General features: G+C 37.7%; 7 protein-coding genes across 10 annotated transcripts in view; 3 read left to right on the top strand and 4 right to left on the bottom strand.

Moving 5' to 3' along the window:
* Nucleotides 1–15,491, top strand: part of LOC131314312 (peptidyl-prolyl cis-trans isomerase CYP20-1) — a 20,573-nt gene extending 5,082 nt beyond the window's left edge. The window contains exons 2-8 of the mRNA XM_058342859.1: nt 12,766–12,918; nt 13,400–13,478; nt 14,026–14,073; nt 14,175–14,198; nt 14,487–14,669; nt 14,836–14,911; nt 15,218–15,491. Coding sequence (XP_058198842.1) covers nt 12,844–12,918; nt 13,400–13,478; nt 14,026–14,073; nt 14,175–14,198; nt 14,487–14,669; nt 14,836–14,911; nt 15,218–15,356 — 624 coding nt within the window. The 5' untranslated portion in view covers nt 12,766–12,843 and the 3' untranslated portion in view covers nt 15,357–15,491. The remainder of the gene's footprint in view (nt 1–12,765; nt 12,919–13,399; nt 13,479–14,025; nt 14,074–14,174; nt 14,199–14,486; nt 14,670–14,835; nt 14,912–15,217) is intronic.
* LOC131314311 (E3 ubiquitin-protein ligase APD2-like) lies at nt 6,716–11,560 on the bottom strand. Of its 3 annotated transcripts, none has more exons than XM_058342856.1 (10): nt 11,081–11,560; nt 10,142–10,248; nt 9,929–10,054; nt 9,728–9,824; nt 9,280–9,354; nt 9,115–9,197; nt 8,426–8,572; nt 8,015–8,087; nt 7,579–7,933; nt 6,716–7,198 (listed from the first exon to the last, which is right to left on the bottom strand). In XM_058342856.1, exons 1-10 carry the CDS (start codon nt 11,376–11,378, stop codon nt 7,123–7,125), a joined length of 1,437 nt encoding a protein of 478 aa, XP_058198839.1. In that variant the 5' UTR covers nt 11,379–11,560; the 3' UTR covers nt 6,716–7,122. The 3 variants fall into 3 exon arrangements, with proteins under 3 accessions (XP_058198839.1, XP_058198838.1, XP_058198840.1); XM_058342855.1 differs by having other exon boundaries at nt 10,142–10,251; nt 11,081–11,506; XM_058342857.1 differs by lacking the exon at nt 10,142–10,248 and having other exon boundaries at nt 11,081–11,485.
* A 1,757-nt stretch (nt 15,492–17,248) lies between the features above and the next one.
* Nucleotides 17,249–21,316, bottom strand: LOC131314313 (inositol 3-kinase). Its single transcript, XM_058342860.1, has 2 exons — nt 20,244–21,316; nt 17,249–17,809 (listed from the first exon to the last, which is right to left on the bottom strand). The coding sequence occupies exons 1-2, from the start codon at nt 21,099–21,101 to the stop codon at nt 17,543–17,545; spliced, it is 1,125 nt and encodes a 374-aa protein (XP_058198843.1). The 5' UTR covers nt 21,102–21,316; the 3' UTR covers nt 17,249–17,542.
* Nucleotides 21,317–28,963: 7,647 nt separating this feature from the next.
* Nucleotides 28,964–33,858, top strand: LOC131314314 (vacuolar cation/proton exchanger 3-like). The gene is made up of 11 exons (XM_058342861.1): nt 28,964–29,309; nt 30,378–30,445; nt 30,889–30,917; nt 31,063–31,259; nt 31,635–31,847; nt 32,263–32,397; nt 32,607–32,723; nt 32,835–32,888; nt 32,982–33,098; nt 33,273–33,363; nt 33,491–33,858. The coding sequence occupies exons 1-11, from the start codon at nt 29,040–29,042 to the stop codon at nt 33,523–33,525; spliced, it is 1,326 nt and encodes a 441-aa protein (XP_058198844.1). The 5' UTR covers nt 28,964–29,039; the 3' UTR covers nt 33,526–33,858.
* A 3,475-nt stretch (nt 33,859–37,333) lies between these two features.
* On the top strand, nt 37,334–38,792 carry LOC131314315 ((S)-8-oxocitronellyl enol synthase CYC2). The gene has a single exon (XM_058342862.1). The coding sequence runs from the start codon at nt 37,360–37,362 to the stop codon at nt 38,485–38,487; it is 1,128 nt and encodes a 375-aa protein (XP_058198845.1). The 5' UTR covers nt 37,334–37,359; the 3' UTR covers nt 38,488–38,792.
* A 1,359-nt stretch (nt 38,793–40,151) lies between these two features.
* Nucleotides 40,152–57,874, bottom strand: LOC131314316 (ABC transporter G family member 31). Its single transcript, XM_058342863.1, has 24 exons — nt 57,492–57,874; nt 56,688–56,808; nt 56,504–56,592; nt 53,762–53,846; nt 52,570–52,732; nt 51,158–51,234; nt 50,906–51,050; nt 49,559–49,860; nt 49,211–49,492; nt 47,072–47,388; nt 46,828–46,988; nt 46,646–46,749; nt 46,050–46,206; nt 45,869–45,934; nt 45,413–45,531; nt 44,996–45,328; nt 44,601–44,891; nt 44,429–44,512; nt 44,173–44,306; nt 43,849–44,076; nt 42,954–43,125; nt 42,253–42,340; nt 40,937–41,103; nt 40,152–40,733 (listed from the first exon to the last, which is right to left on the bottom strand). The coding sequence occupies exons 1-24, from the start codon at nt 57,824–57,826 to the stop codon at nt 40,467–40,469; spliced, it is 4,287 nt and encodes a 1,428-aa protein (XP_058198846.1). The 5' UTR covers nt 57,827–57,874; the 3' UTR covers nt 40,152–40,466.
* A 4,426-nt stretch (nt 57,875–62,300) lies between these two features.
* Nucleotides 62,301–68,972, bottom strand: LOC131314317 (protein DAMAGED DNA-BINDING 2). Of its 2 annotated transcripts, none has more exons than XM_058342864.1 (11): nt 68,692–68,972; nt 68,444–68,534; nt 67,756–67,883; nt 66,652–66,774; nt 66,444–66,532; nt 66,168–66,288; nt 65,595–65,686; nt 65,076–65,205; nt 63,909–64,157; nt 63,604–63,800; nt 62,301–62,749 (listed from the first exon to the last, which is right to left on the bottom strand). In XM_058342864.1, the coding sequence occupies exons 1-11, from the start codon at nt 68,902–68,904 to the stop codon at nt 62,524–62,526; spliced, it is 1,659 nt and encodes a 552-aa protein (XP_058198847.1). In that variant the 5' UTR covers nt 68,905–68,972; the 3' UTR covers nt 62,301–62,523. The 2 variants fall into 2 exon arrangements, with proteins under 2 accessions (XP_058198847.1, XP_058198848.1); XM_058342865.1 differs by having other exon boundaries at nt 67,756–67,891; nt 68,692–68,830.
* Nucleotides 68,973–70,386: the final 1,414 nt, after the last annotated feature.

Consider the following 70,386-nt stretch of genomic DNA (forward strand, 5'->3'; position numbering starts at 1 on the left):
TTCCTTTTCTTTCTGGTTTGATTTTTTTTTTTTTAATTTTCTTTCTTTCTAGTTTGAATTTTTTTCTCTTTAATAATAGATTCAAGTCTAATTCTAAGCTTTGTAAAGTAATTGAGAAAAAAAAGTTTTTCAATTGATCATGTTTATCCGACTATTTTATTTTTATTTTTATTTTTTTGTCCTTTATAGATTAAAAAATATAGTTACTAAAATAAGTATTTCAATTTTCAATCCGTTTGAACCGGTGCAAAGTTGTTATTTTTCTGATCATTTCATCTTAAATGGTCCTAATAAATTTTTGGCTCCAAAGCCTTTCAATGGACAAATTTTTGGGAAAGAGTAGTTTTGCGTAGTACTACTAAACAAGTAGTAGAGAGATTAATTAGGATTAGTTCGTGTTCTTGTAAATTTTTTTATGCCATTTGGTTACTGTGATGCTCTTTATTTATAGGTGAGAGTCGTGTGACTTCTCGGACTCTAATCAGTATGAACAAAGATAGAGACAAGGGTACACGCGATGAATGGTTTCAAAAAATGTTCTTAATCTACTAGAATTATTTTGAAAACTTATTACTAGAAATCCGTCAAAACATCCTTTACCAATCATAGCTTGTAATTCATCAATATTTTAGTAAGAGCTACTATTGGATTTCTAGTATTAAATAAAATTAAGGGTGACAAATTAAACCCAAACTCATTCATTAAAAATTAGAACGGTAGAGGTTAGTGGCCATACATCCTTCACATGCTTGTCCAAGTTCATCTACTACTCCTAATTGATTCTGTCAATCACATCACATCATATTGTTCCTTGTAGGTTTTTGTTTATTTAAAATTGATCTAAAAAAGTCTTACCATAATCCTTCCTAGCATTCTCATTTCCGATATATTTATTTTATTTGCATGTTTTTTTTTTTTTTTAGTAAACCAACACTTCTTGCCCTATTCTATAATCAGTAAATTGGTTACTCTAGAAGGAGGGATTTAGAATGGATCGAATAAGTGTTTTGGGACATTTGGAGTCATTAACCCAGAACTGAGGGACTACATTGTTAACACTAACAAATAAACTTGTATATGAAATGGGAATAGGAGGGGTGGTGGTGTCCCCTCCAGTTTATTTTTAATTTTTCGGTGTTCATTTTGTAGAGTTTGGCGAGAACATTAATCTTGCCAAAAATCATGTTCATCGGATTTTAGTAGATACATTATTGGCACACGTAAAAATTGAAAAAAAACAAAAATTGGATAAAAAAACATACTAAATCGGAACCCAGTTTTTGTTTTTTTGCAATTTTTACGTATGCTGATCATATATCTACGTACTAAAGTCTGATAAACATGATTTTTGGCAAGATCTATATTTTTGCAGAACTCTATAAAATGAACAAAGCCGATCATCAAAGTGTGCTCGAAAAATGACCGAAAATTTGAAAACGGACCAGAGAAGGACACCACCACCCCTCCTATCCCCGTTTCATATAAAAGTTTTTCTAAATTAACATGCAACTACATAACATCTGCCGGCTCAATTTTCTATATCTATAACGACCATCAGTATTGATAGATTTTTTGGGAAAAAAATACATTATTTGAAGGAGTGTCAACCGTGTTGATTTAATATATAGAATAAACAAGCGCGTAATGCGGAATGATCTTCCGTAAGCACCAAGACGTAGAATTGTTGGACTTAAATTTTTTTTCTTTCAAACAAAAAATCTTCAACAACAGCTATTTTAATCAAATATTCATGATTTTGAATCAAATTTTCTGAGCAGCTATTTCATCACAAATGGATGGTTTCTATTTTTTTTTTATAACTAAAATGGAAACGTTTTAGAAACTACTATGTCAATAGGGGCAGCAGAGCTCCCGGGTCCCCCATACTTTTTAATTTATTTTTTTATTTAAGTACTTATATCTTATTTATTTAATTTCTATAAATACACTCTTTGTATATTTAAAAATATAATTCAAGAAATAAGTGCTTTAATTCTCAATTCAATTAAATCAGCGCAAAGATCGTTTTTTTTATTATTTTATTTTAAATGGTCATAATGAATTTTTTGATTTAAGGCTTTTCAACAAACACCCTAAGACTCATTATTTAGTTTCACGACTCTCTTAGGGTGTCCATTGAAAGGTTTTGGAGCCAAAAATTTATTATGACCATTTAGGATGAAATGATCAAAAAAATAACAACTTTGCACCGGTTCAAACAGATTGAAAATTGAAACACTTATTTTCGTAACTATATTTTTTAATCTATAAAGGACAAAAAAAGAAAAAGAAAATAGTAGGATAAATATGATCAATTGAAACACTTTTTTTCTCTCAATTACTTTATAAAGCCTAAAATTAGACTTGAACTTATTATTAAAAAAAGAAAAAAATTCAAACTGGAAAGAAATAAAACGAAATAAAATAAAATAAAAAACTGGAAAAGAAAAGAAAAAAAAAAAAGAACAGAAGAAGGAACGGTGGAAAGAAAGAGAAGGGAGAGAGAGAGAGAGAGAGAGAGAGAGAGAGAGAGAGAGAGGGGGGGGGGGGGGGGGGGGGTTGGGGGTAATGAAAATTCTAGGACCACACCCAAGTGCACACTCAAGTGCACACCCACACACACAAAGTGTGTGGGTCCCACACACACTGCACACACACACAAAGTGTGTGGGGGGTGTGGTCCTAGAATTTTCGTGGTTGAAAATACAAGAAGAAGAAAAGTCCATGTGCGTGATCGAGAAAAAAAAAAAAACTACTGTACTGGAGTAGTACTTCATTTATGGGTCCAACTTCTAATTTAAAAATTGTTTTTATTTGAATTTTTTTCTCATTTGTTGATTTTGTGTCAAATTTTTGTAAGTTATTAATTTGTCTTGATGAGAAAAATTAGAAAAATAATTTTTTTTTACTTTTATCCAAATATTTTAAAAAATAATACTTTTTGACAAGAAAAATTACTTTTTGCACTTTTAAATTTTTATTTTACTTTTACGTAAGTAAGTTCTAGAAAAATGATTACCACTCCACATTAAATGCACTTTTAAAATTTTATTTTTTTATTTTTGGTATGTGTGTAATTTAAAGCACTAAAAAAGACAAATTTTAAAATATATTTATGGAAATGTGGAGTGCAAAAATTATCCCAACTTTATTTTCTTTTATAACTGCAATGTCAAATTATTATTCTTTTAGTGAAAAGTTAATTTTGTTTCCTGTATTATTTTTTATAGAAAATTAGTCTTAGATTCATTATGTGAATTTCATAAGTCCACAAATTCACCTATTAAATTTGTAAGATCTCAAAATCCATTTTAGGGTACCATAGAGTAAAGTATGGTACCCTAGGGTTTAAGCACTTTCATAAGATTTTAAGATGTATTTTTTTATTGTAGGAAATGATACCCTAGGGTAAGATAGATTACCCTAGCCTATTTTTTCTACTATCTTATGGTGCTCAAAATTACAAACAATAGAAGTATTAAAAGACAAATTTTGAAGTACATTTATTAGAAAGTAGAGTGTAGAAATTATTGTCCTAAGTTTTATCATCAATTTTATTTTGGAAAATAATTTTTGCACTTTCCTTTTATCCTCTTACACTCCTTTTTTTTTTTTTTTTTGTGAAAATACCCTCATGAATCATATGGGACAAGTGAATTCATATCAGGATAGTTGATAATTTTACGGAGTACTTCACTACTTCATATGTGACAAGTGATTGATAGGAGTAATTTACAAGTGTAAATAACTAAAAGGAAAAGAGTGCAAGAGGATTCCTTTTATTCTTTAACTTCTTGTAGATCGTTAAAAAAGTCAAAATAAACAAATTCAGTAATATTGTTGTAATAATTTGGTATCATTTGACGCAATTTAAATTTTTTTTTCAACGGAAGAAGCATACCCATTTATAAAAGTCACTACAGGTTATCACTTGAATACAGATCAAGCCATATGACAGTAACGACAGATTTTCACCCGAATACGGAGATACAGCCAAACCCTAAAGCTAACCATATACAGGAAAAACAAGGACATAAAACTAATGTTAGCATCCGCAATATAATAATCAAAATTGGATAACCAAAAGTTGCCACATCATCTTTTGGTCATCCATTTAAGACATTGCTAAGGTTGGCAATGTAGAGGTCCACAATGTAATAATCAAAATTGAATAACCAAAACTTGCCACATCACCTTTTTAAACTACAAAATTCTAAAAACTAAAATTTTTTACAATAATTTGAATACTCTTTTTGAAAAAGAAAAGGTTTTTTTTAAGAAAATAGTTTAGTGAATTTTATTTTTAAATAGTTTTTTTTTTTTTGAAAAACTGTTAGAAACCGTTTTTTTCTTTTAAAAACAGTTTTTGTGTAAAAACAAAAAAAGTTTTTTTGTAAATACTTTTTTTTAAGTTTCTAAAAAAATAGTTTTTAAAAATAATTTTTGGAAACATTGTTGAGGGAGAGAAGGAAGATGGAAGAGGGAGAAGGTTCTTATGTAATAATGGGTGTATTTGATTGGAAAAATATAGGGACCAATAGATTTGATTATTGGCAAAAAGGTTGCTAGTTTTGATTATTCAAAGGCCAAGATTTGATGAGTTGCTAAGGGGTTGCTAAGTTTGGTTATTACAATGTGAGCACTTTTTTGAACAAACATTGCTAATTTTAGCAACATTTTAATTTTGATTATAACATTGTGGATGCTCTAACGCCTAAGCAGCCATCGCTCATTTCACACCGTTATCAACAAAGATCGACATAAGTGGAGCTATAGTATCCAGACACCAGATGCCTCGGGATGGCGGGGCTCCATATCAAAGACAACATAAAAAACCGGTGGAAATCAACAACCCACCGGATTAAATCCAGATAGAAACCAGACTAAATCTGGACAGAAATCGGACTGAATCCGAATCGAAATTAGACTGAATCCGAAAAAAAATAAAATAAAACATACACTCTCCTTTGTCATTGAGCAGCCTTTCTCTTGTCTAAACCCCTACAAATCAAAACTCTGAAGCCACCAACGGCGAGCGGAGCGGTGACGAACGACAAGTGGTTTGGATAGAGAAAGGGAAGGAAAAACCAGATCTGAAGGAAGAGATTGATTCCTCCCCTCCCACCGCCCAAAGTGGGGCATAAAACCCAAAGGGAACGGAGGGGAAGAAGAAAAGAAAGTGTGGCGACTGTTTTAGGGTTGGAGGGAGGTGCTTTGCTTTGTCGTTTCCGTTTTGAGTATTTTTTAGAATACGCAATTTTAAATTCAAACCATTTAAATTAAACATATTTCATTTTTCAATGCAGATCAATTAACTAGGATAATGATAGAAATTTGACAAGTTGTTGCCAAATTCCAAAGACGGCGCGATTTTATTGTTATGTGTAACAGCTTATCAGGGGACGTGATTGCCCAAAAAAATCTACGAAATTTTACTAACTTTGACAACCAATTGGACTCGCTCTTATAAGGCCATCCACAGTGGTATAATCAAAAAAGGATAATCAAAAGTTGGCACATCAGCTTTTGATTATTCACTTAAGAGGTTTCTAAGCTTAACAATGTTAAGCTTCACTATGGTCACTTCTAGTCCATAACCAAAATATGGGGTCCACTACAATTTCACTCTCTATCCCCCTCTATTTTCCGTCATGCACTTCCCTCCATTTACGTTTTTTATGGGTTAAAATATATCGATTCCCTCTCTTAATTTTGGAAAAAAAATCGGTGATTTCCTTTCCTCATATTATGAATTTTTTTCGTGGGGTGTGTGTGTGTGTGGGGGGGGGATTTGAAACAGGAAAGAAGAGTAAAACACCTCAATCCAGCGACGATGAGTTGAATTGTAGATGATCAAGAAATATGAGTTTCACTTCTAAAGGAAAAGAAAGAGAAATAATTTGTGGGTGAAGTGAAGAAGACATAGAGTAGGCGAAGAAGCTTGGCTACATAAAATTTTTATTCTTCAATTTTATTTTTTTTACCAAAAAAAAAAAAAGAGTAGGCGAAGAAGAGAAAAAGAAAATATCAGTTGAAACACGTGTGTATACAAATTTTGGAACTAGTTAACTTATGTGGTGTAGGGTTCACAAATTTTAATTATTGAAAAAGGTTGCTAGTTTTGGTTATCCAAAGCCTAAAATTTGATTATTTCTAAGAATGTTGCTAAGTTTGATTATACCATTGTGAGCGATCTTTTGCAACATCTTTGTTAACTTTAAAAACAATTGACATTTGATTATACCACTGTGGATGGCCTAAGCAAGGTTGCAAAAATATCTATCAAATGTAAAGTTAAAAACACAAAAACAAAAAACAATCGATATACAACTTCAGAATATGCGTTCCTAAAAGAACATGTTTGGACAAATTTTGAAGTTTCTTTTTTTGGGTTCGATGGTTATGGAGCAACTTACGCGCACCTCGATAAATATTGAAGTTACACGTGCTGATAAGACAACATAACAAGTACTCCTTGAATTCGACTTGTGAACAACTGAATTGCATATCATTTTTGTAGTTCATCGAAAAAACTTTTGATTTAACCAGTACCGGCCTCGAATTAACTTATCTACACGCAAGAGAACAAGACAACCGGCGAACAAGTATGAGAGGGTGAGCAACTTGATTGCATTCGCGTACCATTCTTTTGAGTTGATGAACGAAAGAGAATGGTTTTCTTGTTTCCCTGGACGCATTGCACCAGACCATAGACTTAATGAAGAATTGCAATTTGGTTGAATCAACCGGTGTCTGCTCAAAAGACAGACGATCAACACTCTCCATCATGTGAACAAATCAAAAACAATCGGACCATTGTTACAACTCAACGACGACAGAGGGAAGACCGCAAAAAACTTTGGTCGATTTACAACTTATGTACACTCAAAAAGAAAGTACTATCACACTAGAAGAATCGCGGTAAAGCAATACAATGAGGTAATCCCAAGCAGCAGCAGCATAGTGCAAGTGCAGAAAGGAAACCTCGGTCGAGATCTACCAAACTAAATTTGCTTCTTCCATGAGATCTTCAAGCAATCATCTCATGGTTTGAAACCAAAATCGTTTGCATGCATGAGGCGTTGATCTCGGGTATTTTCTGTAGTGCACATCATCAGCCACTCAAACTGTAAATATCTTCCTCACCTTCTTCGTTGTCCTTCTACAAATGGGACAATTACCAGCCTCTTCTATAATTCTGCAGAGTTAATAAACTGACATTATATTGAATCCCAGATCCAGTTTAAAAACAAAATTCTCAGATCAGTTAGTAATTGATAGTATTAACTTTAATCGGGTAGCTTCAAAACAAAATCATCTGAATGAAAAAATAAACAAACGGAAACTGGTAGTATTGCAGTAGTATACTCTCAACGACTCAAGCCAATACTGGAAGTTCGGGTAGCTTAAATGAATGTTCAAACTGACAAACCAACGGGTAACATAATTTGCCTACTAGCATAATTCTAATATATGCAGCGGAACATCATGAAACAAGATACGGTTAATTTCAGGGTCACAAATTCAATGAAAAAGATCCCGTAGGAGACTACAAGAAGTTTAGAAGGGATTACAAACCTTGTTCCGCATGCAAAACAGGCAGCGCAGTGCCCACACGGAAGAAAAAAGCAGTCCCTTGGGGCATCAAAGCACATAACACATAGACGTCGGAGATTGCTATTGGCTTCCCTATCTTCCTTAAGTGGCTTTCCATCAAGGGTAGCCACTGCAAGCCACTCATCCACTTCCTCTTCATCGTGTGAGAGAGAATCGTAAGATGAACCCCAACTTAAGAGATCGTCATCTTTACGGGAGAGCAGTGGAGCTCTTTCCGATACCGTGTCCCCTGCTCGAAATCCTGATTCGTCTCCCCTAATTATTTGGAACATGTTACAGATCCGGAAGGCCAATAAGATGATTACGGTCATCGTACCTATATCCAGGAGAAGTCAATAATGCGAAGCGTGAAATCAAATCTCTTTTTTCAGCCATTCTTCTTTCATTTGTTAAGTACCTGAGCCGAGAAAATATGTGATCCAACGTGGTCCATAAGACAGTTTGACATACCAGTCATCATAAGTTTCATCCTGAGAGAAACGAAATGAGTTGGCATTCATAAATGATTATTGAAGCAAAATCGCAAATATGTCATGCTCCTAATCCTGACACGTTTGATTTGCACAAATTTTTTTCATTGCCTTTAATAGTTGGACCCTACTCCATTTGGTTGGGATTTTTTGCTTTGAAAAACCATAAGTCCCCATGAGATGCACCCTGATAAAAAGTTATGAAATCGGCTCCTAAACGTGGCATGATATCTGCTAATCTAATATAGCGAATCCGTAACATTATAATTTGGAAAACAACGAATGAACAGCTTCTGTGGCAATGTTACAGAATAGCTTGACATGGGACAGACTGTTACCTGATCCATACCCGGAGAAGTTAGCACCGCAACATTAGCCCTTAGAAGGAAAAGCTTCAAACTACACAACTGGTGACTCAAAGAGCACTTGTAATATGCCCGCGTTGTGTTATAGAGAAAACCATTTAGTGTGAAATTCAGTTGAACCTAGTCAATGCAGAACTGAGCGATAATAAGTCAAAGTGAAGGCATCAACATGTATACATATAGTACTGCACAAATTGACATCAATGTATCCGTTTATTTTGCAGAAACACGCATTAAGCAACAATATGTATTTTTGCTCTGGGATTGAAAAGATTGAAACCTCAAAGAATTTAACACCACCAGCCCACGATTTCATATTTCACAAATGAAGTTTCTAACTACATACTCATCCATGATCACATCAACATCTTTTCGTTTGGTTCGCCTTCATTCTTTCATCCCCACAGGCCCATATACAGATTCGAAGTTGAATCTTTTGATTAATGGATCCTGGGGACTGATAGATGAATGGTTTAGGTAGTTTGGCCCGTATACTAGGGCACCTCTAGGGATAAAAGAGCTGGGTAGCTTCATACAAAAGAAGAAGCATACAAGCAACAGTCACAACAAGAATCCTTCATGTTGCCAAAGAATTCTGGTTTCATTGCAGGATTTCAAGAGCTCAGAAGAACAGGAAAATTTTCAAAAAAATTTACCATTACCTCCACCTCCTCAGAGTTCAAGTTGCCCACAGCAATATAATACATTTTAGAGCTGAAAATTTCCTGGTGGATAACACCATCTCCTGCGAAGGAACCAACAAAGATTAACAATATAATCTGCCAAAAATTTAAATGTAGAATGTGTCAAAGTATCTCCCTCGTTACCATGAATAATGTTCCAGGACAAAGTTGTATTAGGATATGAAGGGTCCTCTATCCACTCCATTAGGTTGTCTCTACCTGCAGTATGGTCATAAAGAACTGTGAAGAAACTAAAAACGTATCTACAGATGCTGAAATTGAATAAATCTACATGTTTATATTGACAAACTTAGACCTAAGAGGTTTCATAGTTCTTGTCAATTGTAGGTTCTTATTGAATTACAGTTGTATAAAAGCTGGAACTGCTAGCACCCAGCAATCGACGTGAGTAAGTAAAAAGCAGTTGGCTAAGTCACTAATTAGTAGCGATTCCTATAGAAACTTCATTTTCCAAGTAAATCATTGTCACTATCGGATATAGTTTACTGTAGTATGCAAGTTGAACTCCATAAGTTTAAGTAAATATTGGTACTCCTTATCATACTTCTGTTATCGGCAAGTTCGAATTTACCTTGGGCAATTACAAGGGACAAAGGGGAAGAACTTGGGGATTTGACGCTGTATGAAATATCAACTTTAGACCCTTGGTTAAGAAAGTATTCCCACTCCTGCAATGCCCGAAAAATTGTAGATCGTACTGTCATTCAAATTCATCTGATCAATAATCCAAGACAAGAAGCAAAGTGAAAATAGGGAGTTTGGGAATCTTTGCCTTGTGGTAGTTCGATTGTATAGATGCCTTGTGGGTTTCGGACCAGGCAATCTCAACATCAAGAGGAGGGGTTTCGTAAAATCCATATAGCATTGGCCCGTGTTTTGACTCATCTATTTCTTGTGCCTGGTTCAAATACAAACATGAGTCCAATGCGGTAACAAAAAGGAGAACGAATGCTTAGTTCAGAATAAACCAGCAAGCAACAATAACCTTAATTGACTGCACAAAGAAAGGGTTAGCTTGCATAAGGCGCGAGCAATTCGGACCCAACGGCAACTCCTCAGATCCGTAATACCCGAGTATCACTGTCATCGATGCTGCTAGTGACAAATGTCAGCAATGCACAACCAGGAAAAAATAGATCATTAACTTATACTGTATCTACCACGTAAGGAAAATCCACTGAAATTGTTTTGGTAGCTGAAAAAATATCAAATATGAAAAGATTCAGTGGTCACGTAAAGTGGGGGTGTTTGGTAGTTGAGAAATTGCCAAAGAATGAACAGATTCAGTTCCTAGAACCTAGTTTTCCTGTTAATTTGCAGAACTAATTAAGAGATTGACACTATTGAACCTCGCTCTTTTTAGTGGGTAGAGTGTTGGCCTGGTCGTAAAGGCCAGAACTTGGGTTTGCTCCCTCCTATGTCTCATGTTCGAAACCTTCCAGGCTATCAACTCTTACAGGATCAATCCACGTTGGACTTTGGCCCAGCTTAAATAGACACCCTAGTGGGCTTAATCGAGATGCGCATAAGTAAGCTGGTCAGTCAGTTATAACAACATATTCAGAGAATGAAAAGATTCAGAACTAATTAAGGGATCGGTATAAGATCCAGAGGGGGGAAAATCCGAAGGGTTGGCCTGGTCATCAAGGCCGGAACTTAGGGTTTGCTCCGTCCTATGTCTCATGTTCGAAACTTCCAGGGGCTATCAACTTTTATGGGTCAATCACACAGGACTTTGGCCCAGCTTAAATAGGCACCCAGTGGGATTAATCGAGATGCGCATAAGTAAGTTGGGCAGTTAGTTCTAACCAAAAAAAAATAGAGAATGAAAAAGATTCAGTTGTTTGATTCGTATAAATCTGTCAATTTGCAGACCCAAAAGGCAAGAATCCCTAACAAGTTTCAGAAGGCAATGAGTACACACCGAAGAACCAAAAGGTGACGAGGACAATGAGGATAGACCACACGTCGTCCCGAATCTGGGTGGAGGCCACATCGGAGATCGATATATTGAGCCGGTAAGACACTCCCGGTGGCCAGCGGCGGCGGAGGCGGTGCTGCTGCTGAAGAGAGTGCTGTTGTTGATGATGGTTGTCACCTGGGTTAAATTGACTGCTCTCTTCTCGTTCTTCGTCGACCTGAGAAAAGGGCGGCGGCGCTTCGATTGCATCGGAAGTAGAAGGAGCTGAAACTGCGGCTTCGGGATCCGTTTCGCGTTCCATCCTGAAAGAGAAGGGGGGAAATTGATGGGTCGTTTAATAAGGGTGTGTTGATTTTTTTACTACCTGGGAGTGGGAGATATTGGGTTGGATCGGCCATTGGTGGGGAAGTGATGAAGGAATCCGGGGGATTCTTCTTCACCTAGCAGTCGTCACTGTCTCAGTTGCTCTCACTCGATCTCGATGCACTTCCTTTGGTTTGAAAGGTAGTTGGCTATGTCAACTGGCGACGGTTAGTTGAAGGGAATCGGGCATGGACGTGTGCACTTGTTTGTATACTCCCATTTGTGAGGTTTTTTTTTTTTTTTTGATCCGCCCATTTGTGAGGTTTACTTTCATCATCCAATTAGTAGACATTTTAGTCAAAGTTGTTCCTAAAAATTGACAGATTGGAGTATGAATTAGGCGGTTCAATCCTCATTAAATAAGTTCGATTGAGTGTGTGAAACTATTTAATATTAAAATGAGAAAATTTATCAAAATCATTTACTACTAATTAACGCGCAATCCATTCAATAAACATTTGTTTTTTAATAAGAGATAAGAAAGTTGATGACATCAACAAAAAATGAAAACGAACAACTTCAATCGTTGAAGTATACCCTAAAAGTCCACAAATAAGCCAACACGCAAGTGGAGTTGTGCAGGTTTCTTAGTTAAATTTTCAATGGCTTAAGTGTCCGAGCACCTTATGTGCTCATCCATTAATCTTAAGAGACTAATTCCACCATTAACTAGGTGGGGGCTAGTTAAAGGAGTAAAGTCTCGTAACTGACCCCAAATGAGTCAACAATACTTGAAAGGATTTGAACCAAACATCTTAGAAGAGAAAACAAACCTTAATGTCCCAAGCCCACGAGGCCAACTCATGATAATTTGAAGTGCTAAAAGAGGGGAGAAAAAGGGTGAAGAAGATGATGAAAGTGGTTGAAATCAAAACTAGAACAAAGTGCAATGGGTTTAAGCCTTAATAATTGGTTTGCCATGTGAATAAGAGACGGATATGTTATAAGACGACTTAGTTAGGAAGAGAGATTATCTTAGACTTGGGTCGAATAGTAGTTGATATGAACAGATAATGTGCGAAATTACTTGGCTGCACTTGCGCTCATCAAAGTCGATAAGCTACGCTAGTGTGCTAGTACTAGTTTGGAATGCCTTGGCGACAAGATATGGGCTGGGCTATCCACGACGACACTGATAAAAAACCCGCAATGAGCCCACGATGGAAGCTTCTTCTTTCTGTTCTTTGTCAGCCCACGACCCAACAACCAATGGCGTCGAATGAAACTACTCACCATATGACGTGTCGTCCCTCCATTGGATCCTCTTCAGAGCCCCCACAGGCTTTTGTTTTATATATTTCTCTCCCCACATCATCTCTCCTGCTACTCTTGATCTACTCACCTCCCCTCCCGATCAAAGGCGGCTGAAACCAGCGAGCGAGTGAGTCGAATCACCGAAGACAATGGCCGGAACTCGGTCGATCTCAGCCGTAATTGTGTGCACTGTAGTCCTCTTCGCAACCCTAGCTCACACTCAGGTAAATAACTCTCTATGACCGAAGACGACCGATCGACTATGCTCTTGTTTTCAGATTTGATCCTGCCGTAGAATCGTTGTAGAAGATCTGAAATTTCTTTGATTCTACTAGTTACGCGACTATATATGTAACTTCTTGTTATTGATAATGATCAGCACTGTGTGCTTTCAGTGTTACTCTTGTCAGATTGATCGCCGCGTGATCGTTATTGTGTAGAAATATGGAGTAAACGAGGTTCCATTGCATGTAGTTTATGGATCGAATTTAGCATTCGGAACTTAAATTTCTGCGAGTTATTAGAAGTTACACTTTCTTTTCATGGAGTAAACAAGGCTCCTTAAGATCCTGTTAGTGTCAGGTATCCGATTGAATACCCTGCGAGTAAGGTAGTGCTACCCTGGAATTGAGTATGTTAAGAGCAAGAATCAGAAAAAATTTCTGTTCATGTCACGTGGTTAATTTGATGTGATTTGCTTTTCAGGCGAAAAAGTCGCAGGAGGATTTGAAGGAAGTGACTCACAAAGTTTACTTTGATGTCGAGATTGCTGGAAAACCTGCCGGTATGTTCTTGCTTCATTTACTCGTAGTCTGCTAGTGATTCAGCTGATTCTATTGTCTTTCAAAGTTATATTGTATAGTGGTTTGTCAATGCCTCCTCCTCACGGAATATCTTTATATCTGGTTATTATAAGTCAATATTCCAATGCTGTTTTGTTGAGGGCTCTGGCTTCGTTTTGAGTTGTTGATGTTACTAGTCTCTTTCAATTGGGATTTTGTTGAGTGGCAATGAGCTACACACTTTTCTCATGTTACTGCCTTATTAGTTGTATTTTCATGATAACAGTTAATAGCATGTCACCTGTAGTAATGTTTTGCAAAGTGTTTTTCCGACTACATGGAACACTTAGCATTATGGTCAGCAAGCAGAACTATGTTGAATGATTGTTGGCAGGTCCGTGGCTCCTTTTGGGTTTCAAAATATCCCAGGGGTTTTTTTTGTGGCCGAATGAGTTTCCATGTTGCATATACCACTTTTTTCAATTGTTCCGTGGAGCACACTAATATACTGCACATGCTGACATTTCCAACCATCTGCATCTTTTTCAGGTCGTATCGTTATGGGTCTCTTTGGGAATACAGTTCCTAAAACAGCAGGTTTGATGGCGTCAATTGGATGAGATTTTAGACAAAAAAGATAGTACATACTTCACTTGTATACTTCAATGATATGATAATTAATTTTTTCCCTTGTGCAGAAAATTTCCGAGCACTGTGCACAGGTACATTAGTGAATAGTTTGATTATTGCTACCCATCTTGCACTTCGGTTCGTTTTATAATTTGCAATATATATTTTCTTAAATAGTGGACCTTAAGTACAAGTATTTAGTTAAAGCCATTTGCTATTCCCGTTAACGCAATAGACGTAGAGGATTAGTTGATTCATTCATGTCTCTAAGGAGTTTGGGGGGATATCAGTGTATAATCCCCTGATTTATCATGTTGCCATCAATCGAAGCTCTATTGGTGAAATTATTTAACTTGCATGCTATACATTCATTCTTTCAGGGGAGAAAGGTATTGGAAAGAGCGGGAAACCTCTTCATTACAAGGGGAGCACCTTCCATAGAATCATCCCCAGCTTTATGCTCCAGGGAGGTGATTTTACACTTGGTGATGGAAGAGGTGGGGAATCGATCTATGGAGAGAAGTTTGCAGATGAGAATTTCAAGCTGAAGCATACTGGCCCGGGTACGCTATCATTTTCGGACCCTTTACTTCTTTACTTCTTTAGGCTGTTTCATCAAAAGACGTATCCAAGCAAACTGAACATATTCGATATGAAATATAATTCAAGAAATCAAAACCTTCATGTCTGATGAACAAACTTTTATTTTTTATGTTTTGTTGTGTATAGGGTTTCTTTCAATGGCAAATGCTGGTCAAGACACTAATGGCTCACAATTCTTCATCACAACTGTCACAACTAGCTGGTAAGTAAAGTACTTCCCTCGAAGATAAGAGGAAAGGGGAGCCAGAGTTCTATTTAATTATTTTATAGGAATTTCATCTGCTTGTTATCTGCATTTCTACAAGTTCTTCAGCATAGACTTGGATCAAGGACTCATAACTGGTTGTATGCTTGTATGCTCTTCCTAACAATCTTTTCCATTTATTTGGACATTTTCTATCTCTCGTGTTTGTTAAACGTGGCCCTTGGCAGCTTGGACTATGCCACCCACTAAAATTTTAGACGAGTTCATCGATATTATTTTTCCTCTTTTTGAATTCATATGCAGGTTGGATGGTCGACATGTTGTTTTCGGGAAGGTGCTATCTGGCATGGATGTGGTTTACAAGGTTGAAGCTGAAGGCAAGCAGAGTGGCACCCCAAAGAGCAAAGTTGTAATTGCCGACAGTGGCGAGCTTCCTTTGTAATTTTCTGCTTTAATTCGTTCCCTTCAAGCTTAATATGAAACCTAGCTGTTTTGTTTTCCTTTGTAGTTTGTTCCATGAAAGATCTCTTTGAGACGATATGGTTGTGTATTAATAAACCCCCTGGATTAAAATGTTCTTTTTTTTCTCTCTTTTTTTTGCCTCAACCTTGATTATTAGGAAACGTGGGTGTTCCTTAAAAGTACCCAATGCAGGGCCAAGGGTAGCTTTGATTATTGGGAATTTCACCTGGATGCGCGTAAAATTATCTATCCCTTATTGTTTAGCTCGTTACCAACTAAAGGGCTATGAACATTTCACATTCGTGTTGATTGGATGAACTGCATGTAATTGGAAGCCCTAGCAAAACATTAGAATGGTTGCTGCAATTGTGCCAAGCAAGAAAGATTAAGCTCTTGAAATTAAACGAGACCGTGAGTTTTGGATAACCCACCAATACAGGGAGATTGATTCCGAAGATTTTCCTCCCATCCCTTCATTAATGTTGCTGGAATTTCTCAGCTGTTCAGAGAAAAATGTGTAGAACATAACGAAGTGAAAGCATAAGCATGCTGCCTTCAGGAAGTTTTAAGAAGTAAAACGTAGCTACTCGAATTTGAGCTTGTCGTTGAGTTATTAGAAACTCGCTCGAGATCAGTTTGCAAGCCAAACTTGCTAGTTAAGCTTTCAAGCTGAGTTGAACAAGTAACAAAGCTTGAACTTACTCAGTTAATCTTCCTTACTAATAGGATATCATATGACTCGTATTCATCTCTAATTGATTACTTGCGTATCGGCTTCTGTATGGGCATCATTGGCTTTCTTTCTAAGGGGCAGGTATGTTTTTACTTCTACCTATAGGTGAAAGTGAAATGTTGCTGGAAATTCTCAGCGGAGAGGTGATGGGTATGTCTGGTGAGGTCGTCGGAAGACAAAGGTGGCTCCTTGGCCACCGCCGGTTTTAGGGTCATCACACAGCTTGGAATTTCTTTTTTTGTTTTGCTATTTTTTGGCATCTGGTCAACATTTTTTTCCCTGGATCTAACATCTTGCATCATGTATCAACGGGAAAGTCTTCAATACACACCCCTTTAAGGTGTGTACCATATGCACCTATTGTGTGGTTTATATTATGCCACCTCATAAAAAATTACTTGTAGGACCGGTCATTCATAACATTTTATTTCGTATCATAACTTTTATACTAAAAATTCGTAACTTTTCAACAATATGATTTCGTAACTTTTTAGCAATAGATTCGTAACATTTTGGAATTCATAACATTTTGGTGTATTTTAATAAGGGTGCATATGATACACACCCAAATAAGGGGTGTGTATTGTAGCACTTCCCTGTATCAACATATGTTGCAAGTGTTTTTTCCTTTTTGCTTTCCTCGATGTACTCTTGTCGAGTTATAATAATATTTCGCCGATAAAAAAAAAAGAAAAAAAGAATGCTCCTACACTTAAAAGTGAAGTAGCTGAAAATGAAACAACTACGAATCAGAGGATGCCAATGGACGAATTGCAATTACCACCAGTTCCACCACACCCACCACCTCGTACTCGTAACTCATGGACTCAGGCAAACTCGGTGATGGTCACAAAGTTGGCCATCAAAAGGGGAGAGATCCCGCGTTATAACGAAGAAATTCCGAAGCAAAGAATTAGAGGATTGAACTGTGAACACCTATCATCACAACCACAACCAATTCGCACTTGCAACTCCAGGACTACGGCAAGTTGCAGCCGCCAATTCCTCAAGCCATACTTTAGGCCCTTTGGCAGCTGCAAGTTCCACATCAATACGGCTGCAATTAGGTAAAGGTTATTCTTTTCACAATGATGCGTTACTTGTGTAGCTGGAAAAATATAAATTAATAACTAGCGATATTCTTTCTTTTTTTTCGAGAATAACTAGGCCAAATGAGCTATATGAAATGGAATTGGAGGCATATCCGATATGCCGCTTTAAAGGCTTGCACAACACACACACAATCTACAGATCCTCATCAGATAAAAAATGCGAATTTGAGGCGTTACACAGAATGTGCTGCTTTCTTCTGCCTATATGCTTGGAAATTATTAGTTATTCATTGATGAAGCATGGAGGAAAATGCGAAACAGCGTAGGGGGTGAAAAAGTGGGAGTGTTTCCCTAGTATCAAGGTGTACTATTATTAACTGACTAAATTGGCTCTTCTAACACAGAAGTAGTTAAAAGTTTATGTTGACCGGTGCACTGTTGGTGAATGTCCTGCTCTATGGTTGTAGGAGAATTATGCAAGTCCTGTTGGCATTCCTCGATACTGCAGGCGGTAGCTAATTTGGCTGCAGCAAGCGATGCATGGAACTGATCATGACCTAATGGTTTCTCAAACTTCAATCCATCATCTTGCCCGTCGAGGCAGCAACTATACTGCATCTTTCTCTTAACCACCTCGTCCTTGACTCTCTGGAAGGAAAAAGGGTGATGAGAAAAATAATCCTCTATCAAGGAAGTCAAATATTGCAGATATGAACATAGGGGGGCAGTATAACTACTAGAATATAATCCGTAAACAACAACAAAATCTACACGTTTGACCCGTGTGATTTGATCTCCTCCTCATTCCCCCTTCCCTGTTGTTGGTGATAAACCCTCTTTTATTCCCAAGTCAAATGATCGAAAAAGTATTTCCCCTTTGGATCAAGTTTCAGTTCACCTGCGTCTCCTGCAGATTTGCATTTGCACTTTAAAGGACAATTCTCAACCCATCATAGCTATGGAAAACCGAACTTAGCAAAGTATTACCAACCATGTCTGTCTTTTTGCTCAAAGGGCTTGTCCAACAAACTTTTTGCCACAAAATTTCGATCTTTATGCTTTACATGATCGATAGATGAATTTTACTTTGAGAATCCAGGGCCTCAAACTTCATACAGTTAGAATAATGTGTACCGAGGGTCCCGACCCGACTTTCTAATGCCCTAAAAGAATGAAGGGAGTAGCAGAATTACCTAGGATTCATTAGCATGAACCAATGGATACCCAAGAACAATATGTCATAGAATGATATTACAACCAAGATAGAAGAAAACCTACAATAGTACAATGTACCACAAAAGAATTAAGAGGTTGTTCGAACAAAGAAATCGTTAAACTTGTTATCATACACCCGAAGCTGCACCCATTTACTCCTGTGTGTTGTTCTACTATTAATATCACCATTCATCTCCTACTGCCAAAGATATACTTGTAGAATAGCTGAGCGAGTCCCAGAAAGGAGCCATTACGCATTTAAACGTTTTAAAACAATGGCTACACAGCTAAGGAAGAGTAAAATCAACAGAGAAGTGAAAACCAAGTATATGAGCTCCTGCTTCCTCTTTTATGGAACTCTTTCGCTTTCCAACGTGTATACCTTACTTCCCATTTTCCAATGGAGTTTAAAATTTTCAAGAAAGAAATTATACTCTTACCTTTGTGAGCAACAGAAAATCTGATAGTAAGAAATACCCCTATCAGTTTGCAATAAAGAGTACAGAATCCCAGCCCCATTTCTCAATTTATTAACCTTTAATCCTAAGAGCATCTCCAACCCATGCTCTATTCCTCCATTTGAGAGTATGGAACTCCTCCAACCCATCCTCTCAAGCCTCCTCTATTTGAGAGAATGAGATTTTGATCCTCCATATTTAGAGGATGGGAGAAAATATGGAGCATCCTCTCTATAATACTATTCACCTTTTAAAATGGCATTGTATCCTTGTGAGCTTTTGTTTATGTCAACCTTATTCTTTCACCCTTGCACGTTTATGTCAACCTTTTAACACTGTCTACACTTCTACAACATCAACTTAATTCTACAGAACTTGTGCTTAACTTCTAGTGGAAGCCATGGGGTCTACAAAATTGGAGTAAAAAACAGGAGGAGAACTTGTTTTGCTGTGGCAGGGGTTAATTTTGGAGGGAATTTTTGGAGGGTGATTTTGGAGGGAATTGGTAGAGGTTAATTTTGGAGGAAAAATTTTGAAGGAAAAATAGAGGGTTTGTGGTTGGAGTAAATAGGAATATTGATTTTCTCTAAAATCACTTTATGAATAAAATAGAGTATTTTGATACTCTCAAATAGAGTATTGGATTGGAGATGCTAACAAAGTCTATGGCATGTAATGCTCTTTCTGTAGCAATTCTCAACTGTAAAGTAGATGCCCATCACTTTAGCCCTTCTCAAAATCCCGTACTTTTCTCTTAAAGTGATAAGAGAATAAATCGGCCGTGCAAGTTTCAATGTTCTAGTTTGCATCATTCAAAACTCAAAAGATGAATACTTTTGAACGGTGTCAAAAAGTTCGAAAAAAAGGTTCTCGGAAGCACCTTATTTTTTTAAGGTCAAAATGACACGATTTTTTCATATTAAGCAAACAAAATGGGACAGAGGTGGTATAACTTCCCTAGCTTAATTCTGAAAGAATATGCAACCGAGAATACTCTTATTCTCTACAAAGCATTTCAAAAAACTTCCCAACTACCTCAAAAATGACCTCGGATTTCATACTGCCTTTATAGTTCATAACCTTTTTTTGATAACTTAGGTGTCCGGAACACTTTCGCACACCTCAACTAATCTTGGGGAGTCAGGGACCAATCCCACCCACCGCCAACTTGCGGGGTCTTAATTAAAGCCATAGCATAGCAAAGCTCTGTATGAATTGATCCGAAAGTAATTGATAGCACCAGGTTTTGAACCTGACAGCTTAGGAAGGAGGAAACTCGTAGGGGTTTCCTTCATTCTTTTTCCCACATTACCAACTAATTGGACAGCAAATAATAATCTCATCTCATGTCAACAAAATGAAAATGAACGAAACAAGAAAAGAAATACTAGTAAAATTACACAACAAACCTGCAACAACTTGGAGTCGAACTTGGGAAGCCCGACATGCCCAACAGTGAGAGACCCACAGAAATTGCCCAAAAGGGCCGCATCGGGCACGGCCAATCCGTGAACAAGCCCGGCCACAAACCCGCCCAGAAAACTATCACCAGCCCCGGTCGGGTCGACCTGAACCGTCGGAAACGGCGCAATCCGGTACTCCCCGTCCTTCCAGTACACCGTGCACCCGTCCTCACCATTCGTCACCACCACACAGCACAGCCTCCTCGCCTCCTCCACGTCCAGGAACGGCGCCTCCTCCGCCGACGCCTTGAGAAACCTGATCCTCGGCAACAAGTGGTGAAACCCACTGATCGTCAATCCGATAAGGCTCACCGTTCCGTCGACCGGGTCGAACGCCCGGATCAGGCCCTGGACGTCGACGAATAGGGTATCGCAGATGTCGAGCATTCGGGCTAGGGTTTCGGGGAGGATTTCGCCGGCGACGGCGGCGGCGAGGCCGAAGTTGAATTTGGCGTTGGGGGGGAGGTCGGAGGGGAGGATGGGGTCGCAGGAGCGGACCCGTTTGAGGACCCGGTCTTGGCGGCGGGGCTCCGAGGAGAAGTGGGCGTGGAAGAGGGTGGTGGGGGAGGAGGGGGAGAGGATGGGGGGGTGGGAGACGTGGTGGGAGAAGTCGGGGCCGACTTTGGAGATGAAGGAAGTGGAGGAGGGGTCGGAGGAGAGGGGGTCGAAGACGGCGGAGATGAAGGAGGAGGCGCCGCCGAGGGTTTGGGCGATGACGGTGTTGTCTTTGAATAAGACGTCGTGGCAGTAGTTGCCGACGATTAGGGTGCGGTGGGGGTGGTGTTGGGGGTTTTTTCGCACCATGGGTGCGGTTTGAAGTGAGGAGAGAGATTGAGAAAATGTTTGGTTTTTTGGATTGAGGGGCTGGTTCTGATTGTGATCAGGCAGGGGAGAGTTCTTGTTGGGGAGGCGCCAAGAAATGAGAGAGAGAGAGAGAGAGAGAGAGAGAGACGATGCAATGGGGAGAAAACAAAACAAATCGGAAAACGTTTTATATGGTCGTCACGTAATTGTTAAATAAGCACTCGTGTAAAGATAGCAGGTGACGCGCGGCAAACGGTCGGAAAACACAGAGAGAGAGGGAGAGAGGGGAGGTAATATTGTAATTGTTGTGCCGTGGTATGGAAACCTTTTTTTTTTTGATCCGCGGTATGGAAACCTTGAGAATAAATTTTTTATACTGTCAATGTAAATATTTATTTTTTTAAATTAATTATATTGTGTCATGTTGTAAAATAGTAGTTTCAATCAATAAAATATGACGATATGACGTAATATAATTGATTTGGATAAAATAAATATTTACACCGACGGTGTAAATAATTTAATCTCGTAAACCTTATGTTTATGGTAAATAATTTTTTGCGAAAAAATAGTAAACCAATAAATCCACCTTATTTTATATGGGTGATTTTGATCTGACACCCACGATTTACATATTTTTCAATTTAAGGGTCCATATTCGATGGAAACATCATGCTCCCATACCACTTAGGAGCATGGCAAAAAAATTTCATTTGGATTCCGAGCTAAAATTTGTGATCTAAATATTTTTGTATAGCTCAACACAAAAATATTAGGGGTGTTTTAGCTAAATAAGTCAAATGACTTATTTTATTGTCTTTATTTAAATTTTTTTCTGCTAAAATTATGCACTCCATATATGGATTCTACACATAGAATTAGCAGCATTGACTCATTTTCTAGATGAATGAATGATTGAATGAATAAATAGACACTCCAAAAAAACTGATCAAATTAAAAGAATTTCAATATAAGAACAACCTTTTAAATTAAGAAAATGATTTCTATATTTTCTTTTTTAATTATGACATTCAATTTCTTATCTCCCAGTGAAGCTTTTGTGCGTCTTGCAGTAATGAATTACTTCCTCACGAACATGAAATCCTGATTGCTTTGGAAATTGAACGAAGGGGGCCCCTTGAGCCAGTGGTACCTTGATGGTCATTGCATTGAACTGCGGATCGTTCATCAAAAGTGAATTTATTATTCTTCTTTATTTTAGAATTTTTAATCATCAGTTTTAATGCCCTGACGAGGGCTACAACTACAAAGTGATTTATTCGAATCTCCTCTCTCCGACATGAGAAAATTTTGGGTGCAAATTGGGCAAACACAGCATCTAATTTGAGCTGTCTGTGTTTGGATTGAACGGTTCGAATTGGGTGTTTGGGTACCACATAGAATATATCCTATTTGCACCCAAAATCTTCTCGACATGAGATTTGCAAATTGCAAACACACGTTCCACACTTTTGCGGGTGGCGTGACAAGTTTTGGTAATTGCAAAATTCGACACCAAGAACATCCCTGTCAAAATTTGACATTGAATTCGACACAAGGGTGAAGAGGGGTTTTGTCGTTTTCCGATGTCAAATGTTAACTTTGACGTGACATTTGGCACGGTGAAATTTTTTCTCCGAGTAGTTAAACAATGGTGCATTATGAAAGGAAAAGGAAATACTCCGTCCGTCCCTAAATAAGTATCTGACGAGCAAATTTAGGCTTTTAAAAAGATGCATTTATTTTGTTAAAAAAATTAATTTTTTTCACAAATGAATAGATAACAATGAGTTCTATTAGATTGTGAAAAAAAATTAGATTTTTTAACGAAAAACATGTATATTTTGTAAGGCCTAAATTTGAGCGTCGGACACTTATTTAGGGACGAAGGGAGTAGTTCGTACTCTCTCCGGATTCATTCCCCGGTGATCGGAGCGAAGATACAATTAATTTGCCTTGTTCGTTTCACATTTTATTCTTGTTTTTATTTTGTTTTCTAATCATTATCCTATTTCTTTTTTCAATCATTATTCTATTTCTCCAATTACTATTACTTTGTCATCTATCTCTACTTATTATTTATCTCTCCAATCATTATTCTATTTCTCTCTTCACTCACTAGTAAAACTAAAATACCAAAAAATGCAAAAAGAACACAGACACGAGGGAAAGGGAAAGAAAGAAGAAATAAGAGAAAATGACGGCCCAAAATAAAATCAATTTGGGCCGGACCAATAATAATTATACTAATGGAATATAACTCCTACTTGGCCCGAGCCCATTTTGATCTTTGACCCAATCGGTTCAGTCGGTCGGACAACAATGGTGCAAGAAGTTGGTAAATGGGCTTTGGCCCACTTTGCTCAGTCTCTCTCCCACAACAAAACTTGTCATTCCCTCTCCCTTTTCTGGTCCGCTCAAAAGCAGACTGTCTACCTCGGTACTAGGTCAGTTCGGACAACAATGGTGCGCGCACATGGTATAAATAGGCCACAACCCACTTTGTCCATTTCCTCTCCCACTCAAAGACAAATCATCCACATTGAGACTAAGGTTCGATTGTTCGGCGGTAATGATTCGCGTATGGTAAAATGGGCCAAATCCCACTTTGACCATTCGCTCTTCCACTACAAAATTTGGGTGCCCCAAAGGCCCTGTCATTTATGTCCAACATGGGTTATATAGATTCAATTATTCTCTCTCTCCCCACCAATATGAGACTTGAGGGTTTTTCCACATCTACCAATGTTCATATAGTCACTGTTAGTGTAAATTTTTTATTCACTCTTAAAACTATATTAGCCAACCAAGTGGTCGAGATTAATCTCCTCATGGAGATGAATCCAACGGTGGTATGTCGGTTCGTCAAAAATGAGGCGTCGGACCCACTCCAAACATAGTTTTTTTTGAGAGAGAAACCAACTCCAAACATAGCTCAAAGTTCATAAAAACAAGTTTTTGCAACATTTGTTTGGCTGAAGTTCACTAATTTTAAACTACAGCTGCGGTTAAGTGTTGTTATTATTTATTTATTGTAATAATAAAGAGTGTCCTCATGAACCGAACAAATCTCTCTACACGCATTTGCGTGAGGTGAGGCGGCCTCAAAGACTAATCGTTGTCGAGGAGAATTGACCCTGTGACCTTGGGGTGGTAAGCCCTGCGAGACAAGTCGATTAATCAATGCACAACCCTCCTAGGGTTAGTTGTAGTAAGTATTTTGCACTACGTATACTAGGGGTTTTTTTCAATCTTCTCAAAAACATCGTAGTTTTGGAGCTTCAAATTTTATCCTATTTGGTACCGAAACTACAATCGTTTTGGCCGCCCTCTACAAGGCTGTAGCGCAGCGTGAGATTGCCCAACCTTGAACTAATTGGTATCAATTAAGAAACTCCTGTCTCCTACTATTGTTGGTTTAAACTGAGTCTGAATCTTGAACTCGCTGAGGAACTCCACAAGTGTATTTGAATCTTGAATTCATGGGAAAAAAATTTGTGAAGCCACGAAGAAAAAAAATTTAAGAGTAGATAGATAAAGAGATAAGTCGATGAGCAAGAACAGTATAAATGAGGCTTCACAGGAACATGCATCCATCGATCAACTGCATATATAACAGAGCATCTAATGACAGTGGTGGAGCCAGGATTCGGATGCAAAGGCGGCACCATTCAATAAAAATCTAGTTACATATTATGTGGAAAAATCTAGTTATATGGTGCCACCTCCCCCACTAGCTAACTCCTCCCCGGTCCAATGAAGTAGAACATGTGTGGATGTAGCTCTTTTGGGGAGAGATCAACTTTCCAGGCTATTAATAAGATGGAAAGGAGGTTGAGAAGATCAAAAGAGGAAGATTAAGAAGAAGAAACTTCTTGTTGAGCTTGGGGTCAAGACTGACAAAGCTATTCATAGAAAAAAGATGATCCCTTCTTCCTCATTATCTTCTGGTGACATCAAGAACCGAAATTCCCTCCTTTTTAAGGAAGCTCGAGGGATGATGGATATTAGTGCCAGATTGGGAATTCAATATAAAGAGGGGAGGAACTTTATGCTTAAGACTCCTATAGAAATGCAGAAAGCTGAATTAGCAGAAAGAATTGATGTTCTTGATGATTTGGAGAATGAGATTGAGTTGGAGGATGATGTCGACTTCGAGAAAGATGCCTCCCTCTCTTTGGAATTTTGATGTTTTCTTTTCTTTCTTTTTTTCTTTTTCAAGTGTGTTGTTTTGATTGATCTTCTGTCTTCTTTTGGTGTTGATTCTCGAATGGCATTTTTTCACCGATATACCCGAGATCCGTTTAATCTTTGTTTCCTCGTCAAAGATTAATAAAATGGTTGTGCACTCTGCATATGCTGCATCGGGGGAGTTGCCTATTTTTTGGAAGCTCTGATAACATATAAGATAGGAAACTTCGTCCAAGACTTGCTGCCCTATTTTATATTTTTTTCCACGGTTAAGGTGTTCGGATCAGTTTACGCGCACTTTAACTAATCTCTTTTCTGATCAGGTCAAAGATAGGCCATTTACGCCGAAACTAGAGAATTTATAAGGAATTATTTTCCCGCGATCTGACCCCAAAAATCGAACCCTAATCAATTGTGTGAAGAGAAAATCCACCAACCAACCCGACTAAGCTTCGGGCTTTGCGCAACAAACATCAAGCGTATGGAACTACCGCAAATTTTGTGCCTATCTTTGTTGTCCTTTTTCTTAAACTGATGATTGATTGGGAAAAACAGAAAGGCAACTTCTCTCCACGATGAGGTAATGAACCTAGCTTACTCCAAGGAAGCTTCTTCTTATTAGAATCTTATGTGTGAAGCATGTCACCAAACGTACACTGCAAATTTGTAGTGAATCCCCACGCAAAGATAATATTATTTCTACGTGAGGATTCTTTCGATAACTCGACTCTTTGGGGGTCAATCCGTCATTCACATATATGCAGAGGCCCAATTAAAATCGGGTAAAATTCACTATAGATTGACCTAATGAAGGAGTTAATAGGACGCAGGTAGATGTCGAACTCCAAGCGTACGGCTTCCTGAAGCGTTGATCATCAAGTGACTATCACTTTGCCAACCTTTAGGGTTTTCTCGTTGTTGGCATGGTACACTTGGATCACTAAGACCAGTTACAGTTTAATTAAGTTATTTAATTTGCTTGACGAGAAAGATGAAAGGGTAAGATTACAATACACATCATTTATTTGGGTGTGTATCATATGCACCTCCAAAATGTTTTGAATTATAGAGAAAATGTTGCGAATCGTATTGCTAAAAAGATGTGAATCGTATAGATGTTACGAGATACACCAAAATGTTATGAATCATAATGAAAATGTTACGAATTGTATTGCTGAAAGGTTCTGAATTATAGAATAAAAGTTACGAAACACACTAAAATGTTATGAATAAATCATAAAATTGGTGCATATGGTACACCCAAATAAGAGTATGTATTAGAGACTTTCCCGAGACGAAATTAACATCATTCAGTCCCTTTTTTTTTTGACATGTTTCATTAGTCAGATATAAATCAGCATGGTGCATGTGCACATATCATGCTAGTGCAAAAGTATTTTTTTTTAAAAATAATTACAAGTGTCCGAACCATTTATGCGCACATTTTTTTTTTTTTAATATGGATGTGGACAGTCAACATATTTAACCAATATGATGATTACTATATTATGTGGCAAACTGGCAATCTCTAGTGGGATAGCATACATACTGATGATCGATGGTTATAATGATACCTTCATTTAGCTTCTTAAATTTCTTTTCTTTTCCTTTCTAAATATCACAAAGGTCCAGGTTGTTCAGCATTTTTGTTTGTCGCCTAACAGACTACCCTCATTCACTTCCAATTTTCGGGAAGTTTCGGGGGGAAACTTAACTTTGTTGAACTGTAACAGGACTGTATTGAAATTCGGTCCCGCTAATAGGTGCTCCGGGCAATACTTTAGGTACAATAAATATACCTAAACTCATGAGTTGTGTTCATAGGTAATACTCACAAATCATTATTTATGGCCACTATTTTCTAAACTACCTATAAATGTTTGCAATACCTTTTTTTAATGACAGTGCTATCCTCATTTAATTTCTTTTTAAAAATGGCAAATGCAAATAAATGGACTGCGTACAAATGGCACCGGAATGGCAAATGCAAATAACCACACAAGAATCCGTCCGATCAACGCTTGATGGCAAATGCCGCGGGATTCAACCGTACAACAAAAATAAAAATTAAAGTTGCATAGTAACCGTACAAAACTCAGGTGAGATAACCAAAAAAAAAAAAAAAAAGGACCAAAACTCCAATTTCTAATACTCCACACAAAATATAGGATTCAATCCTATGTTACTCGAAGTGGTTTTGTAAAACATGAAAGCCTCCTTTTCACTGAGAAAACATTGTCCGAATTCTGTATTTTTCACTAAATTGTTCATCTCTTCGACACTTTCACCGGATTCTTTCCAAATAACTCAAAACAAAGATATGAAAATGAAAATAAGAAAAAGTTCATACCTTTATAATTTGTCCTCAGGAAAGAGAATTAACGAGCGAACACTAGGTATGTATGTATTTTTTTTTTCCGTTTGAAATAGGTGGTCAGGGAAACTAAAAGAGGTACGTATAATGCTCCACCTAAACCTGCTCTTTTGAGAATTGTTTCTTATGGAACAAGAAACTGGCGCCAAGTTTCCATAGGAAGAGTCACGTGGTCAATTGATTAGATTTCCCCCAGAACAGTAATTATTTTTCTCAACTTAAACAGGGAAGAATAAGAAGAGTCATATGGTAATCATTCAAAATATTGTTTGACTTCTTTTAATGGGGTGCTTTATATTCTCAATGTAATTATTAGTAGATGTTGGAATGAGTATAAGAAAATACTCCCTCCGTCCCATAATGTTTGGCATTTTCAAGAATGCGTGTCATTTTTAAATTGCATATATTTTTCAATCTATAATGTTTTAGGCAATTTTTTGAACTTTGTATAATAGAACAAATTAAACTCTATCAAACAAGATCCATATTGCTTATAAAAAAATATTATAAATTAAAAAATATTGTTAATTTTTTCATAAGGCTGGAATAATGAAAGTGCCAAACATTATGGGACGGAGGAAATATAATTAAAGCATTTAAAGAATTCTAAACTTGTGCCCTAAACTTATGCCTCAAAGGCACCTTGTAGCATTTGTCATTCAAATTTAACCACTGGTATATCTCTCTCTCCCAGAGATTCAAATTGTGACTAGAGAGCTTTAACTACCAACTCAAACAACCCATTTATGCGAGACATTTTTGGGTATCCATTGGCAATCCCAACTGTTCAAACGTTTGGATGGTTCAGATTTATTCTCTTTCTCTCTCCTCACACCACCACTCTCCCCTCTTTTTTCTTTCTCTAAACTCCGGACCATCAAAAACACATTTAGATGTCTGAAATTACCAACGGGTATCACGTGTGTGGTACCCACCCAGCAGTACCCAAAAACTTCTCCATTCATGGATACAGTCAAAGATTTAGAAGCACTGGTAAACATTCAATTAAGTCGACTGTCTACATCTGATTCTGATCTGGCTCTAGTAATCATGAATACTTACATAAATATGTATAAACGCGCTTATTAAGTTAATTGCCATTCTCTCTCTCTCTCTCTCTCTCTCTCTCTCTCTCTATATGTTGAAGCACCTGTACTTGCGGTTGTCACGTACGTGTAGTCCATGCAAAAAAAGGAAACACGCAAAAACTCTCAAGGAAAATTCCACGAAATTTCAAACATCATCCAAAAACCCACCCCATTGTCCTATATAAACTCTCAACACCCTCCATGCCCACAGAGATCTAGAGAGAGAAACCAAAGGAATAGAGAGACAGAGAGAGAATTTTGTATCTCTATCTCTTTTTGTTTACAATGGGCTCACTGGAACACTTGGATTTGGAAAACGGGGAATTGCTGAAAAAGGGTAAGGAGGAGAACTTGGCGGTGGGCCGGACGGCCCAGAACATTTCGGCCTCGCTGGTCCGGAAGAAGTCGGATCCGATGCTGGTGTCCAAGGTCCGGTTCCAGATGGTTCGGGTTTTTCTGGCTAATATTCAAGAAGTGATACTTGGGACCAAGCTTTGTTTGCTCTTCCCTGCCATTCCTTTGGCAATCCTTGCTGAGTGCTATGAGTTTGGAAGAGTGAGTGGTTTGCCATTTTTGTTTTCCGAAAATAAATATTTTAAAATTCTGTTCTTCGAAATAGAAACTAGTTTTGGAAAATTTGAAGGAAATGGTTTGGAAATTTTTTTTATAAAAAAATTGGGTATTTCTCGAAAAATAAAGAATCCGAATTGAGTTTCAAAATTAGTTCCCGTTTCACTAAGAAAAATAAGTACTTATTTTTTAAATTAAAAGTAATGTATTATGAGAGAATGACCTGTTTCTAAATCAAAAAATAATTACTTAAAAAATAAGAACCTTAACGGAACAGAGCTACATGTCCGATGGATTTCGTTTTCCGAAAAGGGTTTTCGAAATAATAATTACTCCCGCAATTTCATAATGATTGTAACGCTCCAAGCAACCACTGGCCTAATGGTTTGATTTTGATTCACAAGCCATATCGTATAACTCAAAAACTTAAGCCTAAGATACTAGTAATAGCCCACAAAGTCATATTGCATGACCCAAAAACTTAAGCCTAAGATACTAGTAAAGCCCACAAGATTTGTTATATGCCAAGATCATTCATGTAGATTTTCGATATGGTACGGGTTATTACAATCTTTCCAATTTTATTTAGGTTGAGCACTAGAGTCACCACAACTTCACCCAAGTTTTTTCCCCAAGAACCAAAAGTCACCACAGCATTATCCGGGTTTTTTCTCTGGCCTAAGCCCACACAACACACGGTCGTGTACACGGGTTGCTCTGATACCATTTGTAACGCTCATATAAATCACTGGCCTAACCTAGATTTTGATCTACAAGCCACACCATATTACCTAAAAGTTTAAGCCCAAGCTACTAGTAGTAGCTCACAAGGTTTCTTATATGCTCAAAATCATCCATCATCCATGTAGACTTCAGAGATGAGACAAGTTTGTAACAATAATAGTCCATTGTGAAAAGTCTTTTGAAATACAAAATTAAAATACTTCCACTTATACTAATGTTCATGTCAGTTTAAAGAAGATATCCAACAATGTTGTTTTCTGCTAATTAATGATTTTCTCATTTCTTTCTTGTTTAATGTTAATCAAGCAGCCTTGGGTTTTTGCTCTGAGTTTAATGGGGCTCACTCCGCTTGCTGAAAGGGTCAGCTTTTTAACAGAGTAAGAATGTCATTTTGTCTATTTATTGGAGATACGTCAAGTCTATTTGGATTTATAATGGCCGGAACAAAACAGAAAAGGGAAAGAGGATAAAAAAAAAATAGAATCAAATAGCTAATTTCCTTATCATACGCCCACCACTTACCTTACCTTCCCTGGAAGAGTTTTTTGAACCATTGATAGTCTATTTGTTGAGCGGTAAAATTGAGTTGTGGACGTGCATCGCTGTTTTCTTATGAAGATTGAAGAGTCATATCGCTGTTTTTTTATGAAGACCGAAGAGTCATATATGAAAGAAATTATGTGTTTTTACGATCCTCTTATTTTCTATTAATTCTAGAACTCAAGGTCTTTTCAAATAACATTAGTGTTAGTTCCACAGACTTTCTAACAAGTATTTGTTTTTCTCTCTTTTATATTGTTCCCATTGACAAAAACTGAAGACAAATTGCATACTACACTGGTCCAACAGGTACTTTTTCTCTCACTTTCTCATTCTTGGAAAACTATAATTGGATTAACAAATTTTTTTTTCTATCGGCCAAATAAGCATATGTAGATTAATTTACTTTCAATCACATTTTCGACAATTGATTTTTGAAGTGTGGAATTTGCAGTTGGAGGGCTACTTAATGCAACATGTGGGAATGCCACAGAGCTGATAATTGCATTATTTGCTCTTTACCAAGGGAAAATCCATGTGGTGAAATACTCTCTTTTTGGCTCTATCCTCTCAAACCTCCTCCTTGTTCTTGGCTCCTCTCTCTTCTGTGGAGGATTGGCAAACCTCAAAAAGGAACAAAGATTTGACAAAGTAAGATAACCCGTCTCTAAAATTACTACTTATAATTTCACGGTAGCGATTTTCACACTCGTTTTTTTCTTTGTTTGTTATGCGAACGTACAAAATTACCCTTTCATCGGTTTACTTTTTACGCCTCAAAAGATAATGTTTACTTTTTACGCCTCAAAAGATAATGTGGTCAATTCATATCATTTTACGCCTCAAAAGATAATGTGGTCAATTCATATCATATGAATAAGAACCCAAAAATTAAGTACAAATGGTAAGAAAAGGAGTGTGAAAACGGATTTCCAACCCCCCCTCCTTTTTTTTTTCAAACTAGGGTTTCCCTTTTATAATAATTTGATGGGTATTCTTTTGTTTTTTGTTTTTTAATTTTAACAGAAGCAGAGTGATGTGAACATGCTCCTTCTATTGCTTGGGTTGCTTTGCCTGCTGCTGCCATTGATGTTCAGATATGCTGTTGAACCGGGCTCGCTAGCGGCCGGTTCAATTCTTCACTTGTCCAGAGCAAGCAGCATAATGATGCTTCTTGCATACTTTGCCTATCTCTTCTTCCAACTGAAAACCCACAGGCAATTGTTTGAAACCAATGAGGTAATGGTCCAATCCACTTGGAAAATATGCTCAGAATCGGAAAATTGAAAAATATGTTCAGAATTTGGAAATTTAGAAAATATGTTTTTCAGAATCTTCATATTGCAGTGCGACATCACTATATTCAATCTGGTGGAGTACTGTGACTGTTAGCTTGATCACTAACAAAAACAATACTGTCAGCGTAGCTTTCCGGGCACTTCTTTTGAATAGATTTTGGGTTAGTAAAATGTCATGCAAATATAAAAGCTAAACAAAATTTCTGTTAAATGTGGTCATTCATTTTCAAACCAAAAATCAAAAAGATGAATCTTGATTTGAAAAAACATATTAGTACCGCATATGCATTTTCCCTTGATGAAAACAAGGTCACCTAAGTGCTAAAACTGAATGATTTCTGGTGGGGAATGGGCAGGAGGCGGATGACAGTGATGATGGGCTGATTTCTGAAGAGAAGGCTGTGATTGGATTTTGGAGTGCATTTGTTTGGTTGGCTGGCATGACTGTTGTCATTGCTTTGTTATCTGAGTACATTGTGGATACTATTGAGGTATCTATCTTTTTATAAAAGCATTCATAATCTTCTTAAATCTTCCTCATAAACAGGCATATTCTTAAAATATTCCTCGTAAATCTGGACCATTAGATTGCTGAACGGACGGCTCAGAGGGTGCACAGCATCACCCCGATTCATTAGTTAGTCGTAAAACTGGCCATAAAGCATTCATTCTTAATGGAAATTATTGTCTTCTGAAATAGGCTACTTCAGATTCATGGGGAATTTCAGTTAGCTTTATAAGTGTAATATTGCTACCAATAGTGGGGAATGCCGCAGAACATGCTGGATCAATCATATTTGCTTTCAAGAACAAGTTGGTATGACACAACATATATATGTACTCATTGACCTATTATTATTGTTAATCTTAATTAGAAGATTTAATTATCCCTTTGAATTTTTGGTAATTAATTTTGTATTTCACGCAGGATATAACATTGGGTGTTGCTCTGGGCTCTGCAGCTCAGATTTCAATGTTTGTGGTGAGATTTCAAATTAATAAACAAAACCCCAAGAGAAATTGATCATTTAGTTCCACCCACAAATTTTAAGTGGTCTTAATCATTTAATTTCAGGTTCCCTTGTGTGTGATTGTTGCATGGATACTGGGTGTCCATATGGATCTTGACTTCAGCCTCCTAGAGACTGGTTCCCTGGGTTTTTCAATTATCCTCACAGCCTTCACTCTCCAGGTTTTTATTTACTCTTCTCCAGGTTGAATTGTATTAACGAGATTACGCTAGATTGCTAGTCGTTGCCTAATAACGCAACACACGCTAGGAAAACCATACTCTATACCGAACGCAATTGAAATGTATCTCTACATATAACTGAAAACTAAAATCAAGATTTTCTGATTTTTGCAGGATGGAACCTCACATTACATGAAAGGGATTGTTCTGTGTCTTTGTTATGCAGTTATTGGCGCGTGCTTTTTTGTCCACCAAATTGTACTTGGTAAGTGCATGCATATAGCAAATTTCGAAACAGCATAGTCCAAAAGCTTTTTTAACAGAAGACGGCATTACTTGAAGATTTCCAAGCTGTTAATAACTTATTTGTGTTCTCTGTCTTTTCATGGCAGATCAAAATGTTGCCTCTGGAGCTTTTGCCGCTTAATCGGCTACTTCTTCCTTATTGATTCCCGGTTAAATATTATCCAGTGCGGTATGGTCATTCGTTCATTCAATTAGGCGTCTCGATTCCGGAGACTAACACAAGGAATTGTTGATTTGTATGTTGAGGACTTGTGGTGCATGGAATTCAAAAGCAGCGGATAAGGAGATGAACTCCCCTTGATTTGTACTTGGGTTTTGGTTGGTGGTATTGGCAATAAAATGTAATGGCATTGGAGATATGTACTCATAGCCTGTGTTGAGGTACATGCCATTACTTCATCTGTTTGTAATAATTTGATCAGAAATAAACAAAGCTGATCATTTTGGATTTGAATTTTTTTTTTCCCGCTAGCTCGGCTATTCTCAAACATCTTTATTTTTGGAAAATTATCTTTTTTTGTCTGGTGAGAGTTGGACAAGTGGTAGATGTGAAAGAAATATTATGAAGAAGGTAAGAGAATCTGCATTCCAAAAGTATGTATAGGTGCTTCTAGTACTTCTGTAACCTCACGAGTTGGCTAGCTGGCTGGTAGCATTATGAAAAGAAAGAATCCCCATACAACTCGGGACACAACTGCATGTATCCGGAGCCGTTCAATATACCGTAGGTGTGGTACCGTAGGTGTGGTGGCCATGTGCATCCAACGACTCTGGTCTAGCATTGCTCATTACACTAATAATACCTTTGGTTGAGAAATTATTTTTCATGTTGCTTAATGTGACAGATATATAACTAACTAGGTTTTCAAGCATATGGAGAATGTTTCGTTAGATGTCACAGCTGCAAAGACAAACTGAAACAAGGTGTCGGACAGTTGATCGATCCCATATGCATGGACCATTGACATTCTTATCTTCACATTGAAAAATATATACTTCAATTTGGATATTCAAGTGGTCATATATATAGTACGAAATTATATAATGCTTCAGTTGCAAAATGTCAACACAGCTCATGAATAATATGATTCAAGTTGTTGTATAAATACTTGGATTTATTCATTCCAGAGTGGTGATTAATTTCTCAAATTGCCAGTTTTAAAGTGGAAATGCCAGCACTGAGCTGACTAGAGTGTTTTCCAAACTAGTAACTACCCAATTGCCTCAATTTGCATAATGTAAACATTCTCGAGAGGAATAAGGAGGTGATCTCGCCTCTCTGTGATTCTAACGTGGTCAACGGGTATAGGACAATAAGGGTGTGAAACAAGAGAGAAGAAATATTGTATTGAGTTCAATAATAAACTGTACAATGAGGTTTCTATTTATATAAGGTGAGAAGCCTAACTATGAAAAGAAAATCAACCCAATTACAATCAAATCATAATCAATTACAATAATAAGAGATCAAAAGAATTATATAAAATCATAATCGTATTCATATCATATCTGCATGATATGATTACGATGTTATATGTTTTGATATTCTAACATCCTTCTCAAAGAAATCTATCGCCTATTGGTTTTAAGTTGGAACTCTTCAAGAAATCTAACATGGTATAAGAACTAGGTCTTGGGTGGCCTCACCTCTCGTTGGAAAGTCTTTGTCGTCCGAGTCAATTGCCTCATCTCATCAATTCATACCTCCATGTGTATTTGGGTTACACGAGTCAAAATCTCCTGATTTCCTTAATTCGTACCTCCACGTGCATCCGGTTGCACGTGAAGGAGAGTGTTAGACTTAATCCCACATCGTTCATCCAAACTTGATTAATAAAATCTAGATGTTACTCCACCTATTGTTAATTGATTTTAGGTTATATAGAACCCTCTAAGAAATCTAACAATGGAGTTCCATGATTATATGTTAACCGGAATCATACCCACAAACTAGGTCGAAATCTGATCCCCATGTACACATTAGTTTCCAACATAATTTGATAAAGAAGGATTCTAGAGTGCTTGAGATCAAGGGAAAAAAGGCCAACTCTTGCAGCGCAAGTTCAAAGTACGGTGATAACGTAGATAGTATAGGGTAAATTACATTAAACCCTCTCAACTATGACCCATTTTCACTTTACCACCATAATGCTTAAAACTCAACACTTAACTCCCTTTCTTGTAATGGAAGAGGACGGTCCGGTTTGCCCTTTTGTGGGCCTTTCCCTTAGGTCCACTTTGATGATCCAAGCAGTTCACATTTTAGAGATCGTCGAAAACATTTGTCCCACCAAACAACAGTTTCATCAGACACCGCTTGATAAAATTTCATAATGCATTTGTGTTGAGATAAATGGGTTAAATGAGTTCTGATTTGCTGTTGTAATCTTTTTATGTTCTTAGACAAATATGTTCCGAAATCTTATTAAACGATATCCAATCAACCTAATTTTTGCGTGGTTAATATTTTAGGTGAGCTCTAAAATGTAAATGGTTTGGATTCTCAAAGTGAACCCAGAAAAGGCTCACAAACAGACAAATTAGATGGTCAAGAGGAGCTCATCCCTAATGTAATTTACCCATAACATATGCTACTATTTAAAGGAAAATGGTAAAGTTGTCTCGTAGGAATGGAACAACGACGTGTGGCTTGCTTGCAACGCACGTTTACTTCCCCCCATTCATTTAATTGTTTTGTAGTGCAAAACAAGTGTTGAAAGTTGAATGATAAAAAGAATTAGGGTTTAATTAATTCAGTCTGTCCCTATCAGTATGCCTGCATCTAGCTTTGAAACGTAGCTAGAAATCGTATTTTAGGGGCACTTGTTCGTCTTTTATTTTACTAATTTTTTTTCGTATTAGGTTCATCTTTTATTATTCCTTCTAATTCTAACCCAAATGTCACCAGTGATCACAACATGCAGGCCCGATCACCTGCCTCCCGTTGGTGTTCTCTTCCGTGTTCTGTCCAATCCTATTGGTTCGCATATTTTTTATGCTGACATAGATGACTCTGTGAACGCAACAAAATTCAAGCAAACAAAGAAGAGAAGATTTAAGAGGGGCAGATTGATACAAACTCGTGGGTAGAATTCACCCTTAAAAATTGGTTTACGAGAGAAGGGTGTCCGAAAGCTTATATACACTAGGCCAAGCCCATGCTTAGGCGATGTGAGACTTTCGGTTCGTAACACAGATGATCTCAATTTCAATGAATTTCCACTTGCCAAGTGGGTGCACTCATAACCATATCATCGAAAAGAAAATATATGGTGGCATAATTTTGATGGCCAGGGTGTTTGATATGGTGGTATTTGATTCCTCGTAGGTTTGTCCCTAGCTAGTCCAAATGGCTAGCGGTTGGTTGATGTTGTAGCTTTGGCTTTTGGTTAATTAATAAAATCAAATCTACTAAAAAACCAAAAAAACTACTTATATTAACTATCAGTATTTTTTAAATCATGAAGGACGAAATTGAATTCCTCCCTTGAACTAAGGGGCATTACCATGTGGTATGAAATTGGTGTTAGAATGTTGTTAGGTTGCTTTTAGTCCTCTTTTTAGAAATGTGAACACACTATCATTTTCACACGGGACCGCGCTTTCGGAATACATGCCCATTGGACAACTAATCTTCCAAAACACCGGTCAAATAATACCTTTTGTGGTCATCTCATCTCTAATGTGATGGATTACACCTTCTACGACATTATATATTCACTTTTGCAGGGGACAACACTTTCGGAGTTTGAATATGATAATTGGGTCACATGACACCTTTCGTAGTCGCCCCACCTCTAATGTGATGGATTGCATCTTTTACGACATTATATATTCACTTATAATTAGTTCGACCAATAAAAATGTGGCAACAGACACAATATATATATAGCTGGTCACCAGGGATGAATTGAGAGACAGACCTGGGCCAGAGAATCCAATTAAGTCTGTCCCAATGGGAGTGGAAATAAGCAATGGAGCAGAAGCTCCAAATGTTGCAGTTATCTTTGGAGCAACTGGGCTAGTAGGCAAGGAACTTGTCAAGAAGCTGCTCTCAAAATCTAGGTGGAAGGTTTATGGCATAGCCAGAAAACCTGAAATCAAGCCCACCCAAAATCCCAATTACCATTTAATCTCATGTGACCTCCTCAACCCTTTAGAAACCCAGCAAAGGCTGTCTTCTCTCCAAGAAGTAACTCACCTTTTCTGGGTCACATGGGCAAGCCAATTCCCCTTGGACAGCCAAGAATGCTATGAGCAGAACAAGGCCATGCTGTCCAATGCCTTGAATGCCATCCTCCCAAGAACCAATTCGCTGAAGCATTTGTCCCTCCAGACGGGGGCTCATCATTATGTGTCGTTGCAAGGCCCTTCCAGCGGAAAAGAAGTTCGTTTCTACCATGAAGACAGTCCCAGAGCGAGTGGAGATTTCAACTTCTACTACGCCTTGGAGGACTTGGCGAAGGAGAGGTTAGGGGGAAAAGTGGCGTGGTCGGTCCACAGGCCTGGTGTGATAATGGGGAATTCAACTAGGACTGTGTTCAATTTTATGGGCAGTTTGTGCATATACGGTACTATTTGCAAGTACTTGAATCTTCCTTTCGTGTTTGGAGGGACAAGGGAGTGCTGGGAAGAGACGTATATTGACGGATCGGATGCTGGGTTAGTGGCAGAACAGCACATTTGGGCTGCTACTAATGAGGAGACATATTCAACCGATGGTCAGGCCTTCAATGCGATCAACGGGCCGAGTTTGATGTGGAAGGACATATGGCCAGCCATTGGCTTGAAATTCGGGTTGGAAACGCCAACAGACATGTTTTCCCCAGATTTTGTCTTCTCGGCGGAGTTGTCTGACAAGGCGGGCGTCTGGGAGGAGATTGTGGAGAGGGAGGGGCTGGTCCAGACCGCGATGGAGGATTTGGCGAACTGGGGATTCCTGGACATGCTGTTCCGGTGCCCGGTGAAAATGCTGGGGAGTCGAGAGAAAGCCGACCGGATGGGGTGCGCATTGAGATGCGATACGTTGAATTCCGTGATGCATTGGATTGATAACATGAGAGAAGAGAAGCTGATTCCGTGAAACTGAAGTTTGACTTGGGAGCTAGGGAGAAGAGAGGGAAGAAGATCCGTTTTGACTGCGATGTTTTAGTTTTAAGGAATGTTGAGGCCTTGTTCCCTACATTGTTGTCCCCTTATTTTACTCATCTTGTATTCAAGTAGCAGAAAGACTAAGTTGTGTTCTGTCCTCCTTTTCCCAAATCCTGCCTTTTTTTATGCTGAAGTAGGGGAGTTTATTTTGACTTTATCTTTAGCCTTATGTTACTCTTTGTCCTGTAACTTTTCAAGTATTTGAATAGGTAATCTGGACTATCGATTTTCAAATTCCGGATAATTTCTGGGTACCTTGAACTCCTTTTCCCTTTGTGCCAGCAATTCTACAGATCCTGCCTCCAAAACAATTACAATTGACTTATATAAATGATGATGTTGATATAGCAGTTGAGACTACATCAGGCTAACCACATCTACTGACATCTCAACTATCTATACATAGATACACACTTGTCTTCTTTTTTGCTCTTATTGAGGGAAAATATCAGCATGCTGTGGCTATAATCCCAAAAATAGTACTAACAAAGATGTGCCATCTCAAATTGCCAATTAGTCACCTTTTATTGCTGTAGTAATATTGAAGATACAAAGAGGGGCTGCCGCCTCACCCCACCCCACCCCACCCCTCCATCACTGGCCGTCCACTCCCTGCTATGATGGGTTGTTGTGCCGCTTGTTGAGATCCTCCGGCAAATAAGCCCCTGGAACCGGAGCAGCGGTTTGTCCGGTGACATGATACGGCTGTGGTTGTGTTTCTTCCTTCTCTCTCTCTCTCTCCAGATCTGTCCCTCCCTGAGTTTGGTGCTCCGCGTCGATGGCACCAATCGTTCGCGTGCAGTCCACCTATGTGCTCTCTTTTCCAATCTTCCTCACCATGCGAGTTTTGTCGGCGTTATCAGGCCGACCCAACCTTGTCGTTTGGGTGTCTCTTGTTCGAACCTTGACAAGATTGTTGTTGTGGGACGGAGATAGCTGTTGGTGTTGCTGGATGGTGGGGTGTGGTTGCTGCGGTGATCTGCGATCCCATTGACCAGATTTAGGAGTGTAGATCTGTTTCTGTAGGTTTTGGTTTGTGTTTTCTTGCATTTGTTTTTTGGGTTTCCTATCCCTGATGGTGCTGTTTCCTCCCCTTCGGGGGTTTCCTTTGGTTTGAATGTGCGTTTTTTCCTCGGTGAATGTTGTGCCCAGAAGATTTGTGTGTGGGAGTGGGGTACTTTCTTGCTGGCCTCTCCCTTGTGGCTTGATTCGCCCCTTATGTTGTGGGGATCTTGCTCTTTTTGATGTACTGTTTCTTCTATCAATGGAAACTCCAAACATTTTGGCAAAAAAATATATTGAAGATACAAAGTTTCCAGTAAAATACGGACGAAGAATCCAAAGTTGTATCGACGGAACATGACAAGAAAGTCTACTGTTGTGGTCGTTTGATTAGAAAGAAAATTATGTTGGAAAATGAAAATGAGAGAAAGTGAAGTGATGGAAGAGAAAATTTATTCTCTTCTATGTGTTTGATTAAAAAGAAGTTTTTTGTCAGAATTTTGAAAGAAAATGTGTATTGTTACTAACTTACCCTTAACATACAATGTGAATAATGATGGGAAATGAAAAATTATGGACATAACGGGAAGTGTCGTAAGAGATGACCACTTTCACAAGAATATAAGAATTTATTGTGCTTTTAGTAAGAAAATGAAAGCTATAAAGTCATAAGCTTAAATGAGTTGTACAAGAAAATTTTCTTTCTAGCACTTTCTACTATATTCATGCTAATCAAACACCAAAAATGTATCTTTTTTTCCCTTCTATTTTCTTTATTTCCTATCATTTTCATTCTTATAAAACGGACCAGAGACACGTATGGCCCCACCAATCACCAATATGTTGAGTCCACAATTTTGATGTTGAGATTGGGCTTGATATCCTTCATGGCTTCAACTCAATCTCCATTTATCTTTTCTGAAAGTTGAGAGCTTTGACAGAGATAGCGAACATGGAAAAGAAAAAGACAGAAAAGCCGATAAGCACTGCTACTGAAACTCCAAGCATCCCAGGGCCATAGCCAAAAGTAACTTCTATGTACTCTTTCACGGGGCCCTTAAAACCATGTCCTACGATCAATGTTTCCACATCCCCGAGCTGAGAGGTAATGATTCCCCGGAGGGTCCATGATATAGGACTAATGTAGTAAAACCAGATCCACCACACTGGGATACTCTGTATAAAGACAAAAGCAGTGGAAGAAGAAGAAAATCGTAAGTTGGTCACATTTAGAGAAAACAAGTGCGATTCTTCTGATGGATAAGAAGTCAGGGTCAGCTGGAGAAAAGTAATAAAAGCAATGAGGTTTTAACGTTCTGATTACAATTTCACATTGGAATTTAAAGCAACTTGTCGCATGAGAGAAATATGATACTTACCGGTTTTGGAATAAGGAAACCAGAGAGGAGATTCCATAGTGAGTAAAATGCAGAAGAAATAACCGCAGCCAAGTTTTGGGAAGGTGTAAGGCCAACGGCCATCATGCCGTAGAAAGTAAAGTACATGAAAGTGAGAAACATGAACAGTACATAGAGGAAAAATTTGCCTGCAATAGAGAAATTTATTCACGTCAATGCATTTCTATTTTATGTGATAAAAAAGGAACATCAAAATTGGCAGACTTAAAGTACACAGCCAATGACTATGCAAAGAGATACACTGAAAAAGTCAGCAGTGCTACGTTTCAATGGTTTAGGGACATTTGTGAGGAAATATAGAAGAGGTAATAGATTGATAAGGCAGACCAATTAAATAAAAAGCTAAGCTCCATTGACTAATAATCATGGCCACTGTGACTGGACTCAATAACAATGGGAATCACAGATAAAAAATTTGTCGCGGTTAATTTAGTCCATATGAAAAATATGGATAAATCATGAAAATTGCACACCATGCAGTTGAATCAGTTGTGTCTCTAAGTTAAATGCAGGCAAATAGCAGACACAGGATAAGCAGATTCCAGTTACCTGGATATAAGTTTGTTTGAACATGAATTTAAGCTGTGTCTGCCAAATGTCATTTTTCACTTCTTAAATATATACTTAAGTACTTAACAGGTCTCCATCACTATCCCAATGAAAACTCATAAATTCCATTTGCTTTAGTGTATAATTATTGCTTTACATGTACCCAAGAAAAAAAAACCTCACTATAAGAATCTGTGAATTCCGAAATATGATTTGCAGGAAGCTCTGCTGCATTACTCAAGGTAAATATTTTGGAAAAGTACCATTGTTATGTTGTTACCCGGAGTCAGAACTAGGAACTTTTTGGAAGAAAATAGTTCCTGCTAATTTTGCTTTTTAACTAGCCAAGTTATAGTCTGTACAGTGTCTTGTTGGGCGTACCATAAAGTCATAATTAGACGATTCTCTGTAATTATTCTATACTTGCCCTGTTAGTCCAGGACCGGGCACAAGGAACAGAATAACCAAGGGAAAGTTTAGGCAACTTTCTGACATGGAAAAGCTAGATGTTAAGAAGCTGTCAATTATATCCTTTTCCCGGTACCATGAACTTTATGTGGAAGGTAGGATCCCTTGTTCCTTCATAGTCCTAAGGGCAATGGTTTCCTTCTTAATCGAACAATTGATTTATATAAGGACAATATATTGGCAATAAAGAAGATCTATTATCTAAACTTAAAATAAAGAATATAAAAAAAACCAAAGAAGCCATGTGAAAAAGATCATACCGACTGTCCTTTCAAAATCCATCATGAAATATGTAATTAGACCAAATAAAATTGTCTGCACCGCAATGTATGGTATCTCCACAAGGCCCTGTCAAGAAAATTGAAGATATTTATTTCCTGTGCAAACTGTCATAGGGAAAATACTCTGACATTTTTACAAAGTCTGTATAGTGTTTGGGAAGATGAGAACCAGGAAATGATACGTGGTGCAGTCCAATTGACATGGCATAACAATTACCTTGCAAATTTCGTGAACAGTCTGTATGGTTTTGAGAAGGGTAAGTCGACGAAATTCTATGTGCACATCCCAGTAATTTGTCCGTTGGATGCAACATAATAGATTAAAACTACATTTTTACCCCTTACAATTGGTAATGGCTAGGTTTTACCAATAAAAACTTGACCTGGTCTCTATTATGACAACCAAGAATCTTTGCCAAACAAGCCATAGATATTTGATAGTGTGACGAAGATTTAATTTCATTTCTTGTTGACCATTTCCAAGGAATAGGTCAGATATAAATAATAATAGCTCTATTAAGTTCTCGGCAAGAAGTTCCTGAAAAGTAAAGCTCATTGGATACCACCATGCTAGAGATATGCAGGTGTAGCCTATACTCCCAATATTCGAATGAACACATTTCGGTTGAGGGCCTTCTATTTGCAATGACATACGCAACGAAACGGTATCAAGAACTAACCTGGGCTGCAGCATAAGGAAATGGGGAGTACATTCCAGCAGCTTTTTCTCTATAGAAAACAGTTCTCTCAATTGAAACTATTGGTTGTACGGATGACGCATTACTGACGCCAAGAAACAAGCATGAGGAATAAAGAGCTCCTAGGACCACATATAAGTTCTGAGTCGAGTCCCTGCACAAGATAAAATAGACAAGGTAAATTTTGGACACCGAAGATTGACAGTCCTAGGGAATGACAAGAAATCAATAACAATCATATTTGGAATGCCCTTGAATTCTAACAAATATTCACAAGGTAGGAATCTAATATAGGAGGCCAGGGTCAAATTATCCACACTTCCAAAGAAAAAACTGCTTGTGCCAAACATTTATCATTTTGTTTTTTGATAAGTTGCTCATTGTCAAACATTTGTAAGGCAAATGCTATAGCAAACTCATCATTTTCCAAATCTGACGTCTTCATACGGAAACACCTCACCTTCAGCTTCAAGAAAGCCTATCGAAGTCATTCCAAGTCTGTCATGGGCTACCATGTCCATGTATATTACCTATGTGTTTAATTATATATCTTCCCATACAAGAAACAAGTGAAAGATCATTTTTCAAAACTAGAAACAGAAGGAGGTGTTTCTTCCACAATGACCAATAACACTCTAGGCTCAAGAAAACAGCTACTGAGTACTGACTAAGTCATTTCAAGAGACTGGTAACCTGATTTCTCCAAGCATTGCCCGCCCTAGAGGGGCTATGTCGTTTTATGTATCTATGTGCAGATTAGAGACAAGTGGAAGATCATCCTTTAAAATTTGATATGGAAGGAAGGGACAGACAGCTGAAAAGTGTGTGCACAAAATAGAGAAATGGCTTTCAACACCAAGAGCAAAAACAAAATTACCTTTTATAACCAACCCCCCAAAATACTGTGCCAAGTATCAGTCCACTCAATGCAGTAAAGAATAATCTGACAACATTGTATGATGGACTTCTCCAATATACAATGTTTTGCTTCCATAGGCAAGATCTAAATTGGAAAAGTGCACTTTGAGAAAATGTCGTATCGAATTTTAAAGCTTCTGACTCAGGAGGTGGAATACTCATATGCTCAATGGAATCTTCAACATCCCTGGATTTTATACCACAAAACTAAACATTAAATACATCCACCATATAACTTAACAGCATTGTTTGTTTGAGTAGCACAAAAATGAACAGATATCACCTAAATTGTTGAGAATTCTTGTATATCTCAGCAAAGTCCTGGCCAATTCTCTGTTCAGCAGCAGGCGTACTGATCTCTAGCATCCAAGTTGCAGGATTGTAACCCATGGGAATAGGAGGGATTCCACAGATCCCCTGGGCAATGAAAGTATAAATGCAGATCAACACAAGTATTGGTATGAAAGATGGGTGTAGAAAGAGACTACAGAGTGATGACTGTGGTTGTATAGGAGTAGAAGTGTACAACAGAAGCATACCTGAAAATAGTTGATCATGGTTTGTGACTTCTCACCAAGCTTCCCGCCGTAGATTACTCGTCCTCCTCGTTTCATAAGAAGTAGCTGCCCAATGATGACCCAGTCAATGAAACCAGACTATTTTGTTACGCACAACTCAAACTGCTATCTTATGAATCTAAGTCTGGCTAACCTCATCAAATGCTTCAAATATATCAATGCTTGGTTGATGTATGGTGCACACCACAGTTCTTCCAGTATCAACAGTATTACGAACAGCTCGCATAACAATGGCTGCAGCTCTTGCATCAAGTCCAGACGTAGGCTCATCCATAAAAATTATGGAAGGATTTGCCACAAGCTCCACTGCAATTGTTAAACGTTTTCTTTGCTCCGTAGATAAGCCAGTGCTACCAGGCAAACCTACCAAAGCATCCCTTAGAGTGTCAAGCTCCACCAATAGCATCACTTCTTCAACAAACTCCTGCAGAACATGACAGTGCAAATGTGTTATGGAATAGTACAAAACAACTGAACAAGCAAGCTGTACCATAAGCTGATGGTACAACAGTGTTTAGTGGAACTAACATGTCTTTTTGCTTCGTCCACTTCCTTGGGAAGGCGAAGACAGGAAGAGAACAAGAGAGACTCGAAAACTGTCACTTGAGGGGAATGTATATCATTTTGTTCGACGTAACCAGAAATTCTTGCAAAAGTACGCTGTTCTTTTGGGTACCCTGAGATTTTAACGTCCCCTTCAATGTAGCCACCAGTTTTCCTACCCGCAAGGACATCCATCAAAGTGGTCTTACCAGCTCCACTTGATCCAACTAAAGCTGTAAGAACGCCAGGTGAGAATACTCCACTCACGCTGGATAAGAGTTGCAACTTCTTTTCTGGAATGCCTTGAATGCTCATTTCCTAAGACACAGGCAGATTGCTTTCATTGTGTGAAAAAAGAAAAAAGGCATGCAAAAGGAAACATTAAGAGCTTGTAAATTCCACCTTTGGCATGTCAACAAAGTAGTTGACGTTATGGAAAGTCAGTGTTAAGGGTTGAAATGGGAGAATCATTCCCCTTTGTTTCGGCCTTTCCTGGACGGTTCCAGTAACCTGGTTATTTCCTGCTCAATCATGTTCAACACATGTGAAATAAGTATTTGAGGAGAATGGTCCACTAAAGCAACAAACCAAAAAATTAAGGGAAATGCTAACCGCCACCCAATGGGAGGTGGATATCCTTCACATGTGTGTAAAAAGTGTATAAAAGGTATTGATGCATATAAAGTGCCTTGAAATTTGTGACGTGTTGAAATTCTAAACAGTGTCTTTATCTCCAGCTTAACCACTATCCATGTGTTGAGACACTAAATATGTCTTTATCTCCAGCTAGCTCCACTATCCACTGGGCAGTATTGGCATGAAACAAATTTATTGTCAGAGCAAAAGAGGATGTCTGACCACCATCTGCAGCTGAACTCTCTTCCATTGTGGCATTTGGTATCACCGTCTGGACATTCTTGATAGCTAAAGGAGAAAACACAAGAAACCAACAGTTATTGAAGATTACATGCATGAACGTTCCACACAGGCCGCATGACACTAAAACAGAATACAAAGCACATAAATGTTTGAGACATACGTTTGAGGTACGCCAGGGCCAAAGTCACCATGATATTGAAAAACACAGCATAAAGCAATAAAACGCCAACTCCGAGCCAATACCAGTAACCATCACTGGGTAGACCATATAATTTGAGGATGTTGTATCCAATTGTAGAGTTTCCAAAGGCAGATGTCTGCAAAGTCATAGTGACAAAAGGTAACCAGATCAGTATGGCTATTATTCTGAAGAAAGAAAGTACAGTTGTCCAGGGGTCCTATAAGCACATGGTTAAAGCATCCAACTTAAAATCAACTGGCAATGAGTGGAGAGGCTACCCAAGCTCATATACTAGTTTTGGAGGTTATAATTAACCAATGTGGGACAAGCCCCAACGCTCCCCCACACGTGCGACCACTGACCCGCATGTGAAGAGGTAAACAAACAATTCATAACATTGGGATCAAAATGAAACAATGTGCACTTATGGCTCAAACAACTGGGCAAGCCTAGCTCTGATACCATGTTAAAGCATCCAACTCAAAATCAATTGGCAATGAGTGAGAGGCTGCCAGGCTTGTAGAGTAGATTTGGAGGTTATAATTAACCAATGTGGGACAAGCTCTAACACACACCTTCATCCATCTTGTTGCAGTAAACTCGTTTACAGCAATTGCACGTTGCCCGTAGGATAATGGTGACAACCAAAATGCCCAAGACCACCATGGCTTGATCATGTCTGAGGTAAGAGGAACTCCGTCAACTAAAACGTAAGGTATTCGTAGAAGACATCGGATGAAAACTAAACAAGCCTTACCTTTTGGGATGATAAATCCGCCCAACAGGAATATAGCTAGCAATGAAGCTGACCCAAATGTATTGGCAATGATCATATCACGTGCAAGAGAAGCCATCATCCGGAACAGACCCAATGCCATTTGGTGTATTGAGAAGAGTAGGAACATATAGCGGAAAAACCTGTAACATTTAAGTGCTGTTGATGAGTATGAAGAAAATATAAATAGACATCTGAAAGATAGTTGTGGCCAAACAAGAGATACCTCCCCGCACCAGGTGCAAAACCAACGGTGTAGTATACAACACAAGACCATACAATAGCTTCAATGACTGAGTAAGGTACACGCAGAATCCAACTAGTAATGGACCAAGCCCAGGCAGGATGAAAGAAATTATCTCTTTGCTTGTAAAAAACAGGAAGTCTAAATATCATAAGAGGCAGCTCAGAGAATCCATTGAACATCATATGCACCAGTGCAAAAAACAGACAAGAAAGATAGAGGCTTCCATTTATCTCATCCGTTGGATGTATTCTTGTTCGCGAAAACACCGTACATGTCACAAACCCTACAAATGCAACCTGTAAAATATGAACTACAAAAAATTAGAAACTCTCTTTATGTGAATTCAAGGAAGAGAAGATGTACAGTTTGAGGTGCAAAGACTATACACCTAGTGGAGATTTGTCGAATAACTGTTAAATAATAAAAGCATCACCTCTTCTGTCTAAGATACACTATCAATAAGGGGAGAGAGAGAGAGAGAGAGAGAGAGAGAGAGAGAGAGAGAGAGAGAGAGAGAGAGAGGAATAGAAGTGATTTATGATGGAAAAATAGCATGATTCGGCATGCAGTACTAAGCAAAAGTGGCAAACTAGCATGACGTAAATACATTCAGACTGTTAAAATTTAGCCTACCAACTTGACGTTGCAGGTTCGAGCACAGCGACATCCACTTGGGGCATACGGCCAAAGTTGAGGTTTGTATCCACTTTACCCCTCCTAAACACCCATTATGAATGTTATCAAGGCGTACTATTTCTTTAGCAATAACTAAAGACTGAAAAAACAGATAGAGCTAAACACTACCTAGAGCCTTGAGGCTTCCGTATCATCTTTTATAATTTGGGTCACAGTATCAGACGAATAATTAGAAAATGACTTTGCATCCACTTGTGTGAACAAGTGGCCCTTGACAAAGCTCAATGAAAGAAACGGATTCATGTAACTTTTCTCTATCTGGTCAACTGATTAAGTGCACAAAGTCTAAGATTATTGAGTTTAAATTTACAAGTAGAAAAGATGTTACATGTTTTGCTGCAAACGAGATAATTCAATAGCCACTTACTGATGCTCAAACTATTGTTTAAAAATGTGTTTCCTTGTCATTTCCTCACATTTGAACTTTGAAGGTTAGAAATGTGGACAGTATCCTAGTGGTTAAATTTAACAGTGTAAGGAATAAGTACTGGCAATCGTTCTGTGTAAACCAAACCAAACCAAACCAAACCGAGCCTTACGTCCCAACACAGATTCATAGTTTCTCCAAGGGAATCCAGAATGACAAGTTGAAAAAACAGACTCAGGTGATCCAATCTCCTGTGAACACAAAAATGATTATCAACTTCGAGATTTGAGTCAATTACAGAACTAGGCTAGGACCATACAGGGCAGTTGTCTGCCACAGATATAGCTTAGGCAATTTAATACACAACTTTGATTGCCCAAGACTCCAAGGTCTCCAAACAGACTGTACTATTAATGCTATGCAAGTAGCTAAGGAAAAAGAAAAAAGCTTGGGCGTATAGAGTGAAAAAGTGTTACGGAACTATATGTTCATCCTCCGGGACATAAAAAAGTACGGTCGGATGTGATTGGGTACCCAAGCACATTCATGTACTTAACTGTCTGCAAGGTGTTTTGTGCTGAACAAAGAATATATCTACTCAATTCAGCGATTAATAAAAAAAAAATTGCCTTTCAAAAAAAATACACACACACACACAATGCTTCAGCTAAGGTCGCCCTTAGACCTAGAAAATGCGGACGTCAACTCATAGCCGTTGGATTGTGTTTTCAATGGTCCAGATCTGCTGATGGTCATAAACCATTTATGACCATCAGCAGATCCGGACCATTGAAAACACAATCCAACGGCTGACAAGCGATGTCCACATTTAACAAGTATAAGGGCGCCCTTATAGGGAGGGCTGTGTGTGTATGTATGTATATGTATATATATACACACACACACACACTCTAACACCTCTTTGCAGCTGAATATTCTCAAAACTGAGTTTGAGAAGATATATCTTAAGTAGGTACACCATCTTTCATTATACATGGTCATCTATAAAAAAAAAAAGGGCACATGAGTTCATAGACGTGGAAGGTAAAGAATACCTGGCATGTCCTGAAAATATAAAGGAAACGATGTCTCCTAATCAGAAGCAATTCTCGTGAAAAGCATGTGTTGAAAAGCTCCCTCTTCGATACAGAGAACTTTGTCTTTGCCAGAGCTGATGGATGATTCTTGGATTTATCATATGGAACAGAGAGAGAGGACTTCAAATACATTCCATATTTGGAATTTTTAAATGCTTCTGCAATTTCTGAGACAGGAACAAATGTATATGGTTTTGAAGAATCAGCCCAGTACTGTGCTTGATCCTTTCTTGAGGTTACCTAGAAATGAAATAAGATTAGAAGCTAGGAAAGCATCAAAATGAAGTGTTCTTTAGCAAAAACTACCTCTTGAAGGAAATCTGCAACTCCCTTACGAGGTGGCAACCGAAAACCTAACGATCCAAAGAAATCTAATACTTCTTCCCGAGGACCTTGATACACCAAGTATCCTTCTGACAATAATACCAGATCATCAAACAGATCAAATGTCTCAGGTGCAGGCTGAAGAAGAGCCATTAAAACTGTAGCCTCCATTTGGTGAACGAAATTCCGTACACAGTTGACAATTTGGAATGTTGTAGAGCTATCAAGTCCAGTTGAAATTTCATCCATAAAAAGGGTTTTTCTTGGCCCAACAATCATTTCTCCTACATCAGTATAACATTAGTCAGCTAGTATTGATAATGAATCGTCTGACAAAGACAGCGTTACAGTACTTCCTCTGAAGTCTAAGCATAAGAGTGTACAAGCTTCTTTAATTTGGATGTCACCCCACACTAAAGGAATATCATGATCGCCAGGTGAGCATACGAATTGGGATCTGAACCTCAGACCACAGCAACAAAGAAAGGCAACAGGATACAAACTGGCTAAGTTGTATCGATGGCTGAAGCATTCATACTCGTTCCAAAAAGCTGAAAATCCTAGACAAGACCCCATCGTCTACTGCACTAGCTACACTAGAATGATAAAACTAAGCTTATACTTCCATTTCTTTCCGGTCATCCTCCTACTTTTTTTCAATAGGGGATTATCCGTCTACTTTAAAAAAATGATAAAGTACAACTCAAAATTTATTCAGGCCATGCACTGTAGTCTTACCATTGATTTCTTGATCTATATTTACTGCTCATAAGGGACCTTATTCTGCAGGGAAGCCATTAAAACAAATCGAGTCACCATATTTGATTTCACCCAATGATCTCATATGCTTCAAAACTTTGACAACTATGACCTAGTCACCTTGTCATGATGGTTCTAGGTCATCTAGATAGTAGAAGAAGAAGTAAACTAAAGATGACATTTGAGAGCAAACTGGACAAACCGAACATAAATTATAAATATCAATGCAATTGGCTAAATTACATTTCACATGCATCTTAAATTATGAATTCTGTCCAGATACTAAAGACCGTTTTCCCGATGACAGCACCCTGGAAATACTACATGACTATAGCTGCACATAGTCTTATTAAATATCTGGACCATGAACAACCATAGTGCTATGACCATGTATTCTTCACATTCTTAGCAGTTTCATTTCTTCAAGGTCCTATCCATAAAACAAAAATCATGAATATCCCTCCACTGCAAAGGGTATGGGAGCTAATCGTGCATATTTGACAGCATTTAAACGTGAGAAAGTGAAAAATATGAATCGAAGAGTTCACGAATAAGCAGAGAGAGAGAGACCTGTAGTAACTCTCTTTCTCTGGCCACCTGAAACACCCCTAAGCATATCATTACCAACAATTGTATCCGAACACACATCAAGGCCAAGCACTTTCAAGACATAATCCGTCGAGACACTATTCTTTCTACCACCAACAGATGATGCCTGAACAATCACATTTTGAGCAGAAACATTACAAACTGTGTAGTTCATTTGTAATCTAAATTAAAGCCCTGGTAAATTCAAAAACAACAAAAGTTTATGATTGCAACCTTCATAAAAGCATCAATTTCAGGACTTGGGCGTATATTCTTTTCCTTCTCTAAACGAGTAAGATCCTCCATATATCCTGCAAATGAGAGATTAGACGAAAAGAAAGAATTCATTATACCGCGAATTATGGCCTAAACCCCAAAATTGCGCCCCCTCAAATGCCCTCGCATAATCAATTAACAAATTTTGGCCAAGTCACATAAGTTCCTCATTGAGACGGACAAGCAGTGGATACCATTGCTTTCAATGTGTTCCCTTCAAATCTTTCAGTGTCTTAATCTTTACAGGATTTAGAATCACGTTCGCAGGAGGAGTTCAACATTAATCATTTATGAAGAGGTTACGAAAAGGTAAACAAATGGACAGCCTTATGAATCATAAAAGTTCCAAAGGTATGTCCAAAAACTACTAACGAACTAAGAGCATCTACAAACTCGAGCAAAATTGAAGGAACAAAAAAACAAAATAAAAATCCAAGACTCAAGAGGTCAGCTAAGTTTCATGAACATGAGGCAAGTGGAGTGGTAGGCAACATGTACTCCCATGCATTTGACAGGTGTTTAAACCTCACTAACTACTACTACTTTCGCCAAGCAAAAAAAAAAAAAAAAAAGTTTCATGAACATGAGATGAAATATACATTGTAAGCTAGATATTTACTCTTTCTACTCTCTCTCCTTCCTTAAGATAAACATAGCCTTCCCTACTCTATCTTGGTTGAGTCCGATCAATCAAGTCATTTAGCTCGGTTGCTAACTTAACCATCAAAGTGCACACTGACCACATCCCATTGGCCGGTTTGTCTCTGACTGCTTCGTGTTTTTGCAAGTGAAGGAGACAATCGGTGAAGTCAAACAAAGTAAGTCAAGGTCCAGGGCTAGTCAAAGTACTAAATCCTGTTACAAGTAGTGGCACGAAATAAGCCCCCACTAGAAGGGTAATTGAAAAGTATCTATCTATCTATAATACCAAACCCTAATAAACCGATGCATTGTAAACACTTAACATATGTGCCATTAAGCTGTAGCAATACATCCGAGAAAATTTGTAAATGACTGTTGGAAAACTGTGGCACAGTTAAATTCTACCCCTTTTGCCTATTGGCAAGCCTTATAAAGGCGGCGCTGACCGCAATTTATCAAGCTCTCTGGCATTGACTAAAATGAACGCATATCCTGATAATAAATTAGGCAAATATGGTACTGCTTGACAAATGCAGCAAGGAAGATACCGAATCTACAAACACAAAGAACTCGCATTTGCTAAATGACAAGATATTAGGGTAGGATGGATTCAATGTTTAGAGCAGTGTTGATGAGAGACATTAGATTCCCTCCAAAATCTAATTGTAGACTACTGAACCACTACAGAATCTATATAAACTTTTGCTTTGTCAATTAGAGCAACAAACCTGCAAATCCTCCGCCACCACCTTCAAATCTAGCAGCAAAATCCAAAGTTTCTCGAACAGTTAGTTCCGCTATGTGGGTATCTGTTTGACTTATGTAAGCAGAAGTCCTCTGAACGCAAAAATCATCTAGTTTCTCACCATTGTAGGTAACATTACCGGTTTTCTGAAACCAAACATTAAAATTATTATCTGAGAAGATCTTCAAAGTTAGTAGGAATTCTTAGTAAATTCCCAATATAGTCGTTCCTTCACATTTTATACAGGTAATCCTCCCTTTTGAAAAAGTACATTAAATTTCAAACCGATTGATGTCTCATCACAATGTCGAGAAGGCCCAATGTTATGTCATACATTGCTTAAGACAACCCAAAAGATCATTCACCCTGAGTCAAAAGTTCAAATCAAATGCAGAGTGTTGAACTCTATCCTACTCCATCAATTTTAACCCATGAACTTTGGCCATCTCTCCGAATTGATTTCAAGGGTCTGATTCAAGCGATTGGAATGTGAGGATTTCTCAAGTGGGCTTTAAGTGGCCGGCCATAACTGTTGTCCTGAGATTTACATAATGCAGTAGGACAACAGTTGTGGCCGGCCACTTAAACTCCTCTTGAGAAATTCTCTCATTCCAATCGCTTGAATCAAACCCTTGAAATCTACCATCTAATATGACTCGGCTCTTGCTAATGATAATATACGGAAAGAATTCTAGTCCCTGTTAATGTTTATATACATTCAGAATACAGTACCTGAACAACGAAGTGAACCTGCTAAGAGCATCTCCAGCCTACCTTTTTTTAACTCAAACTCAAAATTTGAGTAAAAACACCCTAAAATCCACTACTTCTGAACTAAAATTTATGTCAAATTGAGTTTTACTCAAATCAATAGGGACTCCAATATTCACTCAAATTTTACAAGAGAAAATTAGTATCCCTTTGTGAGTTTATACTTGTGCTTAGATTTGAATTTGTTCATTGAAATATTTCGTACCAAACGAAGCTTTTAGTAAAAGTACAAGTAACGGCCGGAGATTCCCTGACAAACCAGACAACACCAGGATTGAGTATACAATCCAATCGACAAACCAATCAATATACTGCAATAAATTAATCAAGAATGAAAAGAATAGTCAATTAACCCTACATGACTGTCCAAACACGTGATGCGCCCGTGCACAAACTGTACTAACCTTCAAGCCAGGGTCGAGCTTTCCCGCCAGAGCTAAGAGCAATGTGGATTTACCAGAACCCGGAGGGCCCAATAGTAGAGTCATCCTGGCAATAGCCGAAAAATAAAAATACACATATCATGCATGCATAACAAGTTAACAACCTGACCGAATGGAATTCAAATTATTTTTCCCAGCCAGAGTGTGAATATGGTACCTCAACTGAACTAAGCAATAGGTAACTTCTTCAAATGTACGTATTTTTCTATTTTAATTTGGTTTTATCTTTTCATTTAAATGCCCACCGAACAAATTATGTAGTCTCTTTACAAAGACGATGAAGACTAGGAAGTAGATGTGTAATTTGAAGTATAGGTTATGTACATGCTGGAAAGGGAAATCCCCTAGGGCGTTCCGCACTACAGGCCGTCCATTTTGGCACGGGAACTTAGATTTAATTCGAGCTCCTATTGATTTGACAATCCATTGATCGAATTAAAATCCAAGCACTCCAGAGATGAAGAAACCGAATCTGCTCTATAGGGGGCTGTAGGACACCCCGCCCTACAGGATCCCTCGGTGCCCTCATAAGCTTCACAAAACATTAGATTTAGGAGGAAATTATATATTCTCTACTCTTTAGTCCAATTTCGCTTCTTTTATAAGTCAATTTACACGGGAGGGTTAATATTTTCAAGTTTCAATTGTAATACGTTCGAAAATTTCCCTGAAAATGTTTTTGGACCAGAGATGCTCTAAGCATCAGTGATTGTGTAGCGTCATGTGTGTACTACAATGCTAAATCCTTATACGGCATAGGACAAAGGTTACGGAGGGAAAAATAAAAGAAAAATTTCAAAATGACACTTGAACTTTCACTTCAATGCCACCGAAACATCTAAACCTTCAAAATTCCTAAAAGCATTTGCCGTTTGCTTCCATCCATTTTCTTTACAAATCAATTGATGTGACTCATTTCTGACATTAAAAGGCCCCACTAAACATGTTAAGAAGTGAACTCAATGCACACAATCACAACTCATGCCAACCACTTTTGGAGGGAAATCGGGAAACCTAACCTAATTCATTGCCCTCCAATTCTCTCACTATAAGTATCCATTCTCTCTCACTACTCTCACTATCAGTCTCCATTCTCTCTCACTACTCTGTAACCTCTCTTCAACACCAAACCTTCCCCTCCCTCCATGAAAAGCACTCAGAGTTCAACCATGAAGAGCACTGACAGTTCAAGCATGAAGACCACTGATAGCTCAACCATGGACGGCAAACCCTGCATTCTCTACGGCAGTGAGCGTATGATTCGCACTTCACGGACTGATGCAAATCCTGGTGGAAGAACTCTTAACTTCCTGGTGGAAGAAGAGAACGTGTTTTGTTAGTTTTTAGGTTGAAGGGTAGGGTTTGATGTAAGAATGTAGGTTTAGTACTCTTTTGCCCCCTGTTTTAACGTCAGAAATAATATTGACACTCTAAAAATTGATGCAGGCACTTCAAAATCAGTGTGACTTTAAAGTCACTTTCTTTTGTATTTTAAAATGCCTGCATCAATTATTGGAGTATCAATATCATTTCTCTTTAATGTAAGCAATATATTATGCTTATCTATGAAATGATGTCTTAATGGTTAGATTTTTTTTTTTTTTGGTCAAAAACAGATTATTATTTGGTACCAAGCACCACTATTTAGTGAGAAAAAATTCAGTTCAATCAATGAATAATAGCTAATTCTAACTGGTACACTAATTCATACCCAAAACAAGTGATACTCTGAAAGTGAAGTAGGGTTGGCATGGGTTGTGATTGTGTGTATTGAGTTCACTTCTTAACATGTCTAGTGGGGCCCTTTAACATTAGAAATGAGCTACATCAGCCTATTTGTGAAGAAAATGGGTGGAGGCTAACGACAGATGCCTCAATTTGAAGATTTTACAAGTCCAGGTATTTAATTAAAATAAAGTGAAGTTCAGATTTTTCGGTAATATTAGAGTGAAAATTTGAGTGCCACTTTGAAATTTTCTAAAAAACTAAACATCAAAGAAGTGAACGATAAAATTAGTCTTCTAAAAAATAGTTCGCAAAAACTAGCACAAAGTTCTGGGTTTATTAAAAAAAAAATTGATCTGCGTTAAGAATGTATTGCTAAATTCCACACTTCTAGTGCACCTAATTGCTTGTTCGCAAACAACACGAGCAAATCATAGAAACCACTTTAGTGTGAAACTTTGTCAGGTGGAAACCCAAAGTTTCCACCACCTCCGTGTGTAGGTCATACCATGATATTATAGTAATTCGAACCATTCATTTTGTAGAATCTATAGTGTATTCTAAAAAAATATCAGCTTGGTCAAATATCGGTACGTATATAAAAAATCTGGTTTATAAAATGGACCATCATGAAAAGTTTCACTTTAAACTTATTAACCATCCATTTTATAAACCAAAATTCAAATTTTAATGTATCTATCGATGTCTGATTAACTTGATTTTTTATGTGTGTATACTACTTAACGAATCCTACAAGATAAATGGTTCAGAATTCTACAATAAATCCATGTTGGGGCCGGTGGTCTTAGGTGGAAAGAATTTAAACCCTTTTGCTTTTAGTTTTAGAGATAAGCAACCAAAAAAAGCTTAAACATCAGGTCCATCCCCATTCCCGTGACGACCATATCTCGGGCACTCAGCCACGAGACTCACGATTCTGTTACACGGAGTAATCGTAGGAGTGAAGAACTCTATTACCTTCCCGGTTTCACAAACCCACTGATGTCGTTCAAGATTGTGAAACGATGCCTCTTTGGGCGGAATATACGCAAACCAGTTAATATACGCTGCACTCAGTTGAAACCAGTTCGCAATGGTCAGATATCATGGAATCAATTCGATCGGTTTTAAACTTGAAAACGAGTGAGAGAGAACACGCTACCTCGATGTGATTACGAACATTGTTGACTAGAGTAGGCAAAGCTCTCGAGCCGACTTGAACATTGACAGAGATATCCAGGTTCTCGAACCGCACTTCGACTTTCGGAACCTCTATTCCAGCTCTGTCTCACAATCAAAGATAAACGCACAGACTAATCAATAAAACTCAAATTGAATAGCAATCGATTAGAGTTTCACAAGCTAATCTACAAACGTGATTTATACACAGAAACTAATCGCTAAAATTCAGATTAATTAGCAATCAATTAGAATTTCACAGACTAATCTACAAATGTGATTCAGATAATTCTCGATTCAATTTCTATAGAACGCATACAAAATCTCTGTACCGAGAATGAATGCTGATCCTCTGTACCGAGAAATCTCGCACCGTTGGATCGCATACAAATATTAGTAATAAACAAAAAGTTCCTCACACAATCCAATCTGAGATTCCTTGGTAGGTACAGAGGTTTCTCGATACAGAGGATCGTTATCGTTCCAAAATCACCAGTAAGTTTGCATACACAATTAACAATCAGAGATCGATCGTTTGAAGCCGTTTAAAAGGCAATCATGGAAATCAATTACTACATCACGAAAACTTCTAAATCAGGATGAAATTATTTACTCCTGATGCATTGAACCTAATAATTGATAGTAGCTACGTAAAAAGGAATAAAAATCAATAAACATGTAGAAAGTCTTGCGTAAACGGACATGCATACAGTTCAATGGACGAACATATACATATACATATGAATGTGTATGTAGAGAGAGAAACAGAGTGTGATGACGGATTCACCTATCGAGTCGTTCTTTGATGGCAGAGAGGAGCTTGTAATTGTCCTGGTCAGCGGTAGCCAAGGCCCTCTTGACGACGAGCTCGCGGTTGGGACGGTCCAGTTTCCTGACGTCGACCGTCTCCGTCCTCTCTTCCCCGCTGTCCGACTCGGACGCCGTCCGCCGCAGCAACGCGAAGTTCGTCCGCTTCTGCGACGGCAGCCTCGCCAGCGCCGCCCACAGGAGCTCTTCCTCGTCCTGCCTCACCGACTCCGCATTTGACGCCCGAGCGAACCCCCCCTCGATCCCTGCCTCCACGTCCAGTTCGAAGTACTCCGTCCCGTCCGACGCTGCCATTCCCTCTCTCTCTCTCTTTCTCGCTCTCTCTCTAGAACCAATTACTCTCTCTCTATACTCTCACTCCCCTAACAAACCTCTGCATGTGAGAGGTGGGGATTGGGACGAAGCCCGGGGTTATAGGGGACGACCCCTAACAGAATTGGGGACTCCTGGTGCCCTGGTGGCCCGGGAAGTTTTGAAGGCGTTGAAATGACGGAATTGTCCCTGGAGTCTCAAGTTAGTTGGGATTTACAATTACAAGCATTTGCCCTGTTCTCGCTCTATCAGTAGCAAGGCATCCTAATTGATCTTTTGGACACGTGTTAAACTTCCACGTAAACCGAATGGTCATTTTCATCACTACTCCATTTTTCGCACGTGTATTAAGAGAATTTGTGAGGAAATTGATTTTCACTTTCTCTTTTTTTTTTAGTAAATGCACTCTTTCTTTTTTTTAGTGGAAAAATTACATATAAAAATTTTCCTGAATGACAAAAAACGAAGCGCATTATCGAAAAAATATAGTGTGAAAATCACTGCCCATTAGCAAAGGCGAATCGCGCTTTGATGAGTTGCAATGTAGGACCGATAAAAGCATATGCAAGTTTAGCAAATAGACTCCGGAAATGGCAAGAGCAATGTTTTGTTTTTTTTGTTTTTCTTTCAAATTGTAACATTAGCGGGGTTAGTAAGGGATATTAGAGTTAGCACAGGAGAATTCAGATGCTATTCATAACTCTGGCCCCCAAAATCCCGTCCCTCATGGGACTCGAACCTTGATCACCACGGGGGGAGAGAGATGATAAATTACCAACTTGAAGTGGTTCTCCCATTGTTAGCTGTACTATTTTCGTAGCAAAACTTAGTGAAAATCGTTGTGTTAAGGCCATCCACAGTGGCATAATCAAAAACAAATTATTTTTAAAGTTAACAATATTGAGGTAAAATATGGCTCACAATGGTATAATCAAACTTAACAACATTCTTAGAAATAATCAAATTTTGGGTTTTGGATAACCAAAACTAGCAACCTTTTTCAATAATCAAAATTTGTGGATGTCTACCACATAAGTTAATTGGTTCTAAAATTTATGTACACGCGTGTTTCAAATGGTATTTTCTTCTTATTTTCTTCGCCTGCTCTATATCTCATTTTCTTCAGCCACAAACTCTTTCTTTTTCTTTCCCTCCAAAAGTGAAGTTCATATTTTTCAATTATTTACAATTCAACTCATTGTCACCGGATTAAGGTATTTCACTTTTTTTTTCCGTTTTTATTTTATTCTTTTTCGTTCATCTCCTTGTTGTTAAGTACATGAAAAACATTGCATTCTTTTACAAATTCAAGAACACATCTGTTTTTTTTTTAAAAACCGTAATGGAGGGAAGTGATCAATGGTGGAAAACATTTGTCGCCGCATTAAGGTATTTCACGTTTTTTTTTTCCGTTTTTATTTTATTCTTTTTTCGTTCCTCTCCCTGTGGTTGAATACATAAAGAACCTTACATTTTTTTACAAATTCAAGAACACATCTGTTGTTGTTTTTTTTAGTACATGATTTTTTTTTCAAATTCATAATATTAGGAAAGGAAGTCGCCAATTTTTTTTTCCAAAATTAAAGGAGAAAATCGATATATTTTTGCCAAAAAAAAAAGTGTAATGGAGGGAAGTGATCAATGGTGGAAAACACAAGGGGAGAGAGAGTGGAATTGTAGTGTATCCCTTATTTTAGTTATGGACCAGAAGTGACCATTGTGGACCTCAACATTGTTAAGCTTAGCAACCTCTTAAATGGATAATCAAAAGCTGATGTGTCAACTTTTGGTTATCCATTTTTGATTATCTCACTGTGGATGGCCTGTGTTAAGCTATACCCCCAACAAAGCTATACTCCTTTCCTTCTCCGCCAGTTCAAGTTACCATTGTTGATGCATCAGCTTATCTAATCTCGTAGTGGGCAAGGCAACTAATGGTTTTTTTTTTTTTAACTCTTTGCGTTATTCAGTTAGTTAACAGCTCTCAATAACTAAATAAAATAAGTTCAAATTAGACTGTATTAAGCTAGTTTTATCAAATGAGCAGCTCATAGTTTGTAATTTTCTTTAAGGGTGTGTTCCCGTTTTGAGGACCCGGGGTGTTGTAGTGCATCTTTCGCACTACACGTATCGTGTAGTGTGCCCAATCTGGCCGTCCATCTTGGCAATGGACGGCTCGGATTTTTATCCGAACAATGGACGGCTAGGATTTGTAGGAGCTCAGATTAAATTAAAACCGTCTGCACGGAAATTGACAGTCGGATCGGCCGCACTACACGGTGTAGTGCGGCGGGTGCACTACATGCCTTCCGATTCCTGTTTTGAACTAAGGGAAAGAAAAAGAAAGTAAGAGAAAATTGAAAAATTCCTCCGTACCTTTCATACTTAGTTAAATTTTTCTTTACTATTTTTGTAAACCTAAACCAGGAAAACGATGCACATTCCCTGTAATCTCTCTCTCCCTCTCTCTCTCTCTCTCTCTCACACACACACACACACACATTTTATTTTCTCTCCTTCACAACTCTCATTTTCTTTTCTCTCTCTTTCACAACTTTAAAAAACAGCCATTAATTTTATGTTGCATATTAAAAGCCTACCAATGAGCATTAAATTATTGACACATATATAGAAGTCTCACATCGTATGCTGTTAGTTCTAAAATGCGTGTGATTGGCTATAACTATTATCTTTTTTGTCATCTACATTGAATTATTAGTTTTGCAGGAAAAATGATAATTATACATTTCGTCCACTGGATTAAAAAAAACGTAAAGTCGAATTTTATTTGGTATCAACGCAAAACTTAAGTAAGGATATCTGCCTAATAACTACCTTAGGAAAGAATTATGATTACCTAAGGTCAATTGAAGCATTATAAATAGAAAAGGCTGAGGAGAAGGAGACCACGGAGAACACGGCTGGAAACAAAATAAGAAGAGCAAATATATACTGTATTTCTGAGTTTTTATTTTATGAATTATAGTCAAATGCTTGACACTTTTTTTTTTTTTTTTTAATCTATGATAGGCTAAAATCATCAATTGGGGTTGAGAATGTTGAGGCTTTAGGGCATTTTTAGGCTTTGCCCACAGGTGTTCGGACTTTGGTCCTCAGGTGTTTTCTTCAACTTTTGATTAGATCTCCCTCCCCTCTCCCCCAACTTGATGTACTCATTGTCAAATTTTCTCTAATAATACTGTTGCCATTTCAAAAAAAAACTAGGGTTGAGAATGAAACTCCATAAGTTTTATTGATTTATATTATCCTACTATTTTTCCGTGGTGCGCTAATTGTTTATCATTCTTGACTCACCAATTAGTAATGCGTAAAACTTGGATTGGAAATTTTTTTTTTCAATGGAAGAAGCAAATTCATTAATCAAGCATACGGCATCTACAGATGAATTCTGCCGTACAGATTTCCACTCAAATACAGAGAAATAGAGACACGATACAAGAAAAGACTAAGAGACGAATTGTTTAGTTTATCAAAATTGATAGTATGATGTAGTACAATGCGAGAGAGAAGAGGAGAGAGGGAAAACACTCCAGGGCCACAGCCCTTAATCATCTTATTAGACTAACAAAGAAAATAAAAGATGGACTCAACTTAGCAAACTGATAAAATCCTATCATCTTCAAGTAACAAATCCTAACCTAGAACACGTGACTTATATATATAAATAAACTAAATAACTTAACTACCAAGCACAATTATTGGACCAAAAAGATTTATTCTCACTTGACTTGACACGCGGCTTCCAAAGAGGACTCTTTCGCTCCAACCAATCAAGGGTTGCGCCATCATGATATTAAGTACAGCATATCTACGGTGATTTGTTTTATATGGATACAGTTCATGATTTTGGATTAAACTTTGTAGCAGATGAGGAACATAGTTTTGCTATAAAATTAAAAGGGCTTAATGATACATTTATCTGCAGTACCTTGTAGAAATCAAAAGAAAAATCATTGCATAAAATTAACTGATAAATGTTTACGAGCGTGAATTCCGAAACCCTGGTTACTTTTCTCAACTGGTAAATTCTGTCCGTGCTATCCATTGCAATTGAAAATAAAGAAAAGTAGGGCAGTGGTTTTGATAGGATTTTTTTTATTCGATTACAATTTTGCCAATTGGATGTAGTATGACTTATTTAATACTAACACATTAAAAATAGTAGTAAAAATTAATTTTTTGAGGAACAATTCTGAAAATTAATTTCGCGCAGAGCTTCAAAGTGTCCTTATCAAATAGGAATTCTACCTTCATGTCTCGGAATAGATATACTAGAATAGATTGTTATTATCACCTAAAATATCACCAATAAAAAGTGGTGAGTTTTGACACTATTTCTTCTTGTCAATTTTGCATGGTCTGTGGTTCTCTGGAAATTCGCCAATAAGCATATTCCGTGATTCTGCAAAATGAAAAAAGTAGTACCTGATAGCAATAACAGACCAAACATAAATATTTTACAAAAAACGCGCATCCTGGTTCGATACAAAAATCACTGAAGACCAAAGTGGTGTTAGTCTGCAGCCCGACGGAGGAAGGGCGAACAGTATAACCAAGATTGGCCTATGAAAACCACCCATTACCAGCTCAAAAAACTACTATTACAGGACTGTATGGTAAACTTCAGTTCGTCTTTACAGGAAGACCGCGATATATTTTTACCGCTTGCCCTTAATGCTATAACGAGATGTTTTTGGTGCAGCTTTTCCAGGCTTGGAGTTCTTACTCTTGAGTGTGGAAAGGTCATCGTCAGAATCATCACTTTCGCCCGCAAACTTCTTGTTGAGTTTCTTTTCAGCCTTTCCACCACAAACAATAATCTTCTTTTCATCCTTCTCTTGCACAATCTCAGACTCCTCTTTTGGTCTCCAAATAAAAAGAGACCTGAAAATTGAGTATGACATCATAAGGCTATAAAATGCACTGGAACATCAAAAATGAGAATTAACACCCGGTCAATAAAAGAATTAAGATGAAAGTTGATATTATCTTCTGCAATATTACAAACTCTCATTACTTTCTTTCACTAAAGCCATTAGGAACCCCGTTCGTTTTGGGATTTTGGATTTGGATTTGTAGGTAATGAGCGTAGAGAGAAATAGAGTAATAATTGAAAATAGGAGTAATGATTGGAGAGAGAGAAAAATAAAAATAATGATTGGAGAAAAATAGGCTAATGATTAGAACCCAAAATCCAAAACCCTTAAACAAACGGGTTGCTTGTCACCAGCAGCGAAAGGTATAATGGTTCAACATTCACATTCCATTACATCGACACAAAACCAGATCAGACTCGACCAAAAACACTACTAGGCGGCAGTGGATAGCATCTAGCTCTATGAATTATAGTGATACCATTAGGTACAAAGTCGCAAGCCCAGCATCAAAATATCAAGAAACCCACGGTGCCTCCTGGTTTAAAGGAAACCAATGAAGTGCAATTGAGGATATTACGGTTAATAACTAGAGAACACCCACATAAATCCATAAAAGAAAGTTGCTGCAAAAAGGACCATCTTAAGACATCAACAAAGTAAAGGGCCGATCAAACAAACCTACAGCTTAAGACATCAACAAAGTAAAGGGCCGATCAAACAAACCTACAGCTTACCTTTGGGTAACCCACTCGCACACAATAACACCATTTCATTTTGCTATATTGAACCAATAAATACAATAGAAGAGTGGTAAAGGCATACAATGGAAGAATGAATCAAAACAAGAGCAGAGGTCCAAACCTTGAACTACCAGATGCCAAAACGTCATCTCGTGGATGTAGCTTGTTCACAGGACTGATAGTTGTAATGTTTGGTTCAGTGATCTCTGCAATAAGTTGCCCGTTGCTTATGTCTATAAAATCAATGGGATGCAAAGCAGCCCCATTATAGTTTTCACTAATGTAGCGTCCAATAACCACGAGGGACTCTGATGGGTCCTACATGAAAAAGAACAAGTGAGTATTGGTATTTACACCATCGTTTAAAACTCGGATACAGCCATACAGCTGAATACATTTCGCACAACAACATAGGCAAGGCATGACCTTTGGATCCCATTCCGCACGAAAAGGTGTCAAATGTCGATTGAAATCGTGACTATGTACTATTTCTCGACTTGGGGAGTCCAAATTGCCGAAGATAGAATCCCATACTCGCAAGCGGTTGTCCTGTGATGTGGTAAGTATCTTGCTGCCACTTTGTGGTGAAAAATATGCAGAGTTAACAACACGTTTGTGTGCAAGATTGTAAAGCGACGATCCAGCTTTTAATTGACGCATGTCCCAAATACGAGCCTGAGGCAGAAGAAGCATTCCATTTCAAGGACCATCATATCATTAAAGGCCATCACAACAGTAAATACTAAATAGAAACAAATATAAACAGATGGGCTCAGTGGCGCCGCTACATTCAAGAATATGAGGTTGCCTGAATCCATGGTGGGAAAAAAAATCTACTGCTATTGTACATATAATCTCAAAGTAGATAGGAAATGACCTGATGAAAATACTCCATATCATTGACACCATTATAGGGTGCAAAACACCCGATAATTTATCCCATTATGAAAACCAACAACCTACTTTCCGCCGCGGTGTGCTCCCTCCCTCCCTCTTTCTCTCCCACAAAACTGAGCCTTGTGTCCCAATCAATTGGAGTCAACATTGATATGTAATCTATAAGCAATATATTTTCTCTAAGTCAATAGCTGTTCTTGTTTGTATTGAATCATTTGAATTAGCATTAATTTCACTATAAATTTGAGTCATGGGTTGGAATGAGTTTTACTTAAATTTGAGTTTGAGTATTGAAATTTGAAAAGGTCCGTAAGAGAGGCTCTTATATGACCTTTTCAGCGTTGTGTTTTTTAAGTTGGGTCAAAAAACATGGATACAATTTTGAAAAGAAACCGGTCACAATGCAAAGCTCATCTTCATTAGTCCTACTCAAGAACTTGTGCTAAGAAAAGTCATATCAATTTGAACGACTTCCCTCAACTCTTGAACTAAAAGGAAACATCTCAACTTTCTATTTATAAATGAAATGACACCATACATATAAATTTCTGGAGTCACCACTGGATGGGTTCACAAGCTACTAAGAAGCTTGAGAATTCTTCTCCACTACACCATCCTGATTTTTTAAAGCCACAACCACAAATCAATTTCAAGGCATCCTACAGAGAAAGTAAATTGCAAAAAGTAGAAGCTTACAAAATGATCGTTTCCACAGCTCAAAAGAAGATCCGGCTGAACAGGATTGCAGTGTAGCCCCACAACTTTGCTTCCTTTCTTATGAATCAAGGTGGCCTCCCCTACTTTACTGTTGGAACGCATGTCAACCCTACGCATGTCAGTAAACAGAACCAAAGTTAACCTTATGCTTACCTTATCAATGAATAAACTGTTACATGCTGGTTCCTTGCATATATACACACCCCTATGTTTATACAAGCCTCTACAAACGTATAGATACTTGCATGTATAATCGAAAGATTCCTGTCTGTATAAAACTCTAAAATCAGTTCACTTGTGAGTTGTGAGATATTCCTGTCATTTAAGTTTTACCATAACTTCCCATTATTCATGAGTCCTTAAGACATATGTCTCCCTTGTTTCATCCATTAGTGGTGTTAACAACTCAGGGATTACGGATCCAATAAAGAACTCTGTGTTGTCTCTTTTGCTTCTCTGTCCAGCTAACAGCATCATGGTAAGCTGAAGGATACTCACAAGTAAAGAAGTCCAACATTATCTGCAACAAGCACAAGACTTTTCTCTGGATTGACATCCAAGCCATAAAGCATTCTCCAACTGCTAGGGCCCTACAGGAAAAATATCTATAACTGATACTCGGATACCAATATTGTGGAATAGAAAACATGGTCTTTTACCAACAAACCATTATACAAAAGCATACATTGACTTCTACCCACCCTTCCCAGCATTTCAGACCGACCACCGTTGACATATAACTAAAGATTCCAACCAATGATAAATGCAATTAAATAACTGCAGTTGTATTAGAGATTCCACATGAAATCCACACCTATATCAACTTCTTACTCCAAGCATACTAAATATAAATCAAGTGAAGGAACACATTCCTAATCAATCTAAAATAGAGAACACTATATGAGAAAAATAAGAACTAAAAAACAAAATCAATAAGGTCTCGAAGTTCAATAATGGTCCACCACATTAGTGGAAAAGTCCTCATCATCTGAGTGATAGGATTGGCGCATAGTAGGATTTTGACAACACTAGATCAGATCAAAAATCAGGGCTCAACTTCGAATAATGTACCTGCCAACCATTAGGATTAAGGTTCATCAACGATAACGAAATTCCAGTCTCCAAATCGGTGCAACTTATGGTTCCATCTGAAGATGCAGCATATACTGTTCCATCATTTGCGGGGTTGAACCTGCAGATAATTGAATAACAAACGATGTCGACCATCACCAAAGAAAAAAAAAAAACTTCTTATTGAGTAACTGAATATGCTCAGAGATGAATCCCATTCACAGAAGCATACCAGAACATAAGTAAAGAAAACAGGTAGTATGGAGGGTGACTCACTTCATATTGTTGAGTATGCAACCATGGATGTTCCCATAAACTATCTTTTCATGCACTTTACCAAAGTCCCAAACTCCAAGTTGTCCTTTCTTTTGTAAAAAAACAACAGGAAAAAAGAGAGGGATAAATGTCAATCCATCAGAAAAAAATTCTGACCCTAATTAGAACACTCAAACACCTGCTAGATTATAATTCAGGTGACTCTAACCTTATCTCCAGATAACAAAATGTTATTATTTGTTGGATGGAACTCCAAACATGTCACTCTTCTACTATGGTATCTGATAACCCCGCAATGCACTTGATCTGGAACCACAAAAGCTGGCTTGATCTATTGAACAAACAACAAAACCAACAAATATATCTTCTGGTTAAGATCACAAATAAAGAATACAAGAACCAATAAAAATGATGGTATGGAACTTTGAAGATCAAGAATGGACCACAATATCACAGAATGCATAAAAAAATAATCGAGATTAAATAATTGTGAACTTGTTCATAACTTCATATAATCTAAACAAGTCAAAAGGCAGGGAAAGCTGAATTATACTATAAAGTTGCCTTTTTTCCTAATAAAAAAAATAAAAATGTTGTCCCTCATTCTGATGAAGCGCCAGGAACGAACCCCATGAAAATAGAAAATAGAAGTGCCAGGATGAACTCAATTGCAGCAAATAAGACATTACAGGCAGACTAAATCGGTAAATCCAACCTTAAAAAGATATTTGAAACTAAGAACTTAATGTTATAGGATCAGGAAAGGACTACTTTTGCATCTCATATCAGCAAGAAGAAATTAAAAAGGCTTCAGGCACTATCAACAGGTCTTGCTATCACACTAATGTGGCACAGACAAAGTTTTTCTTGATTCTTCAGTTTCAGTTTCATTTAACTCAATTCCCAGACTACTCAGACGTAAAATACAAAAGGCAAAAAACGCTTTTCAATCAGCTCAAACATGAAAATTCCCAATTCGAAATACAAACAAATTGCCAATGCCTCCATGCCAAGGTAAGAACCACAACAAGTTCAAGCAACACCAACAACTTGTTTTGAATTAGGATTGGTCTTCAGCATGACAGAATATGGTTAACCAATAATATACCAGTTTAATAATGATTACCAAGGTATAAATGAAGTCGCTAAACTAACTAAAATAAAGCAGTGCCTGATTATGTTGGAAAAGTGCCTAGAAACAACGTGACAAGCAACAAGCACCTACAAACACAGTTCCCATGCCATACATAAAAAAAATTAACCGGTTACCAAAAATATAGTTTGATAACCATAATGTCAAAATGCAGCTTACTTTGGAGACACTGGGCCTAATCTGGCGTTCAAAGACGTACTCCATAGAATTATGAGCGTTTCTATGGGGTGCTGGGATTACCCCATGCTCAGTAGCAACCCGATGTGGACAGTTCATTGTTGTGTGGCCTTCAATCCTCGACGAAGAGAAGAAATTCGCATTAGACCAAACACGTTTACAAGTCTAATGACCCAAGTGATAAATAACGAGATTGTAGATAACAAAACCAACATAGAAAGAATTTAAGCAACCAATGCGGCTCATACAATAGTTTTTTTCTATTGGGTAATAAAGAGTGTCCCAATGAACCGAATTCAATAAAGAGTAAGGGATGCCCAGCTCAAGCCCTGTCTCCGACTAGTGCCTTTTACCTGCTGTTTTTTCAATCGACAAAAACAGACTATCGTAGAAAAAGAAAGTAAATTAAAAGAAATTGAGCTCGAGCCAATCGCAACCTGTAGCAAGAGATTGGCACTGCTACAAAGATTAGTGAAAAAAGAAAAAGCTTTGCATTGCTGGGTAATGTCGCAACCTTAACTCAAACAGTTGCAAATGGAAAATACTTAACACAATGGACCCATGTTGATTCTCCTGAACATCCACACACTATACTGCACACTAGGTCAATACAATACATACTAAAAATTTACCAATTTAACGGGCAATCAGTACACAACAAAAGATTTACCAGGCATTTTGCAGAGAAAACATGGTTTCATTGGGCAATCAATGTACGTAGCCCCCTTGAATCCCGCTTCATGACCCGTTCTCTTACACACCTAACAAACATCAACCATACCCCTTAAAAATCATCATCATCAAAACCCAAAACCCCAAAAAATGAAAAATGAAACATAACGCAACAAAAATAAAGGGTTTCGAAATAAATTAACAGGGGCAGGGGGAATAGAGGGATATAAAGAGGGTCCCACTTACTTTGCAGACTTTCTTGAGACTGATAGTGATCGGAACTTTCTCTCTCTTCTTCGCCACCGGTTCCTCTTCAACTGCTTCCCCATTTTCAACCTCTTCCGCCTCTACGACGTCGTCCTCTTCCTCTTCTTCTTCGTCCGACGAACTTTCTTCGGAGTCGGTGTCTCTCTCAATGACCACGGTCGGGAACGACGTTCTTCTGGTTTGAGGGGGCATTTTCGAGAACTGGGAAGTCTGCTGTTTCGGAGAAATGGTGAAAAGGGAATGAACGGGTGACGAATTAAAGTGGAGGTATTTTATATCTGGACAACAGACTACCTTTTGGGGGTTGGGATGATTACGGAACTGCCCTTCGTGGTGGCTGTTCGCGTTGGCTGGGTGGAATACTGGAATTCATAAACTGTGGGGTTATTTTCGTACTTTTAATACTGGGAAATGGCGGGAGACCACGTGGCTTATTGTCTATCTATCGTGAGGCCGAATGGCCGATGCAGTTTTCCTTGCTTGGTACGATTCAGGAAAAGACGGTGTCGTTTCCTCCTCTCCAGCATTCCCTTGATATTAAAGGGTGCATTTCTTCTCTCTTTAAAAAAAAAAATTGTGTAGAGACAAATAGCTTCTACTAAAATAAACTTTTAGTTGATCTGTGTGAAAAGAATAATCAATCTCAAAAAAAATTACTGTACTTTTTGGGCTTTAGGTTGCGTTCTTCTAAATTTTTTTTCAATTTTTTTACTTTTCGCAACTTATTGTTTAACTTTTCATAGTAGTTTTTGCGACTAATCATTCATCTTGATAAGAAAAATCAGAAAAACACTACACCCTGTTCTGTTAAGGGTTCTTAAAAAAATAAATACTTTATTTATAATTCCCAAACTTAAAAATAATGTACTTACTAAAATAATTTTTCATTTTTTTTGCACCGTTCAAAATATCGATTTATCAAATAAGATCCATATTGAATAAAAATTTATTTCAATTAGTGTAAATTCATTATTTTAAAGCTTGAATATTGTAATTAAGTACTTAATTTTAAGAACCCTTAGCAGAAATATGAACTGATATTGAAAAAAGTTCATATAAGACTTAGAGTGGATTCCAGAATGGGAAAAAGCCCCCTACTTTTTAAGAAGGTAATTTTAAGCTTAAAAATTATGAACTTATTGAAATCTAAAAATATGCAATATGGATCTTGTTTAATAGATCTTATCGAGATCTTTTTTATACGATGCAAAAAAAAATTAAAATTTTATTTTTCATTATTTTTAAGTTTGAAAATGTAAAATAAGCTGCTTATTTTTTAAGAAGGTTTCTAGAACGGGGCCTAACACTTTAGACAAAAAAAAAATAATTTTTTCATCTTTAGTGAACTTGTTTTACTTTTGGTCATAATTTTTACCATGCTACTCTTGTCGAGATGAATAATTAATTTAAAAAATATGGCACTAATCTAACAAAAATTTAAACAAGCCGAACAAAACAATCAATACAAAAAACAAAAAAAGAAGAAAGTTGACAAGAATGCAACCTTAATCTGTTTAGTCAAAGCCTATTCCACTAAGGTGGAGTATTATTGAAGTACTTATTTTCTGCTTTATGAGACAAATTATTCTCTTACAATACATCATTTTTAATTGAAAAAACGAAAACTTATATGAAGAATAAATACTCCTTCCGGCTGGATTTAATAATCATTTT

This window comes from Rhododendron vialii, chromosome 13a (assembly GCF_030253575.1).
Source record: "Rhododendron vialii isolate Sample 1 chromosome 13a, ASM3025357v1".
Lineage (NCBI taxonomy): Eukaryota > Viridiplantae > Streptophyta > Magnoliopsida > Ericales > Ericaceae > Rhododendron > Rhododendron vialii.

Excerpts from the sequence above, each read along its gene's own strand:
- LOC131314311 (XM_058342855.1), bottom strand. The coding sequence starts at position 11,378 with ATGGAACGCGAAACGGATCCCGAAGCCGCAGTTTCAGCTCCTTCTACT. Across the intron at positions 10,055-10,141 it reads TCTTTGTGCAGTCAATTAAG|GCACAAGAAATAGATGAGTC; the intron begins GTTATTGTTGCT and ends TATTTGAACCAG. Across the intron at positions 7,199-7,578 it reads TGTTTTGCATGCGGAACAAG|AATTATAGAAGAGGCTGGTA; the intron begins GTTTGTAATCCC and ends TTAACTCTGCAG.
- LOC131314313 (XM_058342860.1), bottom strand. The coding sequence starts at position 21,101 with ATGGTGCGAAAAAACCCCCAACACCACCCCCACCGCACCCTAATCGTC. Across the intron at positions 17,810-20,243 it reads TCGACTCCAAGTTGTTGCAG|AGAGTCAAGGACGAGGTGGT; the intron begins GTTTGTTGTGTA and ends TTTTCCTTCCAG.
- LOC131314315 (XM_058342862.1), top strand. The coding sequence starts at position 37,360 with ATGGGAGTGGAAATAAGCAATGGAGCAGAAGCTCCAAATGTTGCAGTT.
- LOC131314316 (XM_058342863.1), bottom strand. The coding sequence starts at position 57,826 with ATGGCAGCGTCGGACGGGACGGAGTACTTCGAACTGGACGTGGAGGCA. Across the intron at positions 56,593-56,687 it reads ATGTTCGTAATCACATCGAG|CGTATATTAACTGGTTTGCG; the intron begins GTAGCGTGTTCT and ends AACTGAGTGCAG. Across the intron at positions 51,051-51,157 it reads AAATTGATGCTTTTATGAAG|GCATCATCTGTTGGTGGTAG; the intron begins GTTGCAATCATA and ends GTGATTGTTCAG.
- LOC131314317 (XM_058342864.1), bottom strand. The coding sequence starts at position 68,904 with ATGCCCCCTCAAACCAGAAGAACGTCGTTCCCGACCGTGGTCATTGAG. Across the intron at positions 66,289-66,443 it reads TGCATACTCAACAATATGAA|GTTCAACCCCGCAAATGATG; the intron begins GTGAGTCACCCT and ends AATTATCTGCAG. Across the intron at positions 65,687-66,167 it reads TTAATCCTAATGGTTGGCAG|GGCCCTAGCAGTTGGAGAAT; the intron begins GTACATTATTCG and ends TTTTTCCTGTAG.
- LOC131314314 (XM_058342861.1), top strand. The coding sequence starts at position 29,040 with ATGGGCTCACTGGAACACTTGGATTTGGAAAACGGGGAATTGCTGAAA. Across the intron at positions 30,918-31,062 it reads ATACTACACTGGTCCAACAG|TTGGAGGGCTACTTAATGCA; the intron begins GTACTTTTTCTC and ends TGGAATTTGCAG. Across the intron at positions 31,848-32,262 it reads AATTGTTTGAAACCAATGAG|GAGGCGGATGACAGTGATGA; the intron begins GTAATGGTCCAA and ends GGGAATGGGCAG.